General features: G+C 34.7%; 2 protein-coding genes across 2 annotated transcripts; one reads left to right on the plus strand and one right to left on the minus strand.

Annotated features, from left to right (window-relative positions):
- The first annotated feature begins 35822 nt into the window (after positions 1–35822).
- On the plus strand, positions 35823–45877 carry LOC139892500 (tryptophan aminotransferase-related protein 2-like). The gene is made up of 5 exons (XM_071875610.1): positions 35823–36387; positions 43472–43775; positions 44734–45014; positions 45130–45431; positions 45525–45877. The coding sequence occupies exons 1-5, from the start codon at positions 36074–36076 to the stop codon at positions 45704–45706; spliced, it is 1383 nt and encodes a 460-aa protein (XP_071731711.1). The 5' UTR covers positions 35823–36073; the 3' UTR covers positions 45707–45877.
- On the minus strand, positions 45811–46929 carry LOC139889291 (amine oxidase [copper-containing] zeta, peroxisomal-like). Its single transcript, XM_071872253.1, has 4 exons — positions 46449–46929; positions 46299–46374; positions 45969–46103; positions 45811–45858 (listed from the first exon to the last, which is right to left on the minus strand). The coding sequence occupies exons 1-4, from the start codon at positions 46730–46732 to the stop codon at positions 45811–45813; spliced, it is 543 nt and encodes a 180-aa protein (XP_071728354.1). The 5' UTR covers positions 46733–46929.
- Positions 46930–72089: the final 25160 nt, after the last annotated feature.

Here is a 72089-nt window from a genome sequence, read left to right on the forward strand (position 1 = left end):
CCTTCTGTAGTAACCAGCTAGTCCTAAAAACTGGCGTATGTGTTTCGGAGTTTTCGGGGTCTCCCACTTTTCAACAGTTTCTATCTTTGCCGGATCCACCTTAATACCTTCTTTGTTCACTATGTGACCGAGGAATTGAACTTCTTCCAACCAAAATGCACACTTTGAAAACTTAGCGTACAATTCTTCCTTCCTCAATACTTCTAACACCTTTCTCAAATGTTCACCGTGTTCTTGGTCATTCTTTGAGTAAATAAGTATGTCATCAATGAAAACAATGACAAACTTGTCAAGGTATGGTCCACACACTCGGTTCATAAGGTCCATGAACACAGCTGGTGCATTAGTTAAACGAAACGGCATGACCATAAACTCGTAATGACCGTAACGTGTTCTGAAAGCAGTCTTTGGAATATCATCTTCTTTCACCCGCATTTGATGATACCCGGAACGTAAGTCAATCTTTGAATAAACAGACGAGCCTTGTAGTTGATCAAATAAGTCGTCAATTCTCGGTAGTGGGTAGCGGTTCTTGATGGTAAGTTTGTTCAACTCTCGGTAGTCGATACACAACCTGAATGTACCATCTTTCTTCTTGACAAACAAAACAGGAGCTCCCCACGGTGATGTGCTTGGTCGAATGAAACCACGCTCTAAAAGTTCTTGTAATTGGCTTTGCAGTTCTTTCATCTCACTGGGTGCGAGTCTGTAAGGAGCACGAGCTATTGGTGCAGCTCCTAGTACAAGATCTATTTGAAATTCAACGGATCGATGTGGGGGTAATCCCGGTAATTCTTTCGGAAATACATCGGGAAATTCTTTTGCAATGGGAACATCATTGATGCTCTTTTCTTCAGTTTGTACTTTCTCGACGTGTGCTAGAACAGCATAGCAACCTTTTCTTATTAGTTTTTGTGCCTTCAAATTACTAATAAGATGTAGCTTCGTGTTGCCCTTTTCTCCGTACACCATTAAGGGTTTTCCTTTTTCTCGTATAATGCGAATTGTATTTTTGTAACAAACGATCTCTGCTTTCACTTCTTTCAACCAGTCCATATCGATTATCACATCAAAACTCACTAACTCTACTGGTATCAAATCAATCTTAAATGTTTCGCTAACCAGTTTAATTTCTCGATTCCGACATATATTATCTGCTGAAATTAATTTACCATTTGCTAATTCGAGTAAAAATTTACTATCCAAAGGCGTCAATGGACAACTTAATTTAGCACAAAAATCTCTACTCATATAGCTTCTATCCGCACCCGAATCAAATAAAACGTAAGCAGATTTATTGTCAATAAGAAACGTACCCGTAACAAGCTCCGGGTCTTCCTGTGCCTCTGCCGCATTAATATTGAAAACTCTTCCGCGGCCTTGTCCATTCGTGTTCTCCTGGTTCGGGCAATTTCTAATAATGTGGCCCGATTTTCCACATTTATAACAAACTACATTGGCATAACTTGCTCCGACACTACTTGCTCCGCCATTACTCGTTCCGACACCATTTGTTCCTTTCGTTCTATTAACCCCTGGTCCGTAGACCTCGCACTTCGCCGCGCTATGACCATTTCTTTTACACTTGTTGCAAAATTTGGTGCAGAACCCCGAGTGATACTTTTCACACCTTTGGCATAGCTGCTTCTGATTGTTGTTGTTGTTGCGGTTATTATTGTTGTTGGGATGATTGTTGTAGTTGTTGTTGTTGTTGTTGTTGTTGTTGTTGGGTCGTTTGTTGCAGTTGCGATTGATGTTGCGATTGTTGGGATAATTGTTGCGATTATTGTTGTAATTGCTGTTGTTGTTGTATTGGTGATTCTTATCACCGTTTTTCTCCCACTTTCTTTTAACTTGCTTCACATTGGCCTCTTCAGCAGTCTGTTCTTTAATTCTTTCTTCAATCTGGTTCACTAGTTTGTGAGCCATTCTACATGCCTGTTGTATGGAGGCGGGCTCGTGTGAACTTAGATCTTCTTGGATTCTTTCCGATAATCCTTTCACAAATGCATCGATCTTCTCTTCCTCATCTTCGAATGCTCCCGGACACAATAGGCACAATTCTGTGAATCGTCTTTCGTACGTGGTAATATCAAATCCTTGGGTTCGTAACCCTCTAAGTTCTGTCTTGAGCTTATTGACCTCGGTTCTGGGACGGTACTTCTCGTTCATCAAGTGCTTGAATGCTGACCACGGTAGTGCGTACGCATCGTCTTGTCCCACTTGCTCTAGATAGGTATTCCACCATGTTAACGCAGAACCTGTGAAGGTATGCGTAGCGTACTTCACTTTGTCCTCTTCAGTACACTTACTTATGGCAAACACCGATTCGACCTTCTCGGTCCACCGTTTCAATCCGATCGGTCCTTCGGTTCCATCAAATTCAAAAGGTTTGCAGGCAGTGAATTCTTTGTAGGTGCATCCTACACGATTTCCTGTACTACTAGATCCAAGGTTATTGTTGGTATGTAGCGCAGCCTGTACTGCGGCTATGTTTGAAGCTAGAAAAGTACGGAATTCCTCTTCATTCATATTCACAGTGTGTCAAGTAGTCGGTGCCATTTCCTTCAAAATAGTCAAATGGAACAAGTTAATCATACAGAATATTAAGAGTAGTTAATAGTATTTCGTAGCATAATATGAACTCATTTATAAAAGCTTTTTCTTCATATTAGCGTTTTATAAGTTTAAATTCGGGTAGTACCTACCCGTTAAGTTCATACTTAGTAGCTAATATACAATTCAACTACTACAATTCTATATGAAAAACTGATTATAATAGTATTTCGCGTTCAAACTTTTACACAATATTTTACAAACTTACAATACCGCTTATTTTACATATAGCATGAAATATAGCACACAATAACTTTGATACAAGATAGTTGTGAAGATAATTCTAGCTAGTACACAAGTCGTTCAGCAAAGGCAATAAAGACACGTAATTCATACGTCCAGAAACAAGTCATGCATTCTGGTTTTACTAGGATTACTTCCCATCCTTGGTCTTGTGGAACATAACCGTTATGGGCGCTGATAAGACAGCGTGTTGTAACGTCGTCAAATGGACGAGGGTTACGTAATGTCCAACAGTCCCGTAACAATCTAAAAACCTCATTTCTTACCCCAATTACCGACTCCGTCACTTGTGGAAACGTTTTGTTTAATAGTTGTAGCCCGATGTTCTTGTTCTCACTTTGGTGAGAAGCGAACATTACTAATTCGTAAGCATAACATGCTTCTTTATGTTGCATGTTAGCCGCTTTTTCTAAATCACGAAGTCAAATATTCGGATATATTGAGTCAAAATAATTCCTTAACCCGTTGCGTAAAATAGCATTTGGGTTCCCCGCAATATATGCGTCAAAGTAAACACATCATAACTTATGGGTTTCCCAATGTGATATCCCCCATCTTTCAAACGAAAGTCTCTTATAAACCAAGACATTCTTGGAACGTTCTTCGAATGTCTTACAAACTGATCTCGCCTTAAATAGTTGTGCCGAGGAATTCTGACCGACTCTAGACAAGATTTCATCAATCATGTCTCCGGGTAGGTCTCTTAAAATATTGGGTTGTCTATCCATTTTGTGTTTTTAAACTGTAAAATAGACAAGAGTTAGATTCATAAAAAAAATACTTATTAATACAAGCAATTTTTACATATATCATAAAGCATAAGCACACTATATTACATATATTACACCACACGAATACAACTATCTTATTCCGACTCGCACGTTTCTTCTTCTTCGGTTTTGGTTCGTTTTGCCAAGTTTCTAGGGATATATGATGTTCCCCTAATACTAACTGTCGTTGTCCACATTGGTTTAGAAAAACCTGGTGGTTTAGAGGTTCCCGGGTCATTGTTACAACTTAAGGACTTCGGGGGTTGACGATACATATAAAGTTCATCGGGGTTGGAATTAGATTTCTCTATTTTTATGCCCTTTCCCTTATTATTTTCTTTTGCCTTTTTAAATTCAGTTGGGGTAATTTCTATAACATCATCGGAATTCTCGTCGGAATCCGATTCATCGGAGAATTGGTAATCCTCCCAATATTTTGCTTCCTTGGCGGAAACACCATTGACCATAATTAACCTTGGTCGGTTGGTTGAGGATTTTCTTTTACTTAACCGTTTTATTATTTCCCCCACCGGTTCTATTTCTTCATCCGGTTCCGATTCTTCTTCCGGTTCCGATTCTTCTTCTGGTTCCGATTCTTCTTCCGGTTCCTCTTCGGGAACTTGTGAATCAGTCCACGAATCATTCCAATTTACATTTGACTCTTCATTATTATTAGGTGAGTCAATGGGACTTGCTCTTGAGGTAGACATCTATCACATAATATCAAACGCATTAAGAGATTAATATATCACATAATATTCACATGTTAAAAATATATTGTTTCCAACAAAATTTGTTAAGCAATCATTTTTCAAGTAAACACGGTCGAAGTCCAGACTCACTAATGCATCCTAACAAACTCGATAAGACACAATAATGCAAAATTCTGGTTCTCTAAGACCAACGCTCGGATACTAACTGAAATGTCCCGTTCTTATTGATTAAAAACGTTCCATATTAATTGATTTCGTTGCGAGGTTTTGACCTCTATATGAGACGTTTTTCAAAGACTGCATTCATTTTTAAAACAAACCATAACCTTTATTTCATAGATAAAGGTTTTAAAAAGCTTTACGTCGATTATCAAATAATGATAATCTAAAATATCCTGTTTACACACGACCATTACATAATGGTTTACAATACAAATATGTTACAACAAAATAAGTTTCTTGAATGCAGTTTTTACACAATATCATACAAGCATGGACTCCAAATCTCGTCCTTATTTAAGTATGCGACAGCGGAAGCTCTTAATAATCACCTGAGAATAAACATGCTTAAAACGTCAACAAAAATGTTGGTGAGTTATAGGTTTAACCTATATATATCAAATCGTAACAATAGACCACAAGATTTCATATTTCAATACACATCCCATACATAGAGATAAAAATCATTCATATGGTGAACACCTGGTAATCGACATTAACAAGATGCATATATAAGAATATCCCCATCATTCCAGGACACCCTTCGGATATGATATAAATTTCGAAGTACTAAAGCATCCGATACTTTGGATGGGGCTTGTTGGGCCCGATAGATCTATCTTTAGGATTCGCGTCAATTAGGGTGTCTGTTCCCTAATTCTTAGATTACCAGACTTAATAAAAAGGGGCATATTCGATTTCGATAATTCAACCATAGAATGTAGTTTCACGTACTTGTGTCTATTTTGTAAATCATTTATAAAACCTGCATGTATTCTCATCCCAAAAATATTAGATTTTAAAAGTGGGACTATAACTCACTTTCACAGAGTTTTACTTCGTCGGGAAGTAAGACTTGGCCACTGGTTGATTCACGAACCTATAACAATATATACATATATATCAAAGTATGTTCAAAATATATTTACAACACTTTTAATATATTTTGATGTTTTAAGTTTATTAAGTCAGCTGTCCTCGTTAGTAACCTACAACTAGTTGTCCACAGTTAGATGTACAGAAATAAATCGATAAATATTATCTTGAATCAATCCACGACCCAGTGTATACATATCTCAGTATTGATTACAACTCAAACTATATATATTTTGGAATCAACCTCAACCCTGTATAGCTAACTCCAACATTCACATATAGAGTGTCTATGGTTGTTCCGAAATATATATAGATGTGTCGACATGATAGGTCGAAACATTGTATACGTGTCTATGGTATCTCAAGATTACATAATATACAATACAAGTTGATTAAGTTATGGTTGGAATAGATTTGTTACCAATTTTCACGTAGGTAAAATGAGAAAAATTATCCAATCTTGTTTTACCCATAAATTCTTCATTTTAAATCCGTTTTGAGTGAATCAAATTGCAAGTCGTTTTTGTAAAGGTAGTCATTTCAGTCGAAAGAACGACGTCTAGATGGCCATTTTAGAAAACATACTTCCACTTTGAGTTTAACCATAAGTTTTGGATATAGTTTCATGTTCATAATAAAAATCATTTTCTCAGAATAACAACTTTTAAATCAAAGTTTATCATAGTTTTTAATTAACTAACCCAAAACAGCCCGCGGTGTTACTACGACGGCGTAAATCCGGTTTTACGGTGTTTTTTGTGTTTCCAGGTTTTAAATCATTAAGTTAGCATATCATATAGATATATAACATGTGTTTAGTTAATTTTAAAAGTCAAGTTAGAAGGATTAACTTTTGTTTGCGAACAAGTTTAGAATTAACTAAACTATGTTCTAGTGATTACAAGTTTAAACCTTCGAATAAGATAGCTTTATATGTATGAATCGAATGATGTTATGAACATCATTACTACCTTAAGTTCCTTGGATAAACTTACTGGAAAAGAGAAAAATGGATCTAGCTTCAACGGATCCTTGGATGGCTAGAAGTTCTTGAAGCAGAATCATGACACGAAAACAAGTTCAAGTAAGATCATCACTTGAAATAAGATTGTTATAGTTATAAAAATTGAACCAAAGTTTGAATATGATTATTACCTTGTATTAGAATGATAACCTACTGTAAGAAACAAAGATTTCTTGAGGTTGGATGATCACCTTACAAGATTGGAAGTGAGCTAGTAAACTTGAAAGTATTCTTGATTTTATGTAACTAGAACTTGTAGAATTTATGAAGAACACTTAGAACTTGAAGATAGAACTTGAGAGAGATCAATTAGATGAAGAAAATTGAAGAATGAAAGTGTTTGTAGGTGTTTTTGGTCGTTGGTGTATGGATTAGATATAAAGGATATGTAATTTTGTTTTCATGTAAATAAGTCATGAATGATTACTCATATTTTTGTAATTTTATGAGATATTTCATGCTAGTTGCCAAATGATGGTTCCCACATGTGTTAGGTGACTCACATGGGCTGCTAAGAGCTGATCATTGGAGTGTATATACCAATAGTACATACATCTAAAAGCTGTGTATTGTACGAGTACGAATACGGGTGCATACGAGTAGAATTGTTAATGAAACTGAACGAGGATGTAATTGTAAGCATTTTTGTTAAGTAGAAGTATTTTGATAAGTGTATTGAAGTGTTTCAAAAGTGTATAAATACATATTAAAACACTACATGTATATACATTTTAACTGAGTCGTTAAGTCATCGTTAGTCGTTACATGTAAGTGTTGTTTTGAAACCTTTAGGTTAACGATCTTGTTAAATGTTGTTAACCCAATGTTTATAATATCAAATGAGATTTTAAATTATTATATTACCATTATATTATCATGTATGAATATCTCTTAATATGATATATATACATTAAATATCTTTACAACGATAATCGTTACATATATGTCTCGTTTAAAAATCATTAAGTTAGTAGTCTTGTTTTTACATATGTAGTTCATTGTTAATATACTTAATGATATGTTTACTTATCATAGTATCATGTTAACTATATATATATCCATATATATGTCATCATATAGTTTTTACAAGTTTTAACGTTCGTGAATCACCGGTCAACTTGGGTGGTCAATTGTCTATATGAAACATATTTCAATTAATCAAGTCTTAACAAGTTTGATTGCTTAACATGTTGGAAACATTTAATCATGTAAATATCAATCTCAATTAATATATATAAACATGGAAAAGTTCGGGTCACTATATTCGTTGGCGTTGCACATACGTTTTATGACCTTCTTCCATAAGGATTTTATGTGTGCAATACGAAGGACTTATTCCTTTAATATCATGAATCTTCCATGCAATGGCTGGTTTATGAGCTTTCAACACAGAAATGAGTTGTGATTTCTCATTTTCAGTAAGAGAAGACGATATTATTACAGGTAATTCAGATTCACCATGTAAATAAGCGTATTCCAAATGGTTTGGAAGTGGCTTTAACTCTAATTTCGGAGGTTCTTCTATCGATGATTTATATCGATATCTATCTTCTTCTTTTAGCATTTGAATTTCTTCTGTTGTTGGTTCATATCCATTAGCTATAAGTGTAGCTAACATTTCAGCTTCATCAATTGGTTCATTACCTTCTCCTAAAGAACATTCTCCTGTTCCTTGTAATTCTGGAAATTCTTCTAATAATTCTGCATGTGCATCTATAGTTTGAATATAATAGCATGTATCATCTGCAGATTGCGGTTGTTGCATTGCTCTATCAACTGAAAAGGTAACACTCTCATCCTCTATACTTAGGGTCAATTTCTTACCGAACATGTCTATCATTGCTTTAGCCGTATTTAAGAATGGTCTTCCTAATATGAGAGGAACTTGAGAATCTTCTTCCATGTCCAAAACAACAAAATCTACTGGAAATACTAAAGTACCAACTTTAACTTGCATGTTCTCCATTATCCCTCTAGGATATTTTATTGATCTATCAGCTAGTTGTATGCTTATTCTGGTTGGTTTCAATTCTCCAAGGTCTAGTTTAGCGTATAGTGAATACGGAATTAGATTTATACTAGCACCTAAGTCTGCCAATGCTTCTATTGAACTAAGACTTCCCAAAAAACATGAAATTGTGAAACTTCCTGGATCAGATAGTTTTTCTGGTATCTTATTCAACAGCACTGCTGAACAATTAGCATTCATAGTAACAGCCGAGAGTTCTTCCATTTTCTTTCTATTTGAGATTAGATCTTTCAAGAATTTAGCATATCTAGGCATTCCTGAAATCACATCAATGAAAGGAAGATTTACATTTATCAGTTTAAACATATCCAAGAATTTGGATTGCTCGGCTTCAAGTTTCTCTTTCTTCATTTTACTCGGGTAAGGAAGTGGTGGTTGGTATGGTTTAACATAAGGTTTATCCTTAGCTGTGTTATCTTCATTAACCTTTTCAACTACCGGTTCTTTTTCCTTATCTTGATCAGGTTGTGGTTCTTGTGGAGTAGGAATAGCTTCATCAGAAGTTGCAGGTATTTCAGGTGGTTTAAGTGTTGTACCACTTCTTGTGGTAATAGCTTTAGCTGTTTCATTCCGGGGGTTAGCATTTGTATCACTAGGTAGACTTCCCGGTTTTCTTTCACCTATTAACCTTGCTAGGTTACTTACTTCTTGTTCCAGATTTTGAATAGAAGCTTGTTGATTTCTAAATGCTTGAGCATTTTATTCATTGGTTTGTTTTTGAGATGTGAAAAACTGCGTTTGAGTTTCAACTAGCTTCGTCATCATATCTTCTAAATTCGGCTTTTTATCATCGGTTTGTTGTGGTGGTTTGTTTTGAAAATTAGGTCTTTGCTGATTGTAAGTATTATTGGATACTTGTTGATTGCTAGGACCTTGTTGGTTGTTGTATGGAATATTTCTGTTATAATTCTGGTTTTGATTGTAAATAGGTCTTGGCGGTTGATAATTATTCTGATAATTATTTCCAGGCCTTTGGTTTATGTATGAAATATTCTCTCTTTGTTCCATTGTTAATTCAATACTGAGACAATCTTTTGTCAAATGTGGTCCTCCACACTGCTCACAACTAATTCGTATTGAGTGAATATCTTTAGTCATCTTTTCCATTCGTCTCTCGACAGCATCTATCTTTGCGGAAATGAAATCTAAGTCATAGCTAGAATCGGCTCTAGCTGCTTTAGATGATCTAACGATATCTTTTTCTTGGTGCCACTCATGTGAGTGGGAAGCAGTGTTATCAATAATTTTGTAAGCATCAGTTTCGGTTTTCTTCATAATAGAACCACCAGCTGCTATATCTATGTCTTTCCTTGTAGTGATGTCGCATCATTGGTAGAATATTTGTACTATTTGACAGGTTTCTAAACCATGTTGCGGACATCCTCTTAACAACTTTCCAAATCTAGTCCATGCCTCATATAGAGTTTCATTTGGTTTCTGTGTAAACGTAACAATTTCTGCTTGAAGTCTTACGGCTTTAGATGCCGGAAAAAATTGTTTAAGAAATTTGTCAACTAAAACGTCCCATGTATCAATCGCCCCTTTAGGTAACGATTCCAACCAATCTTTGGCTTCTCCCTTTAAAGTCCAGGGAAATAACATGAGATATATCTGTTCATCCTCCACTTCTCGGATTTTAAATAGTGTGCAGATCCTATTAAAGGTACGTAGATGTTCATTTGGATCTTCCTTCAGCGCACCACTAAATTGGCATTGATTAGTCACCATGTGTAGAATTTGTCCTTTGATTTCATAATCTGGCGCATTAATGTCTGGATGAGTAATTGCGTGACCTTGGCCAGTGCGTTTAGCTCTCATTCGGTCTTCCATACTTAAAGGTTCCAGATTCTCCATAATTGAATTTGTTGAATCGGAATCACTAGAGGATTCTGATTTAATGGTTCGTTCCTCAACAATCTCTGTTTGAATGATTGGTGGTTCCGGAGGAAAGTTTAGTGGTTCAGGATCTACGAATCGTTCCTGAATATTCTCCGGATTCTCAATTGTGAGGTCGGGTTCAAAAAATGGATTATCGGAAATTTGAACTGAAGTACTGGGTCGACTGGATGACGATTCTAAAGAGAAATCAACGACAGTAATATTTGCTAAATGTCTTGATCTAGTTACAGGTGGTGAACGTACAAAAGGTGGTGAACGTCTTGCTCGGTGCATTCACTGAATATCCTATTAGTTTTTAAAAGGAAAGAAAAATTATAATAAGTTATCCAATCAATAGACTTTTCTGATTTTGCTCACGTTTCGAATAGCCAAAAGATGCAGCAGAGGGGCAGGATTCGTTTGGTCTCAATATAATTGAGGACTGTTTGGCTCCAATAACCCGGTCCACGTACAAATCCAACTATTACTACGAACCAGAAAATTTTGATGTCTATCAATTTAACCTCTTAAAATAAATTTTCGTAATTTTAAGAAATTTAGATAAGAAGTAGAATAAAAATCTATGTCCTAAAACTAGAATAGCGAGAAATAAGAAAGAAAAAGAGTTCGTCGAAAAAGGTCGAAAAAGAAAAATGGTTGAAAAATAAAAGGTGACGGAAAAATAAAAGAAACTTATAAAACTTAAAAATACTTTGACTAACCTAACCTTATTACTACTACTAATTTAAAATTATAATCGCAAATTGAGATTACTAATTGGAATGATAATTGATACATAGGTAAAAGTCGTCTAAAAATATTAAAGCTTACAGGAAAAACTAAATCCCAAATGGAAATAACTTAAAAAGAAACTAAAACTTAAAAAGGCGTCGCAAAATTCTAAAGCACTTTAGTCTAAAGAAAAAGCACTTAAGGAATTCTACGGCAAAGCCAAAAAATCTAGAAGTAAAAATAACTATGGCAAAAACTATATATTAAAACTAAATATGAGCGAAAAATACAAATATTACGCTAAAACGATTAAAAAGGGACAAAATATAAAAATATATAAAAAGTTGTAAAAAGTACAATTTTTTTTATAAAATTATTATTTTTATATTATTTATTTAAAAGTATTAATTTAAATATATAAATAAAACTAATTAAAACTTAATATAACTAAATAATTAAAATTAAATATTAAATTAATTAAAACCTAAATCTTAATTAATTAATAATAATAATTACTCCGTATTAAATGCAGTTAGGGTTCTGTCAGGCGCGTGTCAAGTCCCCTCCGCGAGTCGCGGTAATCGATGAAGCAAACCCCGCGAGTCGCGGGGTTCCAAAATTCAACTGACAGGTTTAAAATTCGACGAGTTTTTTTTTTTATGTTTTTATATTTTATGTTTATATTATCTGATTAAAATATTTATATAAAATATAACTTATCTTTAATAACTAAGATAAAAATAAAATACTTTATAACAAAAAAAAATAGATTTATGTATATTTATATATTTTTTTTTTGGTTTTTTATATTTATAAAATATATTTATAAAATAAATTAAATAAAACTTAAATTTTTACAAACTAAAGAAACTTTATAAAACTTAAATATTTATTAAACTCCTAAAAGTATTTATATTTTTGTTTTTCTTTTTATATTTTTGAATATTTAAAACGTATTTTTATAAAAACGAAATTTAATAAAAGTAAACTAAAAATCTTTTTTTTTTATTAGCGTTGCGCTTCCGGCGTTTAAGAAGTTCCCCGGCAGCGGCGCCAAAAATAATTGATGGTTGAGCAGAGTGGTATAAAATACTATTAAATTTTACCAGGAAACACTATTAAATACGATACAATTTTACACAAGATATTTATTTATTTATAGAATGGATATACTTAAACCTTGCTACAACACTTATAGGCAGTGTACCTAATCGTACAGTAGTGTAGTTTTTAGTAAGTCCGGTTCGTTCCACAAGGAAATCTTTAAACAAAGCTTAACGCTATATTAGTTTACTTTTATAAAAATACAAATATATATATAAGTAATATTATTATTATAAAGGGGGGTTTTTACCGTTTAATGACCGGTTTGTCGATTTTAAAACTTTAGTCGCAGTTAAAACCAAATGTAAAATATTAAAAATAAATACAAGACTTAAATTAAAGCGTAAAGTAAATAACGATAATGAAATTGCGAATAATAAAAGTGCGATAAAATAAACTTGCGATAATTTAAAAGTACGATAATTAAAAGTGCAATTAAATAAAATAACAATAAAAATGCGATAATTAGAAGTGCAATTAAATATAAAATAAAGGAAATTAAATATGAAATAAAAGAATTATGCTTATTTAAACTTCCGTAATCATGATGTTTGACGTGTTGATTTTAGTTTTATGCCCATGGGTTAATTGTCCTTTGTCCTGGATTATTTAATATGTCCATACGGATTTGTCCATAATAGTCCATCAGTCATAAATATAAAGAGCGAAAGCCTTCGTCAAATTATTCTTATTCCCGAAGTCAAATATTCCAACTAATTGGGGATTCGAATTGTAACAAGGTTTTAATACTTTGTTTAATGAATACACCAGGTTATCGACTGCGTGTAAACCAAGGTTTTACTTCTTTGTTAACAATTACACCAATTACCCTTGAACGTAATCCACCCCTGTTTTAATGAGTCCATTGACTATTAATCCATCCCCGTGTCCGGTTAAATGAACGATTATTCGTACTTATAAATATCCCGCCCATCGTGTCCGATCAAGCGTATGTGGTTATATATAAATACCTCAAATTATAAGTTTGTATATTAAATTAACAAGGTATTGTTTAGTTAATATAAAACCCATTAATAGCCCATAGTCTAATTTCCACAAGTGTCGTTCTTTTATCCAAACCCCAATTATGGTACAAAGCCCAATTACCCAATTTTAGTAATTAGCCCAACATCATGATTACTTCGGATTAAATAAGCATAATAATAACTTAGCTACGAGACATTAAATTAAAAAGGTTGAACATAACTTACAATGATTAAAAATAGCGTAGCGTTACACGGACAGAATTTCGACTTACACCCTTACAATATTCGCTAACATACCCTTATTATTAGGATTTAAAATTAAAATTAAAATATAAATTATATATATATATTACGTGTATATTGAGAGAAGAAGGAAAAAAAAGATGATTAAAAATGCTCAGAATTCGGTTGGCTTTATAGGGAGTTTTAAAACTTGGGGCTCCGCGACTCGCGGCATTTTTGGCCTTCAAACTCCGCGAGTCGCGGAGATTGAAAATACAGCTCACATTCTTTGGAGTCTTTCTTGCCGACGATTTATTTATAAATATAATATATATATAATTAATATAATTAATTATATATTATATTATATTTATATACATAGTTAACTTGTACTTTTTAGTCCATTGCGTCGAGCGTTGAGAGTTGACTCATGTCCCGGTTCCGGATTTTCGAACGTCCTTGCGTACAATTTAATATCTTGTACTTTGCATTTTGAATCTTGTACTCTTGTAATTTCGAGACGTTTCTTATCAATAATTGGAACCTCTTTGATTGTCTTTTGTACTTTTGAGCTTTTTGGTCGTTTGCGTCTTCAATTCGTCGAATCTGTCTTTTGTCTTCACCTTTTATTATTTAAACGAATATCACTTGTAAATAGAACAATTGCAACTAAAAGCTTGTCTTTCTTGAGGAATAATGCTATGAAATATATGTTCGTTTTTAGCATTATCACTCGTCAACTGAACATTTCATCAAACACCTAAAATGCATATCAAACAATCTACATCCAATCATAAGAGATAATATTGTTTGTCATTTTATTTTAAAAGTGTAAATTAAAATATAAATTTAGAATTGGTTTCCTTCTACCTACCTTTTATACCTTCTCGTACTCAATTCAAAATAATTAATTAAAATAATTCAAAATTATTTAATTTTAATAATTAAAATAATTATTAATAAGATTTAATAATAATAATTAATTAATAAGATTTAATTTTAATTCAAAATTATTTAGCTTAATGACATCACCCACCATGCTTAGATTTTTTTCTTTTGTTTTTATTTTTTTAACAAAAGAATTAGCTTAATAATTACATCATCATTGTAGGATTTTAATAGAAACTGTAGATGTGTGTATATGACAATAAAATAGAGCTTTGAAGTATGAGATATATGTGAGCAGTATATTAGACCATATTTAGCGCGGCATTTTCAGGCGGTGATGCTGATTTAGCACCGGTGACGCCGGCTAACGCCGCTAACACATTGTTACCGGTGAACCTAAGGCGACGTTAGTCGCATGGTCAACAGGTGGCGTTTGAGTATGATTCAAACAATCACAATTTAACACGTATATATTTATATTATTCATTTATCTTTTTTTCAACCAACTTTCAATCATATCTTAACACCACACAACACTTTTTTCCTCGGTCAAATTTAACAATCACCACTATTTATATTCACTTCATGACATTATCACACCACATTTAGAAAATCATATTTTCTTAAAAAAGTGTATCATCTGAATTCATGTCACACTGACTTGAGGTCACGGTTAAAAATGGTCATAGTGAACGATCCGTTTATTTTAGATGGGAGTTGAGTTTTGATCTCGACCTTGAAATTTCTTGACCTTTTTTTTCTTTCTTTTTTTCCATATATAAGGTGGTATCTATTTCCATGTAATTACCTCTTTCCTATATGCAACATCTCCCTTGTTCTCATTTCATTATACTTTAATTTTATTTGATATCTTTTGACGTTCTCTTTCATGCATAAAAACTTTGTCGTTCTAAAAAAGTGCATTCTACTCTAAAATCTATAACTCGTTCATTTAAAAACATCATACGAACAAAGTTTTTATTGTTCTAAGCTATTTAAAACGTGCAAATATTTCTGCTAAAATGTATGCATCTAATCAGGTTATCTTGTGATCATTCAAAATATTAATACTCTATACTCTATATATGGCCACCACAACATATGGTACTAGTAATGTTTGAAGCTAATGAAAGGACCCGTTCATATACATTATAAACGATTCACAATAGTTGATTTCATTGCGAGGTACTTGACCTCTATATGATACATTTTACAAACATTGCATTCGTTTAAAAAGACAAACTTTCATTTCATCGAAAGTTGACGGCATGTATACCATTTCATAATATCCATCTATAAATAATATAACCTGTCATTTACTTAATCTTAATCTTTACTAAGCTCAACGACTCGAATGCAACGTCTTTCGAAATATACCATGAATGACTCCAAGTAAGATCTCTAAAATGAGCAAATGCACAGCGGAAGATTTCTTTCATACCTGAGAATAAACATGCTTTAAAGTGTCAACCAAAAGGTTGGTGAGTTCATTAATTTATCATAATCAATCATTTCCATAATTTAATAGACCACAAGATTTTCATTTTCAGTTCTCATAAATATACGTCCCATGCATAGAGACAAAAATCATTCATATGGATTGAACATCTGGTAACCGACATTAACAAGATGCATATAAGAATATCCCCATCATTCCGGGACATCCATCGGACATGATATAAAAATATCGAAGTACTAAAGCATCCGCTACAACGGATGGGGTTCGTTAGGCCTAATAGATCTATCTTTAAAATTCGCGTCAATTAGTAGACTGGTTTACTAATTCTTAGGTTACCAAGTAAAAGGGGCATATTCGGCTTCGATCATTCAACCATATAATGTAGTTTCGATTACTTGTGTCTATTTCATAAAACATTTATAAAAGCAGCGCATGTATTCTCAGTCCCAAAAATATATATTGCAAAAGCATTTAAAAAGGGAGTAATGAAACTCACCGTACTGTATTTTGTAGTAAAAATACATACGACGATATTGAACAATGCAGGGTTTGGCCTCGGATTCACGAACCTAGATCAGTCATATATATATTAAAACATATACTTGTAATCGAACAAATATATATCTTATTATTAGTGATATAGTTTTTATATTAATACTTATATATTCCATTATTTAATTAGGTTTACTCATTTTATATATTTTAATAAATAAGATATTAATATAGTTTAAGTATGTGTATTAAGTATATTTCTATTTGTTTGTTAAATTATTCATTATGATAACATCAATATTAGTAATAATGTTATTTTATAATAATAATAATGATAAAAGTGATAATAATAATGTTAATAAAAATAATGATATTAATAATGATAATAATACTAAATTGTATCATAATTATAATAAATATGAAAAGAATAGTTATAATGATTTTACTAATTCCATTAAATCATATTTTGATTAAAATTTCTAGTCATCTTCATAATAATAATATTTATATCAAAATTTCTATATTTAATTTTTAATAATATTATGAAAACCTTTATTTTCATGGTCATAATAATCATAATCTCCGTAGTTAATAACTATGGCTTCTCATAACCTTAATTTGTATCAAAATTATACTTTTACATGTATTCATATAATTATAACAAATTTCTATAATCTTTAATATAACAACTTTTATTATATACTTGTGTTATTAACCTGTTTAAAAACCTTGAAATCATAATAATAATACTAACAATAATAATATAATTATAATAATGCTAATAATAACAATAATATTTGTAGTAATTATATTACTAGTAACTTTTTAAATTATACTAGTATTGATAATGATAATATCTTAAATCATCTTGTTAATAGTAATGACTAACATAATAACAGTAATAATAATTAATGATAATAATAATAATAATAATAATAATAATAATAATAATAATAATAATAATAATAATAATAATAATAATAATAATAATAATAATAATAATAATAATAAATTAGAGTTACTACCTCACTAAACAGGCTTTAAAAAAAAATAAGTGCCACCGCCCAGGCTCGAACCCCCGACCTCTTGTTCACATCAAACAACCCTGACCACTGATCTGTTTCGTTTTTCTCAATTATAATTGATTCTAATTATAGAAAACTCGAAATAAATTATTTCCTCTTTTCTTCTTCAACCCACTTCAAATGATCAGAGATCGAAACCATCTAATAATTAATTTACTAGGATTTAAAATGTACTCAGAAAATGATTAATGATTTACCAGTCTAGTTTAAAACAGCAAAATAAATAAATAAAAAATAATTTTGAACCGTCTGTGAAGAACACGAGCACTAAAATCACTTTCAGAATTATAGGAGGTTTTAGGCTAGGATTACAACATGAATTATATTCCAAACCTTTATTAGAAACTTTCTGATCCCTTAATTGATTCTAAAACATCAACTGGAATTCGAATTTCATCAAGAACGAAATTCTTGACTTTTTGACCTTAAACTTTGACTTCAAAATTCCAACGCGTTTGAAAGAATTGAAACACAAAATTTTGCAGAAAGACTCATTACATGATTCCTAACAAAACCTCATTATTACATTTTGGAATTTGTTTCAAATTCGTTCAAGTTGAAAAAGAAAAGTAAAACAGAGCTGGCGTGCAGTTTTCTCAAAAATAAATTTTGATTTTTGTTGTTTTCATTCAAATTACACTAGAGGAGTATTATTTAGATATTTATTGATATGTTTACAGTTAATGTACCCAATCATCGGTTGTTTGCTAGCTTAATTGGTACGATCATATTAATTAAATAAAAAGGATATTAGAAAAACTCCAATCGCCTCTAGCAGATTTTGTTAGCTTGTGATTAAATTGGGAATCAAATTGTACTGGATTTAGACAGGAAAACAACTTACCTACAGTTTGAGAATGATGGACAACTGATTACGATTCCTTCTTTTATTTATATGTATAAAGTGTATTTATATATTTATATTTATTTATATATAGTGTATATCTGTATTTTCATGTTATACGAAGTATATCTGTGTTTAAATTATATATTATATTAACTTCCATATAATAAATTACTGATTATAGATTTATTAAATAACACTCATTAATATTATTAATTATAATAAGAATACTAATAATAATAGAATTAATAATAATTATAACTGTATTAATTATAATGTTGTCAAAATTTATACTAATAATAATAAGAATAATAGTAATGATAATAATATTATTAATGATACTATTAATAACACTACTTGATATTGTTAATGATAATTATAGTACATATAATAATTATAATGACTTTATTGATTATAACATCATAATTTCACTACTAATTATATTAATAATATTATTAATAATGATAATAATAATATTAATAATAATAATATTATATCAATTTAAATGTATCAAATTTCATATCTTTATATTATGTATAGTAATAGTATTAATATTGATATTAATATTTATATTGATTTTTAATAAAAGTAGTTATAATATTAATATAGCAATTATAATTTATCTTCTAAGTAAGTTTAATTTATTAACCATGTAATATTTATTTACTATCTAATATATAATAACACATATTGATTATTTAATTTTTATATATTTTATATATATCACAATATACATATAATATTAATCATGTATAGAAATCATATATATTTATATATGAATTTACTTAATAACAACATTATTATCTTGCATACTATTTTACATACCGATTCTAATGTTTCAGTTATATCTTATTATTTCCAGTTATTATATATATATTTTTTTGTTATGTTATATTATATGTACACATTTATTTACATTCAATTGTTCGTGAATCGTCGGGCACAGTCTGAAGGTTAATTGCATAAATGAAACACTTCAAAATATTTGAGATCCAACATTACAGACTTTACTTATCATGTCGAAATCACTTAAAGATGAAGTTTAAATTTGGTCAAAATTTTTCGGGTCGTCACAGCTAAGACATCTTCTAAGGTATAGAATCTCAACCACCAAACTATTTTGAAATGGGAATCACTCATCATTTTATTTAGGGTGTGTTTAGCAAATCGTAATAATTAAGTGTTTAATGATTCAAAATTTAATGATTCAAATTTTCTATTTGAATCTGGCTCTGAGCAACAAAACTAAGTGATAATTATTCTAAATTAACTCTATAAATCATGTAAAATCAATGTATTAACATTTTAAATGAATAAATGAAAAAATTTACTATTGTTTGAGTATGATTTGACTATGATGTATATGATTTAAGGAGGATAGTAAAGGAAATAAATACAACAACATTAGCAGCAACAACAACAACAAAAACAACACGTAATTATTACTCAGTAATAATTATTAATAATTACTCTATGCATCTCGTAATAACTGTAATATGTTAACTTTTGAATAACTTTTTCAACTTTAATTCTAAATATTTTTATTCAAGTTATCTAACGATTAATACGTGATGAAAATTATAATTATACCAATAAAAACACGTTTAGAATTTTGTCATTAATAACTAAAACAAAAATAGGTAAAATCAAATTTGATAAACTTCAAGTCATAAGCTTTGTTTGGTTGACATAAAAAGTGGAGCTTATAAAAATCATAAGCTCTTAAAAACAAGCTACACTTCTTGGGTGTGTTTAGCACACAAGCTTCTTGGGGCTTATGGGAGCTTATTGGAGCTTGAGCTTATGATTTTAATAAGTTATAAGGGTGTGTTTGGTGGAGTAGCTTATGGAAGCTTATGAGAGTTTATAGAAGCTTGAGCTTATGATTTTAATAAGTTCCAAGTAATAAGCTTTGTTTAATAAACATAAAAAGTAGAGCTTATAAAAATCATAAGCTCTAGAAAAATACTTCCAGTAGCTTATGAAAAAAGTAGAGCTTATGAATTGGAAAATAAGCTCCATCTAGTTTACCAAACACTTATAGAAAATAATAAACTCCAGCTATCAGCTTCAAAATTTAGTTCCAGCTCCAACTCTAGTCCATAAGCTCCAGCTCAAGCTCAAGCTACAAGCTCCAGCTCCAGCTAGTTTCATCCAAACACACCCTAAGTCATAAGCTTTGTTTGGTTGACATAAAAAGTAGAGCTTATGAAAATAATAAGCTCTTAAAAAATAAGCTACTTCTAGTAGCTTATGAAAAAAAGTAGAGCTTATGAATTGAAAAATAAGCTCCAGCTAGTTTACCAAACACTTATGAAACATAATCTTCAGCTTCTAGCTTAAAAAGTAAGCTCCATGTCACAATCCAACAATTTTATAGCCCAACCCACTAAGTTTGTGGCCTAATATATCAAAATCAAAGAAGGCCCAAGAACCTCATGGAAGTTCACTAGAACTTTCCCATGAGTTCTTTCATGGAATGGTATAGAATGTTCATGGAAATATCTAGACACATCAAGCTTTTAGTTCTTAGATCTTAGCCATTCATTGTATTTAATCCTAGCCATCCATTTTGTGATATGAGTAGTATAAATAGGGGTGGCCTCACTTGGCACACCACACCTCAAATCTCAAACAATCTCTCTTGTAAAGCATTCTCAAGCAATATAAGTATTTTATTCAATTCCACTTGTTCTATAATATTTTCTCTTTTGGTTACTTCAATCATTATAAGGTCTGAGTAAGGCTGACTTAGTAGAGACTAAGTGCCGCACGTGAGCTTATCAAGATAAGTCCGTGACATTTGGTATCAAGAGCCAGGTCGATTCAAGGAGATGTCAACCGAGACCGAAAAGAATGTGAGCGCAACAAGTGGTGTGATGGGTGATGAGACTCGTGGCCGGCTAGCCAAGGATCCAAGAAGAACTGAGGTACGTCCAAAGACACTGTCGCAAACTTGGACAAAAGGATCATGGATGTAGAGACATCCATGGACGACGTGAAAGCAAAGGTCGAAGACGTCCACCAATGTTTGGATGGTTTGGACGGGGACTTTGACGAATTGAAAGATGATTGCAAGAGTGCAATCAACGTGCTAGACGTTGACATGAGACGTGAGATTCATGGCTTAAGGTGTATGCTCATGGGTGAGATTACGAAGTTGCGAGGCGAAATGGAGGGGGAGGTCTCCACTATTCACCAACGCCTCGTGGATTTGCAAACCAACATGAACTCTTGTTTGAGATTCATGGCTAGTGGGGGTGGAAACACTGGATACAATGCTCCGAAGGTGGACGTTCCCAATCTGTCACCGTTCGTGGGGAAGAAAGAAGCCCCAGTGGTTGATGATTTTATATGGGAGATGGAACAATACTTGGAGGGAGTCAACATAGTGGATGATGCAATGAAGATCAAGACGGCTACCCGTTACCTGAAGGATACCGCAGCATTATGGTGGCGTCGTCGATACGGAGATATTGAGAAAGGTACGGTTACTATTGATACTTGGGATGATTTCCTTACTGAACTTAAGAATCAATTCTACCCCAAGAATGCTCAAAAGGATGCGATGAGTCGTCTACGTAAATTACATCATTCCGGGACAATTCGGGAGTATATTAAAGAATTCACGAACCTTAGCTTGGAGGTCCCAGATATCCCCGATGATATTCTTCTATTCTATTTTCTCGATGGTTTGCAACCTTGGGCTAAAACAGAGTTGGAGAGACGGGGAGTCCAAGACCTTGACAGCGCAATTGCTCAAGCGGAGGCACTAATCGATCATGCTAATAGGAAAGATTCGTTCAAGTCAAAAGATAAGAAGGTGAGCCATGAGAAAGGTGGGGGAGATAAGCCCGCCCAATTAAGGAATGATAATACACGTAAGCCACCAACTGGGAATAACAAGAGCATAAAAACTTCTTACAAGAATGATGGATGTTTCATATGTGATGGACCGCATAGAGCCCGAGATTGTCTGAAGAAAGCTAGCCTTCATGCTATGGAAGCTCAAAAGGCGGGTTTTCAGGATGAGGATGTGTGCATGGGATCGATGCAAATACTCAATGCTATCAAGGCCAAGGTGGAGGTACCTAAAGTAATGGCTAAAGGACTCCAATTCGTGGAAGTTTATGTTCAAGGAAACCGGGTACGAGCTTTGGTAGATACGGGAGCTACTCATAACTTTGTCTCCACCGAGGAAGCTAAGAGATTGGGGATTAAAGAGATAAAGGAGGGCAGAATGATGAAGGCGGTGAACACGAACGCTAAACCGATTAGTGGGGTGGCTAAAGATGTGCAAGTGAAGATTGGAGAATGGGAAGGAACGATTGATCTATCAGTCGTGCCTATAGACGACTTCAAGTTAGTACTTGGGATGGAGTTCCTAGATAAGGTACGCGGTTTTCCTATACCATTCGCTAACTCACTGTGTATCTTGGATGGTGGGAAAACTTGTATGGTGTCAACCGAATGTGGAAGCAAGAGTGCATCCAAGTCACTTTCGTCCATGCAATTCAAGAAGGGATACAACAAGAATGAGACTTGCTATTTAGCGGTAGCAAGGCAAGAGACGGCCGAAGAAAAGGAAAAACTGGAGGTACCCAAGGAGATTGAGAAAGTCCTTGATGAGTTCAAGGATGTCATGCCTAAGGAGTTACCAAGGAAGCTACCACCTAGGAGGGATATAGACCATGCGATCGAGTTGGAGCTGGGATCAAAACCACCTTCCAAAGCCCCTTACCGAATGCCTCCACCCAAGTTGGAGGAGTTGCAGAGATAACTTAAGGAGTTATTGGATGCGGGATATATCCGTCCCTCAAAAGCCCCTTATGGTGCGCCGGTGCTATTTCAAAGAAAGAAGGACGGGTCCTTGCGAATATGTATAGACTATCGAGCACTGAACAAGGTAACTATCAAGAACAAATACCCAATTCCGCTTATTGCTGATTTGTTCGATCAACTTGGGAAAGCGAGATACTTCAGCAAGTTGGACTTGAGGTCGGGATACTATCAAGTTCGAATTGCCGAAGGATATGAGGCTAAGACCACTTGTGTGACGAGGTATGGCGCATATGAATTCCTAGTCATGCCCTTTGGCTTAACCAATGCCCCTGCCACATTTTGTACTTTGATGAACAAATTATTTCACCACTTCCTCGACAAGTTCGTCGTGGTGTACTTTGATGACATAGTAGTGTATAGCAACACCATGGAAGATCATGTGAGGCACTTGAAGTAAGTATTCCAAGTACTAAGGGACAACGAGTTGTATGTGAAGCTATAGAAATGTTCATTCGGATTAGATGGGGTGGATTTTCTTGGACATCGAATTAAAAATGGGAAGTTACTCATGGACGGGGCTAAGGTCAAGGCAATTCAAGAGTGGGAGGCACCAATGAAGGTGATTGATTTACGATCTTTCCTTGGTTTAGTAAACTACTATCGTCGTTTTATCAAGGGATACTCGGCAAAAGCGGCTCCATTGACAGAATTGTTAAAGAAGAACAAAGCTTGGTTGTGGGATGAGAAATGTCAAGCAGCATTCGAAGAGTTGAAAGGAGCGGTCATGGAAGAACCGGTGTTGAGACTTCCGAATGTGACCATTCCGTTCGAGTTACACACAGACGCATCGGACTTTGCTATTGGAGGATTTCTAATGCAAGAGGGTCACCCGATCGCGTTCGAAAGCCGGAAACTTAACGAGGCGAAAAGAAAGTACACTATGCAGGAGAAGGAGATGACGGCAGTGGTTCATTGTTTGAGGACATGGAGGCATTATTTTTTGGGATCAAGGTTCGTGATCAAGACGGATAATGCGGCAACGAGTTATTTTCAAACCCAAAAGAAGTTGAGTCCCAAACAAGCTCGTTGGCATGACTTCTTAGCCGAATTTGATTATGTGTTGGAGTATAAGCCTGGGAAAGCCAATGTGGTAGCTGATGCCCTAAGTCGTAAGGCGGAGTTTGCAGCGATCACAAAACCACAATTCTTCCTTCAAGATCGTATAAAGGAGGGATTAGAGCATGATCCTATAGCCAAAAACCTTGTTGGATTGGCTCGAGATGGGAAAACGTGAAGGTTTTGGCTCAAGGGTGATCTATTATTCACCAAAAGAGACCGGTTATATGTGCCTAAGTGGGGTGATCTTAGACGGACAATCTTGAAGGAGTGTCATGATTCAAAGTGGGCTGGTCATCCAGGTATCAAGAGGACGCTGGCATTAGTAGAAGGTACTTATTATTGGCCAAGGATGGAAGATGACGTAGAGACGTACGTGCGGACATGCCTAATATGCCAACAAGACAAGATAGAGCAACGCCAACCAGGAGGACTATTACAGCCGCTACCTACACCGAAAGGACCATGGGAGAGTGTTTCCATGGACTTTATTACTTGCTTACCCAAGTCAGAAGGGTGTGGGAGCATTATAGTCGTGGTAGGCCGGTTTTCTAAGTATGGTACCTTCATAGCCGCATCATCCAAAGTTATCGCGGATGAAACTGCAAAACTATTTTTCAAGATTTTGGTGAAGTATTGGGGGATACCACATGTGATAGTAAGTGATCGAGATCCAAGGTTCACAGGGCGTTTTTGGACGGAGTTGTTCAAGATCATGGGGACAGACTTGAATTTCTTCACGAGTTTTCATCCCCAAACGGACGGACAAACGGAAAGGGTGAATGCACTATTGGAGCTCTATCTTCAACACTATGTAAGTGCAAATCAACATGATTGGGCTAAGCTTCTTGATATTGCTCAGTTCTCTTATAACATGCAGAGGAGTGAGTCCACGGGAAAAAGTCCTTTTGAGTTGGTAACAGGGCGTCAACCATTGACCCCGAATGCCTTGGCCGCTTCATACGATGGAAGCAGCCCAGCCGCTTATAGGACGATGAAGGAGTGGCACGAACAGGCCGACTTGGCACGAGCATCACTAGATAAGGCGGCTAAGAAAATGAAGAAATGGGCGGATGAGAAAAGACGACATGTTGAGTTCAAAGTTGGGGACCAAGTAATGGTGAAACTTCTACCCCAACAATTCAAAACATTTAGGAAAGTGCATAAGGGATTGATTCGGAGATATGAAGGCCCATTCCCGGTGATTGGACGTGTTGGGAATGTATCTTATCGAGTTCAACTACCGCCAAAATTAGAGATTCATCCAGTCTTCCACGTAAGTTTTCTAAAACCTTATCATGGAGACGAGGAAAGCCCAGAACGAGGAGTTTCCAAACGTGCACCAATGGCAGTTGCGACTTCGTTTGATCGTGAGGTGGAAGATATCTTGTTGCATCGAACGGTACGAAGACGAGGTGTGCCGAGCTATAGAGAATACCTAGTTAAGTGGCGTAACTTGCCCGATAGTGAAGCAAGCTGAGAGGCCGAAGACTTATTGTGGCAGTTCACAGACAAAATCAAGAAGTATCACGAGGATCACACGACAAGGACGTCGTGAGCTTAGGTGGGGGAGAATGTCACAATCCAACAATTTTATGGCCCAACCCACTAAGTTTGTGGCCCAATATCTCAAAATCAAAGAAGGCCCAATGTGACGATCGCTCCAAATCCATATGGACGAGCACGTCATTCATTGATTTCATTGCGAGGTATTTGACCTCTATATGATACGTTTTGTAAACATTGCATTCTTTTGAAAAGGCACACCATAAATGAATATTTAAATCAAAGGTTTTCGACATCTGATGATTTCTACATATAGACAATCACCGTATATAATAGTTTACAATAGTACTTCCGTTGACAATGCAGTCAAAATAAGGTACATGATGATGAATTGGTGAATGCAACGTTTTCTTGAAAAATATGCCATATAAGACTCCATGCACATAGCTTGTCTATCATATAAGCAAACAGCGGAAGACTTCTAGGGAACCTGAGAATAAACATGCTAACAAGTGTCAACACAAAGGTTGGTGAGTTCATAGTTTGTATGTTTCGCATAATCTGTATATAAAGATGGATCACAAAATTTCAGTTTTTTCATCCAGAAACGTTTATCAAAATATTCTACAAGATTGAGCACCCTGGTAACTAAGCTTTAACGTTTATCTAATAAGTACCCCTGTGTTTAACACGCAACTAACATGTACGATACACTCAAATAGCATACGTCTGTTTTATAGTTCAGGCTAGGGTTTCTATACCTGGAACAGACGGGGATGTCAAGCCCTATGGATCCATATATAACTACTCGCGTCCACCAGTTCTTATAACCGGCAGTTACTAGTTACCAAAGCTAAGGGATTTTCGGTTCAAACTCGGTGTAGAATTTAGTGTGTACTTGTATCCATTGCGTTTAAAATAAAGTGCATGTATTCTCAGCCCAAAAATATATATTGCAAAAGCAATTAAAAAGGGAGCAAATGAAACTCACCTTAGCAGCACATACAGTTGTTCATCGTAATGTGACCGAAACTCGGTATATCAAAGAATCGTAGATCTCAACTTAGAGAACATATGTTGGTCAATAATTGTCTATCAAGCTAGGTCAGGTCATAGTGTATCACAATCCTAATGCTCGAGATCGACATACAAAAGTTATCCAAAGTCGTTTCAAAAAGTCAATTTTGACAATAGTTTAATAAAATGAGACTTGCCTTATATAAAGATTCATTTACTCGGTTGGTAATATTTAAAAATTTACTTTATCAATCTCGTAAACAAGTTGTTTAAATCTTAATTGTAGATTCAAAAGCAATTTCAATAAACGTCAATCATAATTCAGTTGATCATATCTTTTAATCCGTTCATCAAAACTATTCGGTGTCTAAATGAAAAGTTATCGATTTTTCGCCAGCTTTCCAAAAACATGTATATCATATACCTTTTACCAGTAATATATGGATTTAATTCGTGATTCATTATAAACTGTTTAACGACGAAATTTAGCATACAAGCATGTATAAATATATATACTCGAGTACTAGACATGGATACACTATTAATATATAATAGATAAAATATAAGTACTTACGTATTAATATTGAGATTCAATATTGTAGGAAAGTACGTAGACGTAACGGAGATGATAAACACTAGGTTTGATTCATAAATATATCCCCGAACATTACCCATAACCTCCTTGGCAATAACCCATAATTTCCTTAGCTCTATCCCGCTCGTAAAACTCATTTTTAAAAGTGACATGCTCATAACCTCGTCGTAATATTTTATGTATAATATTACTAAAAATATTAAGATTAATAATAATTTAATAATATAATAATAATAATAATAATAATCATAATAATCATAATAATAATAATAATTTAAATAAACTAAATACGAAGTAATAAGTGTGTGTAAACTGAGCAAAAACGAATTCAATTTATAGAACTTTCCTGAAATCTGACCCCATGCGATCGCATGGGTTTTATGCCTATTTTCCATGCGATCGCATGTCCCCAAAATCCAGCTCACATTTTTTTGTATTTTTGTTTGTCGACATAATAATTAATAATATATTTAATATATTTAATTTATATAATTAATTATATATTATATTAAATTCACATGCATAGTTAACTTGTAATTTTTGTTCCGATAAGTCGTACGTTGTTATGCGACTTACGTCCCGGTTCCGGTTTTTCGAGTGTCCCTTCGTACGCTGAGAAAACTTGTAATTTTCATTCTGGGACACGTACCTTTGTCAAAATATAGCCTTAAATTATCCCTAAATTATACCACCCAAAGTATATCTTAAACTTTCGAGTATTTTGGTCATTTACTTCTATAAATCATTGTCTCGTTATTTATTAATATAATAGTATTTATCAAACGTTTCATAACCAAGTTAATATCTATTCTCAATATTTATAAACACGTTTTAAAATATGTATCGCAAGTTATTCATATAATTAATTCTTAACAGTTAATATTCCTTATTATTGTATGTGTCCAAATTACGTTATTTAAACAAATAATTCACCATTTATTCCGAATACCGTTAAAAATGAATAATTTCTCAAATCAACGTGGACCTCTCAACAGAGACAAGTAATAATATCATAATTCTTAAGAGACTCGGTAAATATCTTTTACTTGAATCGTTTGGCATAATCTTTTAACTCTGTAGTTAAATATATCAATCAGATAATCAAACCAATAAGTTTAATGCACAGTATCATATCCTCAACACTTTGTTATGTTTTCAAGTTATATTATGTTTTCAAGTTATAGTATATGTATCTATATATAATTGTTCGCGTTTTGTTGAGAACAATCGAAGGTTAATTGAACAGTTTAAAATTTTGAGATTTAACTTCATAGACTTTGTTTATCGTGTCAGAAACGTTAATCATACAAGATTAAGTTTAAATTTGGTCAGAATTTTCCGGGTCATCACAGTACCTACCCGTTAAAGAAATTTCGTCCCGAAATTTGAGTGAGGTTGTCATGGCTAACAATAAAAATGTTTTTATGACGAATATGAGTCGATAAATAGAGTTTTATTACCGTTGAATAATATGGATAAAACAATCCAATTACTTGAAGCGTATGAGAGAAGCCGTCGTAATAAAGTGAAATGGAGAATAGAGATGCGTCTTATCTCTTGACGTAGTAACGATTGATTTCCGGAATTTAAGGAATAGAAAATCTTCATAATCTAAATAAGATTTGATTCTTCGGGAATTAAGGAAATTAAGATTTCCTTTGATTAATTGCGTAATCTGCCTCGATTGTTATGTCTGATATTTTGCTATAAATTGCCCACTTCCGTTTCATTATTTTCACCACTCCCACATCTTCTTCCTCATTTCATACTTCTAAAAGATTGTGAAATGCTTCATCCAGTTCTGATTCTTGATATACTCCTAACCTTCATATCTGTCATTCTTCTCTTTCATTTACCACCGGAGGATTTTATTTACTTTTACTTTTATCTTGGGGTTATAGTGTTATTAATTTTCCCGTGTCTTTACGTTGCAATACGTATTGATATACACGGTTTATAAATTTCGGGGTTGTTATCGGGTCTATATTCTCCTTTATATTTCGGAGCTTCATGTTTTCGTTTTCTCTTCCCGACTTCAAGTCAAGCGAATAATGGTCCAGAATTCGTAGGTATGGAGTTTCGAATGATCATAATATACAAAGTAGAAAGGAAAGGTAATAACAAGATTTGATTTGTCAAATTACCATAATATCTAGAAAAGACCGAATATCAAGAAAAATATTTTCTTGATATTTTTAGAGATTATATAGAATGAAAGAGTTATGTAACATGGTTCATGATGAGGGTATGATCTGTGAACCTTTATCACGTTCCATTAGAAACTCAGCATGACTTACTGTAATATAATCACGTTGATCAAGTGTCATTATATTATACTAACTCATGCTTCAATTCCCAACACTACTTCAAAAACATCCATTTTTCGAAATTTTCAGAAATTAGAAACTAAAATAGTTTCTTTTATGATGTAACACAGATAGCGTGAAGAGATAAATGATTTCAGATAAGAATAGTTATGAAAATATCTTCAGAAATATGGATGATATTTATAATGGAAGATACGATGATATCTTAGAATTTCTAATATCAGAGGATGATGCAGAAAATCTGTCTGTGAAGGTTTAGAATAAGAAGTAAGATTCTTACTAATGGTTTCAGCAGACACTGAATCATTTGGATTCTTTGAAGGTAGATTTCGTCCTTGTGATTTGTCTACAGCTTCCTTCATACTTTGCTCAACCCGTTTTCCAGTTTCAAACCTTCTCTTTTTCTGTGCTTTTCTAACACACTACTCTTTATCATCAAACTTTCGACTGTTAAAGTCGTTTATAGTTTTTGCTGCTTCATCAGCATTTTTACAAAATTCGTAGAACTAGTTTCGTAGTTTGGGGTGTTTTTCAGAAACTTCACATTCGAAGTATGTAAGTCTAGAAGATAGATGTTATATATATATAACTGTTGTCGTAGAAAATGCTGCGAGATTCAAAATACTGATTGCTAATTCCCGGTGGTTGGTATGGAAATTATTGTTACAAGATGTGGATGAGTACATGATAGGGTTTCAATGAGTATAAGAATTTTTCGAAAGGTCAAGGATTAATAAAGTTGTTTGGTAAATTTACTGCTAATGTGGCGGAACATGAAAGGTTCCCCAGTAACAAAACGTATATATCAAGGTTACAATAAGGCTTAATCTGAAAAGTTGAAGTTGACTGGTTGGAAGTGTGATAAAACTGGATACTTTGAAAAGAAATTGCAAGATTATTTTCGGTAATAACAATGCTAAAGGATCTTTCACCGTTTTGAAGTCAAAGTATAGCTTTTAAAGATGTAGAGATCTAAGAATGATGTCACTTGTTAAATCTTGACTTGGATTCTACTATGTCAATATCAGAATATGTAATTGAATTTGTATGGAAACGATTATATATCGCTGTGAGCATAGTTAATAATTTTTGAATCAAAGTTGAAGAATGTACAGTGTAACATATTAATTGTGAACTTATATATTCTCGAGTATTACCTACCCGTTAAAGATTTCATAATTAATATTTTGTATAAAAGAATTTTCATTACAGTTTTTATGAAAATATATGTATGTATATTTCTTCAGATGTAATACAGATTTAATGAGTTAATATCATATTAAGCTCATTTGATTTTTAACTTGAATTAGAAATGAATAATCTCTAAAACATTAGAGATTACATAATCTTCGCGGAGTATTTCACTAATGAAATCAATATTTCATTATTTATTCTTATTGATATTCCTTGGTGAAGGGTGTTGATATTTGTGGAATTCTTGCAAACTTCGCAAGGTGCAAATGATGTTTTCTAGAAAGTTTCGAGTGCATCGAAGATGAAAGTGTAAAATCAACCATGTTATTGAATAATACACTTGGTTTATTATGAAATGAAATTCATTGAATTGAAACAGAGATTGTAGTTATCGATGATTAAGCCGTTAACGAAGGATGTACATCATTGCATATTAGTAATATGAACTAACCGAGTAGTACCTACCAGTTAAGATTCACACGTAATAGCTTAGTACAAAAATATTTATTTTGATTTCAAAATTCATATATATTAAATATACATAAAATTTCTTCAGGGGAAATGAGTTAATACTTCATCGGTTATTGTTGCTGGTATTTCTTGGTAACTACGGTGCGTATGACGTTGATGCTCATGGAACAGATTTTGAAGTTGAGGTTTGCGATGCGGATGTTGTTGGCGGTGGTAATGGTACTGTTGGTGTTGTTGTCGGTGGTACTGTTGATGCCGGTGATGCTGCTGATGTTTGTAACCTTTGCACCATATTCTCCAAAGCCACTACCCGAGCACGAAGCTCGTTGACTTCTTCTACTACACCGGGATGATTGGCGGTTCGGACGAGCGGATGAATAAGATCTAGAATTTGAGATAGTATATTATCGTGACGAGATACTCTAGAAATGAGAGAGAAAATGGTGTCTCGAACAGGTTCGCCGGTAAGTGCTTCAGGTTCTTCGCCAAGAGGGCAATGTGGTGGGTGAAAGGGATCGCCTTCTTCTTGTCTCCAATAATTAAGTAGGCTACGAACCCATCCCCAATTCATCCAGAATAGATGATGGCTAATTGGTTGATCCATTCCGGTTACACTGTCTTCGAAATTCAGGTGAATATCCATATCGGAATAGCTGTCAGAGTTTAAACTAGATACGGGATCCATCTTGTATAATTAGGGAGTTGATTTTTGATATGAATTAGATTATAGAATTTAGTTTGGTATTCTTCAATACATAATTTACATATGTATATATAATACCAAATTCCATAAATCACGGAGAAATTTTCGGAAGATATCAGGAAAAGTTTACAGTAACAGATACGCTAAGATATGAATTTTTGTCTATACACTATTTATGCAATAAATGCAGGAAAACGTGTCTAGACTTGAGAATGATAAGCATGTAATTTTCGACAAGAAATGATAAGCAAAACTTTTAACATGCAGACACGGTCGAAGTCCAGACTTACTAATGCATCTTAACAACTATCAGTTAGACACATTCATGCAAGACCTGGTTCACTAGGACCAACGCTCTGATACCAACTGTGACGATCGCTCCAAATCCATATGGACGAGCACGTCATTCATTGATTTCATTGCGAGATATTTGACCTCTATATGATACGTTTTGTAAACATTGCATTCTTTTGAAAAGGCACACCATAAATGAATATTTAAATCAAAGGTTTTCGACATCTGATGATTTCTACATATAGACAATCACCGTATATAATAGTTTACAATAGTACTTCCGTTGACAATGCAGTCAAAATAAGGTACATGATGATGAATTGGTGAATGCAACGTTTTCTTGAAAAATATGCCATATAAGACTCCATGCACATAGCTTGTCTATCATATAAGCAAACAGCGGAAGACTTCTAGGGAACCTGAGAATAAACATGCTAACAAGTGTCAACACAAAGGTTGGTGAGTTCATAGTTTGTATGTTTCGCATAATCTGTATATAAAGATGGATCACAAAATTTCAGTTTTTTCATCCAGAAACGTTTATCAAAATATTCTACAAGATTGAGCACCCTGGTAACTAAGCTTTAACGTTTATCTAATAAGTACCCCTGTGTTTAACACGCAACCAAAATGTACGATACACTCAAATAGCATACGTCTGTTTTATAGTTCAGGCTAGGGTTTCTATACCTGGAATAGACGGGGATGTCAAGCCCTATGGATCCATATATAACTACTCGCGTCCACCAGTTCTTATAACCGGCAGTTACTAGTTACCAAAGCTAAGGGATTTTCGGTTCAAACTCGGTGTAGAATTTAGTGTGTACTTGTATCCATTGCGTTTAAAATAAAGTGCATGTATTCTCAGCCCAAAAATATATATTGCAAAAGCAATTAAAAAGGGAGCAAATGAAACTCACCTTAGCAGCACATACAGTTGTTCATCGTAATGTGACCGAAACTCGGTATATCAAAGAATCGTAGATCTCAACTTAGAGAACATATGTTGGTCAATAATTGTCAATCAAGCTAGGTCAGGTCATAGTGTATCACAATCCTAATGCTCGAGATCGACATACAAAAGTTATCCAAAGTCGTTTCAAAAAGTCAATTTTGACAATAGTTTAATAAAATGAGACTTGCCTTATATAAAGATTCATTTACTCGGTTGGTAATATTTAAAAATTTACTTTATCAATCTCGTAAACAAGTTGTTTAAATCTTAATTGTAGATTCAAAAGCAATTTCAATGAACGTCAATCATAATTCAGTTGATCATATCTTTTAATCCGTTCATCAAAACTATTCGGTGTCTAAATGAAAAGTTATCGATTTTTCGCCAGCTTTCCAAAAACATGTATATCATATACCTTTTACCAGTAATATATGGATTTAATTCGTGATTCATTATAAACTGTTTAACGACGAAATTTAGCATACAAGCATGTATAAATATATATACTCGAGTACTAGACATGGATACACTATTAATATATGATAGATAAAATATAAGTACTTACGTATTAATATTGAGATTCAATATTGTAGGAAAGTATGTAGACGTAACGGAGATGATAAACACTAGGTTTGATTCATAAATATATCCCCGAACATTACCCATAACCTCCTTGGCAATAACCCATAATTTCCTTAGCTCTATCCCGCTCGTAAAACTCATTTTTAAAAGTGACATGCTCATAACCTCGTCGTAATATTTTATGTATAATATTACTAAAAATATTAAGATTAATAATAATTTAATAATATAATAATAATAATAATAATAATAATAATAATAATAATAATAATAATAATAATAATCATAATAATAATAATAATTTAAATAAACTAAATACGAAGTAATAAGTGTGTGTAAACTGAGCAAAAACGAATTCAATTTATAGAACTTTCCTGAAATCTGACCCCATGCGATCGCATGGGTTTTATGCCTATTTTCCATGCGATCGCATGGCCCCAAAATCCAGCTCACATTTTTTTGTATTTTTGTTTGTCGACATAATAATTAATAATATATATAATATATTTAATTTATATAATTAATTATATATTATATTAAATTCACATGCATAGTTAACTTGTAATTTTTGTTCCGATAAGTCGTACGTTGTTACGCGACTTACGTCCCGGTTCCGGTTTTTCGAGTGTCCCTTCGTACGCTGAGAAAACTTGTAATTTTCATTCTGGGACACGTACCTTTGTCAAAATATAGCCTTAAATTATCCCTAAATTATACCACCCAAAGTATATCTTAAACTTTCGAGTATTTTGGTCATTTACTTCTATAAATCATTGTCTCGTTATTTATTAATATAATAGTATTTATCAAACGTTTCATAACCAAGTTAATATCTATTCTCAATATTTATAAACACTTTTTAAAATATGTATCGCAAGTTATTCATATAATTAATTCTTAACAGTTAATATTCCTTATTATTGTATGTGTCCAAATTACGTTATTTAAACAAATAATTCACCATTTATTCCGAATACCGTTAAAAATGAATAATTTCTCAAATCAACGTGGACCTCTCAACAGAGACAAGTAATAATATCATAATTCTTAAGAGACTCAGTAAATATCTTTTACTTGAATCGTTTGGCATAATCTTTTAACTCTGTAGTTAAATATATCAATCAGATAATCAAACCAATAAGTTTAATGCACAGTATCATATCCTCAACACTTTGTTATGTTTTCAAGTTATATTATGTTTTCAAGTTATAGTATATGTATCTATATATAATTGTTCGCGTTTTGTTGAGAACAATCGAAGGTTAATTGAACAGTTTAAAATTTTGAGATTTAACTTCATAGACTTTGTTTATCGTGTCGGAAACGTTAATCATACAAGATTAAGTTTAAATTTGGTCAGAATTTTCCGGGTCATCACACCCAAGAACCTCATGGAAGTTCACTAGAACTTTCCCATGAGTTCTTCCATGGAATGGTATAGAATGTCCATGGAAATATCTAGACACATGAAGCTTCTAGTTCTTAGATCTTAGCTATCCATTGTATTTAATCCTAGCCATCCATTTTGTGATATGAGTAGTATAAATAGGGGTGACCTCATTTGGCACACCACACCTCAAATCTCAAACATTCTCTCTTGTAAAGCATTCTCAGACAATATAAGTATTTTCTTTAATTCCACTTGTTCTATAATATTTTCTCTTTTGGTTACTTGAATCATTATAAGGTCCGAGTAAGGCTGACTTAGTAGAGACTAAGTGCCGCACGTGAGCTTATCGAGATAAGTCTGTGACATCCAGCTCCAGCTTCAGCTACAAGCTAGTTTCACCCAAACACACACTTCAGCTAGTTTACCAAACACTTATAAAAAATAATAAGCTCCAGCTAACAGCTTTAAAAATAAGCTCCAGCTTCAGCTCTAGCTCATAAGCTCTAGCTATAAGCTCTATCTACAGCTCCAGCTAGTTTTATCCAAACACAACCTAAAATGAAGGTATCATTTTCATTATATTATTCCGTATTATTAAATTATTTAAAAACAAAAGTGAAAAAAGGAACTTTATAAGAAAGTGGAAAAGCTCAAGTGCAAAAGGAAACAGTAAATAGTGTTTCCATCCCATGTTTCCATTCCCCTCTTCATCTTCTTCATTCTGATTCAAAATTAAATTTGATTTGATGTTTTACGTGTTTGTATCTATCTATCTATATTCATTCCTTGATCTACTACAATCTTTTCCCCTAATTTAATCATCTCGATAATCGAGATTCATACACTCTCACTCCCACTTGCTTAAGTCAATTACTCCAATTTTCTTCAACCATCACTTCTCATTAATCCTTCTTAACAACTACTATCTCTGCTGCAAATTTTTCTTCTCAGTGTTGAAAAAATGGCGGATTATGTGTTGTTGTTGAAAAATGTTTTGGTAGTATCACTCGCAGTGAATATGTGTTTGATTTGGAGATTAAGTTTCTATGGTGACGTTGAAACCCTAAAATCTAAATGGAGTAGTACATGGGAGGATGATATGAATCACAAGTTTCATTTACATAGTGAGAAAAATAATTGTGTTCATGGAGTTGAACAAAAAAGTAACAAAAGAGCAGAAGGTGCCGCGCATATTAGCACGGTCATTCCAAAAACGACGTCGTCTGATGCAGCAGCTCTAGATGGCGGGGAAGAAATTGTCATTAATCTCGACCAGTAAGTATGCTTATTTAAAAACTGTATATAAAGTGAGTGGCAAAAGTATAAAGTAAACAAAAAATTGTATATTATGATAATTACTTTTCTAAAAGTGTTTTTTGTTGAACTATTAACTTGAAACGAAGAAAGTATATAAATGTTTTATGGTTGATATCTTTATTATAGCCAAGAAAGATTTAACTTATTGTATTTACAAGTTTAGTCTTCAATAACTTTTTTTTAAAGCTAAAATTTTATTTAAAAAAAATGGCACGAAATAGAATTTTTTTTCAAAGCTAAAATTATATTAAAAAAAAAAAAGCACGAAATAGAATGTTTTTTTTTTAAAAGGCCAACATATTTTATTATTACAACAGTAGCATGGAGATGGAGCCTATACAATTAGCTCCATACTACAGAAGTGTCGAAAATAAAAACAAGAAATGACAAAAACACACTAAGAACCAAAACACGACATTATCTACATGATACTATGGATGAAAATAATTAGCCGACTCCACTTCTCCTTAAGTTTAAATCACCGTAAAAGCTTGGGTTGATAAGCTATTGGTGCCAAATCACCTCCCATTTTGAAGCTCTTTTCGAAATTCACTCGAAACTTTTGATTTGGATTTCATTGAAGATATCCGCACCCGATTTGTATTTTTTATGAAATACTTTAAGATTTCGATTTTTCCAAATTAAGTAACCACAAATGCATTTTACCGCTTGCCAAGCCTTGTGACCATCCAACGATCTATGATTCCCTTGACCTAGATTAAAAATTGAATTGAGGTTACTATCGGATATGTTAGGAGAATTGCCCTACCAGCTATGAACACGATGCCAGATGTCTCGCGAAGAGTTGCATTCCAATAAGATATGATCGACAGATTCCAATGCGTTGTGACATATCAGGCATCGGACTGAGTCAAGGTCAATACCCCTTTTGTCAAGTTCAAGCCGAACACGTATCCTATTACGAGTAGCTCTCCAAATAAAAATGCCCAGAGTTTGAGGAATAAAATTGTTTACCATTGTAGCACCATATGAAGAATTGTCACCAAGAAAGGATTTGTCAATTAAGGATGCCATGACCTTCATTTTGAATACACCTTCCTGATCAAATCTCCAAACCCATTTGTCTTGGTCACTGTTTGAAAAACCTTGTGCAAGTTGCTCGCTGATTAGCTTTTCCAGCTCTCCAATTCCCCTACCGGTCGAATTTCGAGACCATGCCCAATTAAACAACCAACCTGACCCGTTCCTATTAATACGATCTATTATGTTGCAATTTTGATTGGATTCTAACCTGAAGATCCTTTGAAACTTGTCTTTGAAGCACTGATCACCAGCCCACTTTTCCGTCCAAAACTTCGTGTCAGATCCTGACCCAATAACTTTCTCGAAAGAAGCTCGCAGGTCAATATTATATTTTATCAGCTCGATACCTGCTTTAACAACTGAACTCCAAAGTGTATTGTGAACATTACAAGGGTTTTGTGATAAAATCCCCAAACCAACAATACAAGGGTATTGTGAACATTAAAAGTAATGTTCAACTATTAATAAAGGATAATGATATATCTATCATCGAAATTACTTTATCCACCAAATATATGCATTATTTAGTTGTATTGTACAATCTGTTATTGCACAGTTTGTGATGGATGAAGTAATTTAGATGGTGGAAAAATCAACTCCCAAAGAGAGTACATGAAATTGTATGAAAACATCTTTAAATTATATTACATTTAAAACTAAATATAAATTTCTATTTACTTGTGCATATTTTTAAGTGAACATGTACATATTTCATTTGGGTTTATAAGCTTCTCTCATTATAATGTTTTTAAGTTTCATTGTTTTGATGAATGTTTAATTAATTAGTTTATCCTTTTTTTCCGAAAAAAAAAGTACATATTTCATACTAAATTTAACATGTTATTCATTTATGTTTTTGATTTTTTTTTCAATGTATAAATATTAAATAGGAGTACTACTCCGTACTTTGTTATATTTATATTTAAATGATAAATAATAAAATTTACATAAATATGAAGTTCGTGCATTTATATATATCCTTTTATGGTTTTTATCTAAGACCACTCCCTACAGCTAGTTATCCGTTAGTTACCCGCTCATTACCCGTACCTAACCATAGGCACGAACTAGTTACCCGCTTTCACCATAGATTTAATGGAAGTATGAGTTTTAGTTATAGATTTGTGGGTCCCAATGGTTTTTTATTGTTTGCACTTAATGCTTTATTGCTTGTACGTTGTATATTAAGAGGGTTATTGTTTTAGGCATGATAGGGAGTGTTTAGTTATGTGTTAATTATAGAATATTGGTGTTGATGTGGCGATGATATGGAAGGTTAAGAGGATGAATAGTTTAGTTACGATAGGGAGTGGCATAAACGTTGTCATATCTATCTATCTATCTATCTATTCTATATACATTATATAAAACGCGTATCAATAATCCTACGTGTCACTACCAGATTTAATTATGCTACATGTAATTACCTCCTTTAATTATGCCACGTGTAACCACCATTTTTTTTCTACAATAAACTTACCAAATTATTTTCTACATCATATTTTCTCTAGAATAAACTTACCATATTTTTCTCTAAAATAAAGTTACCACATTTTTTTCTTCTAGAATAAACTTATCATATTTTTTTAAATAATTTTTTTTTTTAATATACATATAAAAACTTACCGATAGGTTATCATATTTTACTTTAATTTGGTTTTTTATTACAATCGTAATGAACAACCAATCTATGTTTATAGATCAAAAGTAGTGATGACAAATGAGATGCTTGAATCGGGTCGAGTTGAACCTTACAATCTTTAAATGTTGGTCGTAACAGTCATGTTCACCGTAAACACTTCTTGTTTAACGAGCGGGTTCATAAAATTCAGTGTCTTTATCTGCAAGGAACTATACCCTAATATGTACTAACAGTTGCGAAAATGTTTATTTACAACTTCCGTTCAACGAACGGGTTCATAAAACTAGTATATTACATAGAACAGCAATAAAACCTGATCTTATACACATGGGGTATGAGATGATAAAATACGAACAATCATTTTTTTCTGAAGTAGAAGTTATTTTTCCTCATGTATTGAAAAAACGTTTAGAAAAAGGATTAATCTCTACTACTTTATTTCTTTTCTTTTTTAACCCTATTCGTGAAGTCAAATTGATATATTTTTTATCAGACGTGCCAAATCACTATTTGATCTTCATTAACTCAAATTTTCCTATGCTTTAGCACACTTTTTTTGGTTGCTTTAATTTTTTATAAATTTCGATCTTTTTTGCGGTTTCCATATTTTGTTTTATTTTTTATTTGTCAAATTATTTAATACAATAAATATCTTTTTTAAAATTGCAAACATATATTTATCAAAATATAACTTTTTTTTTTCTTTGTTTGTACTACATGAATAATAATTTATTATTTAAAAAATTTATGACTCGATATATATACGGAGTACATGTTATTTTGTGTACATATAAAATGCTTGTTTGGCCCCATGACCTTAAAATCAGTCTTATATGACTATATGACAATAAGCATTATTATTTATTAGTATGTTGGAAATTATACCAATTGGTATATCCTTTTCAAATCAACTGTGCATCACGAATATACAAAGTATTACTGTATGTTAAAACACACATACGCCAAATGATTTACGTAGTTTTGTCAGAATCGGAAGATATTAGACAAAGACTATACGTGGTTTCGAATTCCGAGTGTTGATGTTACGGTTCAGGGGAGCCAACCCGTTTTACTTCCCTATTCTCGGGTCTACCCTTTTTTTGCTAACGTGCACCCTTGGTTTATGTGCCCATTTTCACCCTACTTGATTTGTGTACTGTTTTCGTGCACCACTTTTCTAAATCTATTGTCCATTATTTTATTTTGGGATGTCACAAATTAATTGTCCAGATTCTTTTTCAACCAATTAAAAGAGGTTATTCTGGAGAGAGAAAATATATTATTGGGGGAGAATGAAGTTAATGGAATTTCCTAAAACTGCGTGTTTTTTGTCTGGGGACAATAGATTTGAGACGGAGGGAGTACTAAATATGAAATAAAGGATCGTAATGTACAACTCTCTAAAGCATATTTGATGGTGTATGAATAATTTCCAGTAGCGACTCCACCACGTGGGGTCCCATGATCCCATTAAATTAAAAAAAATTTAGACGATCTATCATTAAAATTGTACCGGACACCGATAAATTTAACTACAGGATCTCATATATTTTTAAAATTTATGGTTATTTAAAGCTAAACAACTACTAAAATACCCTTAAAATATAATTAGTTTTGAAAAAAAAATTAGGATCCATTGAGTTTTCATTCTAGATTCGCCATTGATAATTTCTAGTGCGAATTTAGTATTGGGTTTATAGCGCCACCTCGACCATGGAATAGTTTAGAAATTGCATGACCAATTTATTTGGTGGTGATGGATTGATCGGTTCTTAGTGTCGTTTGTTTGTGATATTTAGTTTTGCCTTTCATATCTTTTTTTTTTTTCTTTTTTTTTTTGTTGAGTTTGTATTATACTACCTCCGTCCTACCACAAGTGTCCACATTTCCATTTTGGGATGTCCCATTTCAAGTGTCCACTTTGTATTTCAACCAATGAGAAGAGGTTATTCTGGAAAGAGAAAATTTTTGATTGGTGGAGAATGAAGTTAGTGGGATTTCCTAAAACTGTGTGCAAAAAGTAAGTGGACACTTGTAATGGGACGGAGGGAGTACTGTTTAGACACTTTTATTTTTAATGAAAAAAGTCGTCTTTCTATATATATCTCCTTTCTTTGCAACGAAAAGAATAAAAATAAAATAGCGCCACCTCCACCATCACCGGCCATAATAATTTCTATTGCTTTGCTGTCTTTTTTAATTTTTTTACTTCGTCTCGATTTGACAAATAAAATACAGTAATCACAGTGCCACCAGTACCCTTTTTCACCTTTAGTTTTAGTTTGATCACTTGAATCACTTCTAATCGTATCGTCCCTTTTTATTTTTTTTTTTTTTTTATTTTAATTTATCTAAAAATAGCCCTAATGAATATCTTTAAGGAAAAAAAAATGTAAGCATGGAGGTTAGGAAGGTGGTTTTTAACAAATAGTGGAGGTGCTTATTAACAATCTCTTAATATCTAAAACATAGCACTTTTATGTGAACATAGATTTAGAGATATATTTGAAAAAATCATTTTTTACAAAGATAATATTATATACTCTCTCCGTTTCATAATAATTGTTCCCGACAAAATTATTTAGATTTATGATAGATTGTTGAATTGTAAGTTCTACTTTTGTATTTTAAGCAAGTCTGGCTGAAAATTATTAGATTTGAAAAAATACCTAGGCTCTAAGGTGTTCAAAATATCCAAGTCCGAAATCCGAATCCGAATCCGAATTATCCGAATCCGAAAATATCCAAAAAATCGAATATTCGAAAATTCGGATATCCGAAAAAATCGGATATATGATTTTTCGGATTCGAATATCGGATAGAGTTTACAAAATTTTTGGATATTCGAATATCCGAAAATTTTGAAAAAATTCGAAAAGTATGCGAAAAAAATCCGAAATATCCGAATATTCGAAATATTCGAAAAATATCCGAAAATATTCGAAATTCTTCAAAAATATCGGATATTCTGATAATCCGATATCCGAATCCGAAATTTCGGATTCGAATTTCGGATGGGGTTTTGCACTATCAGAATGTTTGGATATCCGTAAATGAACACCCCTAACTCTAAGTACTAGTCGTTTAGAGAGGTAGAGTGGAATGATTATTAAACACTTATAAAATAAGCTCTAACTTCTAACTTGATAAGTTTCGGCTATCGGCTAGAGAGTAACCTTCCACTATTTTTGTTAGAGTGCGAAAATTGATGCAACTGAAGGCCGGAAGAAAGATTCCCGCATAGGGAGGTGGCTACCATATAGGGAGAATTAGGGAGAGTTTGTCAGAACTACTTCTCGTATCAGGAGAAAATCTCTCGTATCGGGAGATTGACTTGACGGGCTGAAATTGAATTTTGACTAGGACACCTCGTCGTATCGCGATTCTAACTTGTTTTACGCTATAAATACCCCATCTGTAAGATGTAAATTGTACCTACGAATTTTATCAATAAGAATACTCCTTGGTTGGCTGAGGATAATCACTTTGATTACATATAACATCGTTATATTCTCGTGTTTTTTTTACATTTTTGCTAGTTTATTCGTGTTCTTCACTTTGAATCCGTTTGTTGTCAGCGGGTTTGGGTTTGATAACTTGAAGTTATTAAGTCTTGTTATGGCTCTCACACTTATTCCTAACATTAAGTTTATTCGAATATGAGCTCAAATAATTTTATGGGAGTCAAGAATTTGTCAAGTTTGCTTATATACATGAGCTCAAACATTTTGTAGCCTTAATAAGGAACTTGGATTATAAAATCAAATTTGGATCTTCCTAAACCAGTTCAAATAGATTTTTTAACCTATATCACGAGTTTAAGCTCCTAAACTACAATCTTACGGTTGAGCTCGATTGCAGCTTTAAGTACATCCGATGCATCCTCATGGTGCGTGACATTTCCAAAGGTTGAGATAATTGTACCGCTGATCTTCATGCTAGAACGACTCACATGGTGACCCTGATAACTGAGTCGGGTTGTTTTTCTATCTTTCAAATAGTAGACTTTTCAATATTTTTGGCCGATACATAATCTAGAGCGGGATATTGAAAATTAACCCGGTATATTTTACGAATGACCGGATGTTTCGATCAAACTAGGGCTGCTAGACTATGTGACACACTTCCTAATTGGTGATAGATGTGGTAGACAAGATCTGCCTAACATACCTAACTCCATACATTATTGAATACCTCTTGCTTGCATATGTTTTCCATCTTAGTTTACTATTATTAGATGTACTTTGGGATCTTTACACATGTTACCATGTCAAACATTATAAGGATTCTTCATACATTTAACAAATATTGTTTAATTATTATATTTTAATACCTCTTGCGATATTTGTATTACAGTGGCGACCCGACAGTGTATGAGAACTTTTGGAAACAAAAGGGCGAAGAAACAACGGTTGTGACTTCTAGTTGGAAGTACATAAGTTACTTTTCGGATGTAAAAAATGTTTGCTGGTTTTTGGAACCCGAGCTTGTGAGTGCAGTCACGAGAATACATAAAGTGGTCGGTAATGCAATCACAGAGGGTCGCCACATTGTGGTGGGAACAGGTTCGTCACAACTTTATCAGGCTGCACTTTTTGCGCTTTCACCCCCCGATGCTTCAGGGCCAATGAATGTTGTGTCCGCTGCTCCATTCTACTCGGTAAACCCTTAACCTTAAGTTAAAACATATTGAAGTCTCTCTAATTACTATATGCATGCTTACTATTTAAGACCACTTGTCATGCAAGCAAAGTTTCACGAAATTTTAAATATTCAGTTTGTAATTACAGTGTTGATGAGGTTGTTCGACTAGTGTTGTGTTTGCATGTGCTGCTGTCCAGTAAGACATGTGGTTAGGTCACTCGCGTGTGAGTCACACGAAGCATTTAGTGATTCTTTGAACCTAAACTTAGCTTGGAAAATACTCACATTGGAAACACAATATGACTTGAAAAATCAAGAGATTAATATGCCAACTTAAATGAGTACTTAGAATACAAGCTATCTATAATGAGTAAAAATCACATTGGGAAGACAATATGACTTAAGAAATCAAGAGTCATATGCTAACTTAAATGGGTACTTAGAATACAAGCTATCTACAATGAGTAAAAATCACATTGGGTAGTGTATATGCTAACTTAAATGAGTACTTAATGTGCATGTTAGTTGACCAAAAAGTTTGGTCAAGGTTGTACAATGCACTAGCCAGAGGACTAGCCAGTCGACCTTGTAGGGACTAATCGGCCAAGTGGGAGACTGGTCGGGGACGAGTCGGATGTCGACCAACTATGACTTTGACCGTATTTGACCAAATAAATCCAACTTGGAGATTATAAATCGACTTTGACCCGTTGACCAACTATGACTTTGACTGTATTTTACCAAATAACTCTAACTTGGAACTTATAAATCTGACTTTGACCCGTTGACCAACTATGACTTTGACTGTATTTGACCAAATAACTCTAACTTGGAACTTATAAATCTGACTTTGACCGACTAAATTGAACTTTTGACAACTTTGACCGAATATATTGACCATGTCGGAGACTAGTCGCGGGACTTTTACAATCATGGGTGTGGTTGATCTTGACTTTTTTCTATATTGCTTGCAGTCATACCCATTGATGACAGACTACTTGAAATCAGGGCTACACAAATGGGCAGGTGATGCAAGTGAGTTCAATCAAGAACAGCCCTACATTGAGTTAGTTACATCTCCTAACAACCCTGATGGATTTACAAGGGAACATATAGTTAAAGGAGATAAAGGGATTTTGATTCATGATCTTGCTTATTACTGGCCACAATATACACCGATACTAAAACCCGCAGATAATGACATAATGCTCTTCACCGTCTCCAAAAGCACTGGTCATGCTGGTACCCGAATCGGGTAATATATCATTCGTCGTTACCATTTTATGTAATTAACCCTTAACAAAAAATATTATCGACCTTGAAAATCAAATTTTACTTATATTTTGGAGATTACTATTGATACGTTGCAGTTGGGCTTTGGTGAAAGATAGAGAAATTGCTAAGAAAATGACAACGTTCATAGAGATTAACACCATTGGCGTGTCAAAAGATTCACAGATTCGAGCAGCAAAGATTTTGCAAGCTGTGTCTGATAGCTGTGAGCATGGGACCCACCAAGAAGCTGAAAATTTCTTCGACTACAGCTACAAATTAATGGAAGAAAGATGGAAGAAAATTAGAGAAGCTGTGAATAAGACTCACCTTTTCAGTTTGCCCAGTTTTCAACAGGAGACATGCTCTTTCAGTGGCCGGACTTTCGGACAACTTCCTGGTAATTTCAAAACGAAAATTATTCTTGTTTTACGAGTAAGAACTAAACAAACTGAGTACAAATAAATCATCTTGAACTTTATTTTTTGTGTAGCGTTTGCTTGGCTAAAATGTGAGGGAGAAGTTGATTGCGAAAGCTTCCTTAGGAAGCATAACATATGGACCAGAGGCGGGAAGCACTTTGGAGCTAGCACGAAATACGTAAGGATCAGTATGCTGAGTCGAGATAGTGAATTCGAGCTCTTAACTCGGAGGTTGCCTGCAATTATCTCTTAATAAATCTTAGTTGTCTTTTTATTTTGTTTGTGTTAGCCATAGGTTGGTGTAAAAAAGATGTTAACATCTAAACGATCTAAATAACTGAAACTTAACGTATGATGTTAGTATATTTGTTGTTCATGTGCCGTAAATCCAATTTGCTTTACGTCCTGCAAAAATGACAGTTATAAACGAAATAAAGAAGAGAGGAACCATCCATCCATTTATTTATTAACAGATAAAAAGTGGGAAAATTTCCACTATATATACAGAACTGAACCCTGCGTTTGGGCATCAACCCATTTGAAATTGACTTGGGAGCAATTATATCTTTAGCATTGCTGTCTTTCACGTCCGCTTCACAAGCTCCAGGTGGAACATCCACAGCCGGTGAACAGTTATAAAACCAGTGAGGCTGCACATCATACCATTTCAAATTTCAGTTGCATCGTATATTTATATCTGAACTCATTAGATACCTAAAACAATTACTGTTCTTAAGAGGAATAGACCCTATATTGAGATATAATATTTTAAACTTCCTTCAAATCTTTTGTATTATATAATATTTATATATAGTATATATATAAATATATAATAGAAAACATACTTGAAGCATAAACCCAATGTGCTCCACTGGCATCACAAGGCCAGTCCTCCAATTTAGGAACATGAGTGATCCCAAACTAAGAAACAGTAAGTAATAAATAACTTCCCTAATTGTTTAATAGGGGGTAGATTACAACAATAATTTACTCACCATAGGACAATATCAGTTTCTTCAAGAGATCGATTTTGCTGGACCCACAATGCAAGATCTTCACCAACACGTGGATTTTGGTTAGGAAACTCTCCACCTGGAAAATCTTCACCCCGTGCGTAAGGTTTAACCCATAGATTATGCTTTACAAAGGCAGCTCTTCTTAAAAACTTGGCTTCTGAACCTGCTAAAGGCAAGCAGTTCGAACCCGGTACCAATTTGTAGCCTGTCAACTGCCCCGTCCTATTTGCAGTTCTCACTGTAATGTATCGCTCGTAGAACATACCACTTTGAAGTTCACCAATCTTACTTAAAAACAACTAAGCTTGCCATTCTTCCCTAACTTCACTCAATCTTGTATGATCACCCCACATTGCGTCTTCAATAATCTCTTCTTGTTGTGCAACTGCTTTTCCTTTCTTTGACCTAGGTCCACGACCTCGACCTCGACCTCTACTAGATCCTTCTGCAGCTGCTCGTTTAGGTCTTTTTAACTGTCAAAAATATGGTCAAGAAAAGCTTAGCAGCCAAACAAAACCTTAAATACACAAGTTACATATGTTCGCATAATGATATAATCAATACTAATTTATTCAAACACCAGCGAGAAGATATACGAAAAAGGTCTCAGTTTAGTCAAAACCTTTGAAGAACCTTTTGAAACATTTACAGGGCTACTAGCTTTACTACCGGAAGAAATGAAAAAGTTACTATGTAATCAAATCAGTCATGCACCAAGACACAGTTGCGAACACTGTTAAGACAACAGTACAACCATGGGTTAGAAAGGTCCTCAACGTCCTAAAGGTTTCCAAAGCTCGCCTTTTTTGGCGTGGGGAGGACTGTACATAAAGAAGAATAAATAAGTGGATCCCATTGTAATAATGTAATGTTAGGTATCGTATCATTGTAATTATTATAGTCATGTAACGATAGTCTAAAGGTGTGGGCCATGTAGGCCATAGATCCCATAATGTAAGATACGTGTTCGGTGTGTATTTAAATAAGTCTCAGTGCGCAATAATGTATAAGTAGTGTGCGGGCCTCAGGGCATCTATGTATAGTGTCCAATAGTGTCGAGGTTCCTCTATATAAAGAGACCTCAGTTGTAATATATTTCTCAGGTTATATTTGGATAATAAACCTCATTGGTTTTCTTCTGTAGAGTCTTTTTAAGATTCTGGATAGCAGAGTTCCGTCGTTGAGTCCTAACGGATTCTGAATAGCGACATCTATCCCAGCATTATAAATAGCACGCACCATTCAATACACCAATTCATATATTCCGTCACTACACGTTTATAAATCATAGAATAATATGCACCATGAAACATGTCTTCCATTATCACAAAGTTATTCTCCATAAACGTATCATATCATTCATGAATCATAAATTCATATATGCATTATATATTGATTGGTTTATATCGATTCAATACCCGGTATGTCGGTAGTTTTTCATGCAATTGCCCTTTTGTGAGCCCTCAAGAGAGTGATTAACCTACCTCTATGATTACCGGAAAGAGTAGAAGAAATAATTACCGGTAATTGAGATGTACCTTGAAGATAAGCATACTCCAAGTGTTCAGGGAGTTCTTTAAGTTCAAGCACGAGTGGTTCTTCCAAAGAAGTTCTAATGCGAAACTTATCCTCCTTCTTAATCTCTTCGATCAGTTCTTCTTCGGGATCTTCTTCCTTATCGCAATCATCATCCGTACTCACCTTCATCAATTCCTCAAGCTCAGCCTCCACATCAAAATCAGCACTTCTGTCTAAAGGGACGAAACCCGCTGTATCAACTTTCAATAATTCCTGACTCACAAGTCTATAATATCAATTTTAAAACAAGTATCATCGGTCGACTTGGGTTGTTTCATGGCCTTGTCTACATGGCACATCACTCTTTCGTCACCTACACCTATGCTAAGTTGATTTTTCTGGACATGGATGATAGCATCCGCGGTGTTAAGGAAGGGACGACCTTGAATGATTGATACCTTAGTATATTCCTTCATTTCAAGGATCACAAAATCGGCTGAAAAACAAGTGGTTCGCTATTTGGACAAGGGTTATTGATTCTCACTATAAGATCCTCGGCAATTCCTATGAGAGTGTCAAAGAAATGGTTAGCCAAACGGATTCCCATTCTGGTCGGTTTTAATTCTTCCAGGCCAAGTTTAAAGTATTAAGAATAGGGCATTAAGTAAACACTTGCACCTAGGTCGGCCAGTGCATCGTACACTACCGAATCTCCCATTAAACAAGGGATGATAAAGCTTCCCGGGTCTCCCAATTTCGGAGGTATCTTTTGCTTTTGCAAAATGGACGAACATTCCTCATGGAGAAACGTGGCCGATACCTCGTGATACTTACCTTTCGAGGAGATGAGATCCTTTAAAAAATTTCCCGTAGTTGGGCATCCCTCTAATCACTTCCGAAAGCGGCATATTGACACTGATTTGGTTGATCATATCCAAAAACTTTTGATATTGACTTGCATTAGGATATGAAATCGGCGCTAACTTATCTTTCGATAAGGATATGAAATCGGCGCTTTATACACTTTCAACGGTGGTTTGACTGTGATCTCCGGTGAATCATCTTTCTTTTTCTCATCATCCTTAGGCTCCTTAGTAGTTGGTACATCTCAATTACCGGTAATTATTTCTTCTACTCTTTCCGGTAATCAGAGGGGTAGGTTAATCACTCTCTTGAGGGCTCACCAAAGGGCAATTGCATGGAAAACTACCGACATACCGGGTATCAATCCCTCCTTTTGCACTCACAAAATTCTCTTAGAGGATGAGTATAAACTCGTTGTTCAAAGGCAAAGGAGGTTAAACCCTAATATGAAAGATGTCAAAAAGGAGGTAGTCAAGTTACTTGACGCCGGGTTGATTTACCCCATCTCCGATAGCCCGTGGGTGAGTCCTGTCCAAGTTGTGCCTAAAAAGGGGGGTACAACAGTCGTGCTAAATGAAAAGAACGAATTAGTTCCAACACGCACGGTTACGGGATGAAGAGTATGCATTGACTATCGTCGTTTGAACGACGCCACTAAGAAGGATCACTTCCCGCTTCCTTTTATCGATCAAATGCTTGAAAGGTTGGTGGGTAAGGAATTCTATTGCTTTCTATATGGATTCTCCGGATACTTTCAATTCCCATCGATCGTCTTGACCAAGACAAGACCACTTTTACTTGTCCATTTGGTACCTTCACTTTTCGGGTTTTGCAATGCACCCGGAACCTTCCAAAGGTGCATGATGGCGATTTTCCATGACATGATCGAGGAGTGCATGGAAGTCTTTATGGACGATTTCTCCGTCTTTGGAGACTTCTTCGACTCATGTCTCTCTAATCTCGAGCGTATGTTAATCCGATGTGAAAAAGCTAATCTAGTCTTGAATTGGAAAAATGCCACTTCATGGTGAAGAAGGGCATTGTTCTTGGCCACAAGATATCTCGTGCGGGCATAGAGGTAGATCAAGCCAAAATTGAGGTTATTTTTAAGCTACCCGAACCGCTGAATGTCAAGGCCATTCGAAGTTTCCTAGGTCATGAGAGGTTCTATAGGCGTAACATCAAAGATTTTTCTAAAATCGCCCGCCCAATGACTAAACTTCTAGAGAAGGACGTTTCATTTGACTTTAATGCCGATTGCTAGAACGTCTTCTCCATTCTTAAGTCCAAACTAACACAAGCTCCAATTATCGTGTCTCCCGATTGGAGCCTTCCTTTTGAGCTAATATGTGATGCTAGCGACTATGCGTTAGGAGCCGTCTTAGGACAACGCCGCGATAATCACTTTTGTCCGATTTACTACGCGAGCAAAACCCTAACGGGAGCCCATATCAATTATACCACAACCGAGAAAGACCTCCTTGCGGTGGTTTTCGCGTTTGATAAATTTTGACCCTACTTGGTGCTTCTAAGACGATTGTCTACACCGATCATTCGGCTCTCAAGTACCTTTTCTCCAAGCAAGATGCAAAGCATCGTCTCATTCTTTGGGTTCTTCTTCTTCATCAAGAATTCAACATTGAGATACGTGATAAAAAGGGGGCCGGGAATCTCGCCGCCAACCATCCTTCTAGACTTGAGAACCCGGAATTAGAAATACTAGATGAGTCGGATATAAAAGACACATTTCCTAACGATTTCTTAATGAGGATTGAAAATGATCCCGAAGTTCCATGGTTTGCGGATTTCACGAACTACCTAGCCTCAGGTGTCCTTCAAAAAGGATTTTCTTATCAACAAAAGAAGAAATTCATTAAGCGGAACAAGTGATTCGCCGGTGTGTGTACGGTAGAGAAGCTCAACTAATTTTTGAGCATTGCCATCAAGCAGGGGCGTAAGATAGGCAACCTTGGGAGGGGTGGTTGCCCCTCTGACTTTTAAGGTATAACTAGCAGTTTGACATTAAGTTGCCTTAATTTTCTTTTCTGTATATTAATATACCCCCTGGAATTTTCATGGCCACATGAAAAGCATATGGTGGCCCAATTAGAAAGATACTCGGTGAATAACAAAACCTCACTAATCACTAATCACTAATCACTAATCACTAATAATGTATAAATCTCCAACAACCCATTAAAATACATAACCTAAATATAAAATTCAATAAATAGTGAGTTGTGTAATGAAGTATTAAATAATGTGTGAAGTCTTCAGTGAAGTTTCTAAATTGTAATGTTTGTGTAGTGTTTTTTAATAGGTTGTCTTATGGTTCTTTTGAGTTATTAATTGAATTGTGATGATAATACGTTTCGGATATACAGTACACATTTATAGATTATATTGTTTTTCCTATCGATTATCGACTATTTTAAGTTTCTTTTATACTCCGTAATAGTTTTTCTTCTTTTACATTTATAGTCTCGCCCCCTCGGAATAAAAAATCAAGTTCCGCCACTGCCATCAAGGGCAAACCGGTGGTCATTTTTGACCTAGTCACACCGCAAAGAAGGTTTTCTATTCGGGCTTTTATTGGCCCTCGATCGTCAAAGACGCTCATGCTTTTGTTCGCACTTGCGATGCATGCCAACAAATGGCCACCATCACCAAGGAGGATGAGATGCCCCAAACCGACATCCAAGTTTGCGAAGTCTTCGACATTTGGGGAATTGATTTCATGGGTCCCTTCCCGAGTTCCCACAAATGCAAGTACATCCTAGTAGCCGTCGACTATGTGTCCAAATGGGCGTAGGCCAAAGCTTTGTCCACGAACGATGCAAGAGTGGTGGTGAATTTCTTTAAAAACCTCTTCTCTTGCTTTGGAATTCCAAAGGCGCTAATCTCCGATCGTGGCACTCACTTTGCTAACAACCTCCTCGAAAAGGTGTTAAAAAGTATGGTGTCACTCATCGATTCTCCACCGCTTATCACTCATAAACGAGTAGGGGAGTTGAGAATACGAATCGTGCGTTAAAGCGTAATTCTTGAGAAAACGGTTCATGATAATCCAAAAGTTTGGCAACGCAAATTAGATGAAGCGTTGTGGGCTTTCCGAACCGCGTTCAAAACGCCTATCGGGACCACACCGGTTCGCCTCGTTTATGGTAAAGCGTGTCATTTTCCGGTAGAGGTTGAACATAAAGCGTATTGGGCATTGAAAAATTGTAACATGGATTTGGAAAAAGCGGGTGAAAATAGATTTTTGCAGTTAAATGAATTAGATGAATTGAGGTTAGAAGCGTATGAGAGTTCGGTTTTGTATAAGGAGAAAACGAAACGTTGGCATGATGCCCGTTTGAAATAAAAGAAAGAGCTTGCCTCGGAAGATAAGGTTCTTGTGTTTAATTCGCGTTTAAAATTTTCTCCCGGGAAGTTGAAGTCCCGTTGGACGGGACCGTATGAGGTGAAGCAAGCATTCCCGACAGGATATGTAGAGTTAATCGGGAATGGGAATACTTTTAAAGTGAATGGTCATCGTTTAAAACTCTATTATGATGGAGTTGAGGCTAACGAGTATGATGACATCACCTTGTACCTGAAAAGCTAAGTAACGCGGGTACGAGTCGTGTGATAGACTCGTTAATAAATTTTCACATTTGTATATTTTGTGTTCATATAGGATTGCATGCTTAGTTGTATTTTTATTTTATTTAGTTTTTATTTGTACTTGTTGCATGCATGTTTAAAACCAAAAAATGCTAAAAATTATAAAATCTGAAAAAAATAATATGTCAGATACCCATCCTGGCCGGGAGGTCGCGAGGGCGATGGAGTGGCAGAACATAGATAAAAAAAAATGTTGAGCACGTCGCGACCGCGAAGCACCTATTGCGACCGCGACTCGGGTCTGACGAATTTTAATTTCTTCTTTTTATTTGACATTTTGTTTCACAAAACACACACACAACACATAGTGGCCGAAAATTTGCTCTCACCCACCAACCCTAATTCGATTTTTCTTCAACTATTCTTCAAATCTTTCAAGTAACATGGCACCCAAAACTAAGGTGATGATTTAAACATTCTTTTTACTTTTAATTTCTTTCAATTTTGAATGCAAATTGGGTGTTCATGTGGGGTTTGTTGAATTTAAGTGCGGAGGTGCTTAATTGTATGATTAGAGCCGAGTTCTTTGCTTATTGTGTATCCTTAACATGTTTAGTCTTCGATTAACATGCTTATTGAGCTTAAATTGCAAGTTTGATTTTAGGGTTCATAAGTATGTGGAATTTAGGGGTTTCGAATTTTGATGTGCAATTGACATGTTTTAGGTATTGTTAATCATTATTAATGAGTTTGTGATGTACGAATTGTCATGAATCTCTGAACTGCTTGATTTTTAATTTTAGGGTTCATGTTAATTTGGGGATTTTGAGTTAGTTGACTGAGTTTGACTCAGTTTGACTCTTTGATTATGATTGCTTGAGTGAGATTGCAATATGCTTAGCTTCATGCTTTATTGTTATGTTTTGTTATTATCATTTACATAGTTGCGTGTAAGCTTTCATATGCATTGTGTCATGTTTGAACGTGTTGATAAGTCAGTGAGGTTCATGAGACAATTTGAATGATATGAGTTGTTGAATATTCTTGGATGCATGAAAACAATGTGGATGAGATTTATGAATTTTTGACTAACGCTAACATCTCTCTTTCATATTTGGTTTTTGTGTATGATGTTTATTTTGTAGGGAACCAAGAGGCCAAGTTCTTCTCAATCGCACCAATTCATCCATTTGCCCACAAGCTACCAAAAGATATACATCCTTATTTGGTTTGGGAACGATCAAACAATAATTATATTTAGTGGATGAATGTCTTAACTGATATAGTGGACCGAAAGTTTATAGCACCACGCTATCCGGATTGAGAGTCACTCGAACGGTTGATTTGGCCGATGAAGTCAGGGATTTAGTGGTTCAAAAATACATGGGTCATTTTGATGACAAACATGGTTACAATGATTGGTACAAATTTTTTCACCTTGACCATCCGATTTATAAAGTATGGTGTTTGGAGTTCTTCTCGACAACAAAGTTCTTTCCAGGCGTAAGAGCTTGTGATACGGATACTTTGATGACTTTTCAACTTGGGGGTCAGTTGCGTTCCATGACAATCATGGATATGGCGCTTGCTCTTCAAATCTACTCTGACGAAGAGACAACTTCATCATACTTTAAGCATTATCTGCACACGAGACGATTCTATACGGGTGACTTTGATCATGTGAAGTATTGGCATACATTGACCCACCGGGGTAATTATAAGGCTAGCTCTAGTTCCTACACTGCGATTAAGGACAACTGCTGAGGATTATTCAACGTTTTCTTCGAACTCAATTAATCAATGGTGGCAAAATTCTGTAAAAGTGAGTTTGGCGGATTTGTTCTATCTCATGTGCATACGTGATGATGACACTTATGTCAACATTCCGTATGGAGTTGCGAAGTTTCTATGGGGACAGGGTCATGGTCTCAAGCCAAATAGCCCGTTGAGTGGTGGTGTTTATGTTACTTTGATTGCAGAGTATTTGGGAATTTCACTTCAACCCCCTCATGTTTGAAGGATCCAACCTGCAAAGAGTGAGATTGCTAAGACGAGAGAGATTGGGGCACAGGTCCATAAGGGATGTAAAGTTTTGGTTCGTTTGAGAAAGAAGATTTGTAAGTACACGGGCACACACCCGCAGTCTGAGGCAGATGTTACTCACCCGGAAGAAGAAGAAGAGAAGGATGGTGCGATGGAAGACGCTGCAGGGGTACAAGAGGTTAGCAATTATGCTTTGATGGAGCAGATGAGAAATATGCAACTTCATGCCAATGAGCAGATAGTTTGATGGAGTGCGTAGGTATATTGATCAAGGGAATCAGGCTACTCGGGCCTATATTGATGACCAACAGAGGGAGATGTACAGGCACATCGATGCGGGTAACGACCGAACTTGGTACAATCAAGCAGGATATCAAGCTAATTTGGATTTGTCGAACCATTCTTTTGACCTCTATCGACAGGATCAGCAAAACTTCATCTGTCCGGTCGGTCCTTCTTGGAGTGAGTAGCAACAACCAGGGATGACCTACCCCTCCTATGACGCGGCCTCAGCTTTGGCTCAAACTCAAGCAGCCCAACAGAGAGCCTATGATCAGCAGCAGAATCAAGCGGAGCAGCAGAATCCAGGGCAGTGTGATAGTGCAGGTTCCTTCTGGAGATTCCTTTGAGATGGTGATTTTATGATGGATGTGTGTATGTGTTGTTGTTTTAAGACTTTGTGAATTTCCTTTGTTTTGTTTATGTACTTCAGATGACTGTACTAGGTATTCTTAAAACTTTATTATATTGTATTTGTGATGGGGCGTTTCGGTACCACGGTGGTCTTACCCCATCTTTTGCGCGTGTGCTTTGTATGATATTGCAGGTTTTAGTGACACGCATGCTTGTGGTTTCAAAGACTGACATTAATTTCAGCATTTTATTTGCATGTGATGATTATTATGAGTTGATGATCGAGTGGATGTCGATGTTCTTATACTGGCAGTAAGTTCAGTGCCATCGTGCACCGTCTCTCTATGATATCCGGATCTAAAAATCCGGGTTCCTTTTCTTTTTCCTTTTCACTATTGTCCTCTCGAATTTATCTTTTGTTATCTGATTTCATGTAAATGAGGGCATTACATGATTTTAAGTGTGGGGGGAGACATAAATTCTCGTGAACTATCATCACCAATTTAAAAAATTTTGTGGACTTTTTAAATAGTTTTTGATTCGGAAGTGAAGTCTTTCGAATGATAAAGAGGTTCCATTTTAAAACTTGAAAGTAAAGTCTTTCAAGTTTCATTTTACTTGGTGTAGGAGACTTCCTAATCTACACCATTTCATACTTGCATCATTTTAAGATGTAAAGTACTGTGGAAAGAGGAGCCTTGAGCTTCACAATGTGCTGTCTTCTTTAGGAAGAGCAATGGCTTCGTGCTAGTGTTGCTTAGACAACACACGTCATGGCCAAAAGCCATGACTAGAGATGGTAATGGATCGGATATGGATCGGGTGATGCCGTATCTATATCCATATCCATATCCATTTAATTTTCTAATCCATATCCATATCCATATCCAATTATAAAAATTTCATCCATCCATCTCCATATCCATATCCGCTGGGTGAAGCGGGTTAATGGATAATCATCCATATCCATTTAAATTAATTTTATTTTTAGCAATTATAAGCGATGATTCACTATATACGATCAAAAGTAATATTTCTTAATAGTTTATGCGACCGAAAGTTACATTTTTACTAATCTATATAATAAATAGTCAACAAATAGCCTATTGAACGTGTAAAGATATTGATTACATGTAAGTTGCTTACTTTTTAGTTATAGGAAATCACATTTAAACCACCAAAGTACGATAAATTTATTTAATGATTTAAATAAAACAAAATATAAGAAAGAAATTTATATTTTCGGAGAAAATATAACGAAAAATGAGTATAATTAATGAAATATCACTACATAAATGAAATTAATTAGAGTGATAAATTTATATATTTAGTTATTTCGGGTGATAACGGGTTCATCCATGGATGAAACTTTTCATTCATATCCATATCCATATTCATTCCGGTTTCATCCATATCCGTATCCATATCCATTTAGATCATCCATATCCACGAATAATCGGGTGGATATCCACTGGATCGGGTATCCATTGCCATCCGACACTTCTTCAAATATAGAAATGTAGTAACTACTTCCTACATTTTTTTAAAAATATCATAAAAGCTAGATGCGTGGGAAGTGGGGTCCAAGGACCTAAAATCAACCCAAGTGCTTAAAGTTTCAAACTCTAACACTTTTGGGTGATCTACTTGGAATGTGATCTTCCTAATCCATGTAATTTCATACTAAGCATCCTTTCGTGATGTGAGGGTACCGAGGGAAGAGAAAGTCTTGAACTTTAAACCCGAAAATAGGATTGGTAGGGCAAATCCAATCCCTCGTGGCCTTTCCATCTTGCTCTTTCAACACCGGAGTGATTTTGTTAGGATTGGTCACTTCACCCATGCCGTTGATTACTACCAAATCGACTGTGGATGACACTTAAACACTCACCTAAGGTAATTGTCTTCTCATCGCCTTCGAACCAGGAGGCAGTTCATCCTAGATAATATACTGGGTTAACAATTACCCGTGCGGTTATCCCAAAACCGGGATGGCTTTGAAAGCACCTAGTTTTAAAAACCTAAAATTCGAAAAACTTGTTTTGTGTAAAAACTTGACTTATTTTTCCGTTCTTAATAATAAAAATGGTTTTCAAAGGTCTTATTTACCCTAAGGCCAAAATTTTTGGATAATCCCGCCATATTGTGGTTATTGATCCCAAGTGTGAAGCGTATGAGTAATTTGATGTTGAGAAGATTGAGTTTCTTGAAGATTATTACCTTGCTATTTTATATTGAGGAATAGTCTTGCTTGAGGACAAGCAAGGTTAAGTGTGGGAGAATTTGATATCGCTCCAATTATATATATTTTATATCACGATATCGGGTTCTTATTGTTATTATTTCAAGAATTGAAGACTTTTGCGGTGATTTTAGAGAAAATGATGATTTGAATTCAAGAAGTCTTTAGTTGAGAATTTTTGATGATTTCAGCAACGTATTAGCATCAAGTGAGCGAGATTAAGTGAAAAGACGAAAAATTAAGCTAGTTATCGCGGTCGCGATGGGAGGTGTCCCGGGCGCGATGGAACGATAGAACGAGCCTTATTTGAAGATGCTTGGATCGCGGTCGCAATATTGGAATCCCGGTCGCGATGTTTCTGCTGGATCGCGGTCGCGATGGGGCTATTGCAGTCGCGATGCTATGTCGGTTTGGGCTGTTTTGCTGATCACTATATATACACGAGTTTTACCCCAAAATTAGGATATGCAACTTTCTCTGCATTTTGCCTCTTATCTTCTTGTCCGGGATTGACAGGCTTAGTTAGCTTCGGGTTTCGTATGCCTTTAATTAGCTGAGTCAGTTTTCCCGACCTGAATACTTCTTCGATGGCAGTCCCTCGGGTTGTAGGTTGTAGTTTGTAGCAGTCGTCTGTTTCGTGCCCATAGAAAAAATGGAAATCACATAATTTACTCATATCTTTCTGTTTTCCCTTAGGGATATTTTACCAAGGGCTTTGAAGTTGTGAGCCACTTTTTTGTTGCTAGGATTTCGGGGACTTTGTTAATGTTCCAAGGATTCCGGTGCTAGGTACCCTTCGATAAGGGGCGAACTTGTTTCTGTCGTCCCTTCTCCCGTGTTTCTCTTCGCGCCGATCTGATTTTTCTCTTCGTGTACCGGTTGGAGAATCTTCGTGAGCGAAGGTACCGGCCGTCTCTTTGGCATCTAGCCAAACGTAAGCCTTGTCAAGGAGAGCTTCGTATATGTTTGGGAGATCACGACTGGATGCTCAATGAGGGGACGAACTCTAGATCCTTACAAGAGTCCAGATATTCATTGTGAATCCGGGAGATATGATATTTGTTTAGTGCGGAGGTGAGATATAAATATTTGGAATTTGGTACCCTAGCTTTGGTGCGGAGGTGAGATACAAATATTTGGAATTTGGGGCAGTGATGGAATGGACGTAGTTACTGCCTTATGTGTATAGAGAAGTGCAGTGGTACCTTCGAAAGTGACTCGCGACTGATACATGTGCGTTGCCTCGATTTGCTGCGTTGTAGTTTGAGCCAGTGGATTGGCAGGTTGAGTTTTTGAGGAAGGCTTCGATTAGGCGGAGCCTCCATTTCGCTTTCCTCATCGTACTCCTCATTTTCATAAGTTAGAGTTCGTCGATTTTAGATATGACCGGTTGCTCGTAGATCTCTCATAAGTGACCTTATGTGGTCTTAGTTATTTAGTATCAAGGTCTTGTTTATGAGTGGTAGTGGTGGTGGTTCTGCCGAATTAGAACCATGACAATTTGTGGAGATGAGTGCAGCAAGGGGGAGGAGTGTTTGAGTTACAGACCCAACCGTTGCAACTCCGGTTGAGTATGGTTTGAGATGGGGATCTCCATGGGTAAGGTGACCCCAGGTGATACATGATTGGAACCAACCATGGTGTCGGTTTTGTACTTTTTTAAACAAAGTATGTATTTGTGTTAGTCCATCGGATGGCGCCAATTGTTTGTACATTTTCCGGCGAGCCTTATAGAAGCGATAAGATTTGGTAGTTCTAATCATGAAGGTACGTAATAAGGGTGAACATAAAGGGTTTATGCTCTTGTTGGCGGTTCCCCGAAGGTAGCAAGATGTGTCTTGCTTTACGCCACCAATAGATAATGTGGAGTATGTGTGTGTAACATACGAGTGAAGTGATTGTGTAATGAGAACATGTCCTCTCCAAGGTTTATGCCTCCTTGTTTGTAGAAGAGCCATACCAGCTTTTGAGGTTATGTTAGTTCCCCATGCATTTTATCAAGTTTAGTTGACTTTCCCAAAATGAGTTCTTACAAAGGGAAAGTAGAGTTGTCGCGTTCCTTAGTTGTATATGCATGCGGCCGAGCTAGGAATAGTTTTCTTACTTTGACTTTTGCTTAACGGGGTTTATGAGACACTCAATTCGATGTCATTGGACTTTAGCGAGTGTCTTCGTGACCCCTATTGCTCGGTATTTGCTTTGTGAGTGATTGTCAACGAAGTGGTCATTAAAATGTCAAAGGTGGGGTACACTATCGTGTATGGTTGTGAGCTGATGAGACGAGCAATTATGGTTAACTGAGCAGAGTGAGCATGTGGTGGATGAAATAGGTTGAATAGCCGATGAACGCGGATTATATCCATATGGAGGTTCGTGTAGGACGATGATGAAATATCTCACACAATGATGTTAGTGAGGAGGTGTCAGACTTAACATGAGATTGGGTCGCGTGATACAGTGAGAAATGACATTGCGAGAGGCGTGCCAATTGTTGAACAAAAAGCACTCGATCCAGGGGTGGGTAATGGTCTGTTAGAAATAAGCGGTTGGGTTAACTCGAGGTTGACTAAACCTTACCGATAAGCGAGACTGTTAGTGTGAAATGCACTTCGAATATCAAGTTGAATTGTCGTGAAATTTTGCAAGAATGAATTGCGTAGCAAAGGTGGTGTCTTATCTTAAAATTTTGAGGAATTGTGTGTCGATTAATGTTGAGTAAGACAATGATCATGTTACCAATGCTACCCTTGATCATTTTGAGGGTGTGAAGGATCATGTGTTCTTCAATGCAACAACTGAACCGTGCTCCGTGCTCCAGTTTAATTTACTGGACAGAAAGGACGATATGTCGGGATATTGCAGAAATCCTTTAAGGATATGGTGGCATTGTGGTGCAATAAAGATTGTATTTTCCTGTGCCTCATGGCAAGTGACAGAACTTGAGAAGGCGTAACCCACCCTTGATTTTGAGTAGGTTCTAGTGATCGTACATTGAAAGGTATGGCATCATCACCCGTGTATGGTGTTGAGTGTACTATCTAAAATAACTATAACATCATGATGAATTTCCTTGATTATAGATAAGCAAATAACTACATGCAGACGTGGTTCGATTTTTTTGGAATATTATGCTGGTGAGATACTTACCATCTAGGTAGGGCGAATCTAATGTTGGATGTGTTGGTTAGAAAGCCGCATGCAAGGTATTGAAGAATATGGCTTTTGACTTCTAATGAAGCTGAATGCGTTTTGCTTGGTGATGAGCACAACACTGAGCATTCAAGTTGACATAGTGCAAGTGGAACGTACCAAGTTTTAGAAGATAAATATTGACGACTGGGAATGAGGAGAGATATCGTGAAGGTTACAGGCGTCACCTACTGTTAGGCGAAAGGCCCTTCGGGGTAAAGATTGTGAATGTGAAGATTCTAGACTTGGCTAGCGACAAGCGTTGGAACTTTTGGATAATTTTAGGATTCCCGATTTATCATGCAATGATACCATGCCATTGTAAGTCAAGTCTTGTTTTCTTGTTTGAGACTTATGTGGAATTGTTGGTTTTGTTGGGATGACTTGTTTTGGGTAAAATTTCAAAGATTGGTTTTTTTTTTTGGTTGTTTATGATATAGTATTGTGGAATTAAGAAATTGAAAAAAGTAGCTTTTTTGGTCAATTCGATTTTCAGTAAAAATCCACCCGAATATGGAATTGTATTATTGTAAAGGTTAGAAATATGTTAATAACTGAATCTGCAAGTTTTCAGTTCATTCAAACATGTTTCGATGCTCCTAAATTTTGGACAGAAGGCCCTCGCAAGGGCGAAGGCTCCGCTCCCTCGCAGTTGCGAGCGGGGTCTGAAAAAAAAAAACGTTTCTTGATTGTCGCTTTGAGGTCTTTCAAACATTGATTCGAATTAAAGTGTTAGACAGAATAAATTAAACATAGAATTAAATAAGCTAATCACCTCGACAACTTTGGCATCCGTTAACATGTAGACTTGAGCAGCTTGTTTTTCTTGTTCTTGTTGTGATTATATGCCGATCGCAGTAGTTACTGAACAGGATCTCTTATTTCATTTGGATCCAACTTTATTGCCAAACAAATATCAGCAGGGGCTTCTCAGCACTGCACTTCTGAAGAAGAAAAATAAGCAGAAAATTATATAATTTAATCACGAGATATAAGTTACAGTTCAGAAAAAATGAAACAACATGTACCAAACAAAGTGTTTTAAATGCATTAAAACTCATAAATGTTAAATTCATTATCTCGTTCCAAGTCTTAAGTCAATAAAATTGAAAATAATATTAGTAATAGGATGTGCAATTTTATCCCAAGTCTTAAGTCATTATCCCCTTCCTTTTGACTTTATACTCATGGTCCTTCACTTTCAATGCATTAAAACACAGAAGTACAAATAATAATGTATTTTAAATCTGATATCAAAGAAGTAATAAGAGAGAAAAGAATGCTATACACACGATCCAAACAGGTTAAGGGCCAGTCACTCAATAAACATACAGCATACAGCAAAAAATAAAAAAAATAAAAAAAGAAAGAAAGAAAGAAAACTGTAACAGACTAGAAGACAGCTATAAATCATACCTTGTTACTAAAAATTCAAGAGCATTATTTACTTATAAAAACAAGAAAATAAATATGGAGATGGAGAGTTTAGATTATTGTTGATATTATTTAATTACAAGAACAGCAACTGTAAGGGCGTTCTTGTAATTAAAGAAATCAAGATCATACATATTAGAACATATACATATACATAAATACATAATTACATAATAAACATAAAATACTAAATACATATAATAAGTATATAAGTATATAAGTATATATAGTTAATAACGTAAAAGATTACCGGAAATAGAAGAGCCACCGGAGTGACTGAAATTAATGTTTTGCGACGGTGATGTAGAATTGGAACGTAGTAGCGTCGACGGAGACCGGCGCCGGTAAAAAGGCGGGAGATAAAAGTGGAGCGGGTTTTGGGTATTGATGAATGACGATGACCAGAGGCGAGTGATGGTTTAGGGAGCTATCGTCTAGGGTTCGTAGGTTCTTATAGTTTATTTTCAGCTTCACAACCACGCAACTACGTATTGTTACCGTTGGCTAAATCTTTTTGTTTTTTATTTAATTTAATATTTATCTGTGTATACAAATACAAATACAAATACGCGTTCTTTTATATATGTTACGAAGCAGTAATCTAATTTTAATTGGTTAAATTAATAAAATTATTGATTTTGTAACGATATGAATGACATTTGACCGGATTTAGGCCGGGTCTAAGTAATTCCGACTCGAACCCGATTAAGAAAATTCAGCTCAAACCTGAATTTTCCGCTGGGTCACCGTTTACTTATTAACTATCGGCTAAACGAGTTCCTTACGAGTATTCAATTCACTATCTACTTAATAACTATCGGGTAAACAGGTTTCTCATGGATATTTGTAGCCCTATTTATAATAAATATACAAATATTATAAAACAATATATGTATATCTATTACTTATAGGTAAACGGCTCGGGCATGCGGATTCGGATATTATTATTATTATTATTATTATTATTATTATTATTATTATTATTATTATTATTATTATTATTTTAAAGCATACTCAATTTTATTTTATTATGAAAACAAAATATAATAATCATTTACATTATTCCTCCGATCTTCAACTCCGTATTTGGTTCTTACATTTGTTTGTGGTCCGAGATCGTTTTTATGATCCAGTTTGTAGTGACCCGAACTTTTCCATGTTTATATATATATATATATATATATATATATATATATATATATATATATATATATATATATATATATATATATATATATATATATATATATATATATATATATATATTAAATGAAATTGTTATTTACATGATTAAGTGTTTCCAACATGTTAAGCAATCAAACTTGTTAAGACTTGATTAATTGAAATAGGTTTCATATAGACAATTGACCAGCCAAGTTGACCGGTGATTCACGAACGTTAAAACTTGTAAAAACTATACGATGACATATATATGGTTATATATATAGTTAACATGATTTTATTATAAGTATGTATCTCATTAGGTATTTTAACAATGAGTTATATACATAAAAATGAGACTATTAATTTAAGAAACTCGAAAACGATATATATAACGATTATCGTTATAACAACGTCTTACTAGGTACATATGAATCATATTAAGATATTGATACACTTGGTTAATTATGTTAAATGATAAGTAAATATATTATTAAGTGTATTAACAATGAAATACATATGTAAAAATAAGACTACTAACTTAATGATTTCGAAACGAGACATATATGTAACGATTATCGTTGTAACGACATTTAACTGTATATATATCATACTAAGATATATTATATATCATAATATCATGATAATATAACAATTTAACATCTCATTTGTTATAATAAACAATGGGTTAACAACATTCAACAAGATCGTTAACCTAAAGGTTTCAAAACAACATTTACATGTAACGACTAACGATGACTTAACGACTCAGTTAAAATGTATATACATGTAGTGTTTTAATATGTATTCATACACTTTTGAAAGACTTCAAGACACTTATCAAAATACTTCTACTTAACAAAAATGCTTACAATTACATCCTCGTTCAGTTTCATCAACAATTCTACTCGTATGCACCCGTATTCGTACTCGTACAATACACAGCTTTTAGATGTATGTACTATTGGTATATACACTTCAATGATCAGCTCTTAGCAGCCCATGTGAGTCACCTAACACATGTGGGAACCATCATTTGGCAACTAGCATGAAATATCTCATAAAATTACAAAAATATGAGTAATCATTCATGACTTATTTACATGAAAACAAAATTACATATCCTTTATATCTAATCCATACACCAACGACCAAAAACACCTACAAACACTTTCATTCTTCAATTTTCTTCATCTAATTGATCTCTCTCAAGTTCTATCTTCAAGTTCTAAGTGTTCTTCATAAATTCTAAAAGTTCTAGTTTCATAAAATCAAGAATAATTCCAAGATTGCAAGTTTACTTCCAAGTTTTCTAAATCCATTCCAAGTAATCATCCAAGATCAAGAAACCTTTGTTACTTACAGTAGGTTATCTTTCTAATACAAGGTAATAATCATATTCAAACTTTAATTCAATTTTTATAACTATAACAATCTTATTTCGAGTGGAAATCTTACTTGAAATTGTTTTCGTGTCATGATTCTGCTTCAAGAACTTTCAAGCCATCCAAGGATCCTTTGAAGCTAGATCTATTTTTCTCATTTTCAGTAGGTTTATCCAAGGAAATTGAGGTAGTAATGATGTTCATAACATCATTCGATTCATACATATAAAGCTATCTTATTCGAAGGTTTAAACTTGTAATCACTAGAACATAGTTTAGTTAATTCTAAACTTGTTCGCAAATAAAAGTTAATCCTTCTAACTTGACTTTTAAAATCAACTAAACACATGTTCTATATCTATATGATATGCTAACTTAATGATTTAAAACCTGGAAACACGAAAAACACCGTAAAACCGGATTTACGCCGTCGTAGTAACACCGCGGGCTGTTTTGGGTTAGTTAATTAAAAACTATGATAAACTTTAATTTAAAAGTTGTTATTCTGGGAAAATGATTTTGATTATGAACATGAAACTATATCCAAAAATTATGGTTAAACTCAAAGTGGAAGTATGTTTTCTAAAATGGTCATCTAGACGTCGTTCTTTCGACTGAAATGACTACCTTTACAAAAACGACTTGTAACTTATTTTTCCGACTATAAACCTATACTTTTTCTGTTTATATTCATAAAATAGAGTTCAATATAAAATCATAGCAATTTGATTCACTCAAAACGGATTTAAAATGAAGAAGTTATGAGTAAAACAAGATTGGATAATTTTTCTCATTTTAGCTACGTGAAAATTGGTAACAAATCTATTCCAACCATAACTTAATCAACTTGTATTGTATATTATGTAATCTTGAGATACCATAGACACGTATACAATGTTTCGACCTATCATGTCGACACATCTATATATATTTCGGAACAACCATAGACACTCTATATGTGAATGTTGGAGTTAGCTATACAGGGTTGAGGTTGATTCCAAAATATATATAGTTTGAGTTGTGATCAATACTGAGATACGTATACACTGGGTCGTGGATTGATTCAAGATAATATTTATCGATTTATTTCTGTACATCTAACTGTGGACAACTAGTTGTAGGTTACTAACGAGGACAGCTGACTTAATAAACTTAAAATATCAAAATATATTAAAAGTGTTGTAAATATATTTTGAACATACTTTGATATATATGTATATATTGTTATAGGTTTGTGAATCAACCAGTGGCCAAGTCTTACTTCCCGACGAAGTAAAAATCTGTGAAAGTGAGTTATAGTCCCACTTTTAAAATCTAATATTTTTGGGATGAGAATACATGCAGGTTTTATAAATGATTTACAAAATAGACACAAGTACGTGAAACTACATTCTATGGTTGAATTATCGAAATCGAATATGCCCCTTTTTATTAAGTCTGGTAATCTAAGAATTAGGGAACAGACACCCTAATTGACGCGAATCCTAAAGATAGATCTATTGGGCCTAACAAACCCCATCCAAAGTACCGGATGCTTTAGTACTTCGAAATTTATATCATATCCGAAGGGTGTCCCGGAATGATGGGGATATTCTTATATATGCATCTTGTTAATGTCGGTTACTAGGTGTTCACCATATGAATGATTTTTATCTCTATGTATGGGATGTGTATTGAAATATGAAATCTTGTGGTCTATTGTTACGATTTGATATATATAGGTTAAACCTATAACTCACCAACATTTTTGTTGACGTTTAAAGCATGTTTATTCTCAGGTGAATACTAAGAGCTTCCGCTGTTGCATACTAAAATAAGGACAAGATTTGGAGTCCATGTTTGTATGATATTGTGTAAAAACTGCATTCAAGAAACTGATTTCGATGTAACGTATTTGTATTGTAAACCATTATGTAATGGTCGTGTGTAAACAGGATATTTTAGATTATCATTATTTGATAATCTACGTAAATCTTTTTAAACCTTTATTTATAAAATAAAGGTTATGGTTTGTTTTAAAAATGAATGCAGTCTTTGAAAAACGTCTCATATAGAGGTCAAAACCTTGCAACGAAATCAATTAATATGGAATGTTTTTAATCAATAAGAACGGGACATTTCAGTTGGTATCCAAGCGTTGGTCTTAGAGAACCAGAAAATTTGCATTAGTGTGTCTTATCGAGTTTGTTAGGATGCATTAGTGAGTCTGGACTTCGACCGTGTTTTCTTTAAAAATGATTGCTTAACATTTTTGTTGGAAACTATATATTATTAACATGTATATATTATGTGATATATTAATCTCTTAACTTGTTTGATATTGTGTGATAGATGTCTACCTCTAGCACAAATCCCATTGACTCACCTAATAATAACGAAGAGTCGAATATATATTGGACTGATTCACAAGTTCCCGAAGAAGAACTAGAAGAAGAATCAGAACCGGAAGAAGAATCAGAACCGGAAGAGGAGGAACCGGAGGAGGAAATAGAACCGGTGGGGGAAATAATAAAACGGTTAAGTAAAAGAAAATCCTCAGCCAACCGACCAAGGTTAATTATGGTCAATGGTGTTTCCGCCAAGGAAGCAAAATATTGGGAGGATTACCAATTCTCCGATGAATCGGATTCCGACGAGAATTCCGATGATGTTATAGAAATTACCCCAACTGAATTTAAAAAGGCAAAAGAAAATAATAAGGGAAAGGGCATAAAAATAGAGAAATCTAATTCATACCCCGATGAACTTTATATGTATCGTCAACCCCCGAAGCCCTTAAGTTGTAACAATGACCCGGGAACCTCTAAACCACCAGGTTTTTCTAAACCGTTGTGGAAAACGACAGCTCGTATTAGGGGAACATCATATATCCCTAGGAACTTGGCAAAACGAACCAAAACCGAAGAAGAAGAAACGAGCGAGTCGGAATAAGATAGTTGTATTCGTGTGGTGTAATATATGTAATATAGTGTGCTTATGCTTTATGATATATGTAAAAATTGCTTGTATTAATAAGTATTTTTTCTTTATGAATCTAACTCTTGTCTATTTTACAGTATATAAACACAAAATGGATAGACAACCCAATATTTTAAGAGACCTACCCGGAGACATGATTGATGAAATCTTGTCTAGAGTCGGTCAGAATTCTTCGGCACAACTATTTACGGCGAAATCAGTTTGTAAGACATTCGAAGAACGTTCCAAGAATGTCTTGGTTTATAAGAGACTTTCGTTTGAAAGATGGGGGATATCACATTGGGAAACCCATAAGTTACGATGTGTTTACTTTGACACATATATTGCGGGGAACTCAAATGCTATTTTACGTAACGGGTTAAGAAATTATTTTGACTCAATGTATCCGAATATAGGACTTCATGATTTAGAAAAAGCGGCTAACATGCAACATAAAGAAGCATGCTATGCTTACGGGTTAGTAATGTTCGCTTCTCACCAAAGTGAGAAAAAGAACATCGGGCTACAACTATTAAACAAAACGTTCCCACAAGTGACGGAGTCGGTAATTGGGGTAAGAAATGAGGTTTTTAGGTTATTACGAGACTGTTGGTCATTACGTAACCCTCGTCCCTTTGACGACGTTACAACACGCTGTCTTATCAACGGCCATAACGGTTATGTTCCACAAGACCAAGGATGGGAAGTAGTCCTAGTAAAACCAGAATGCATGACTTGTTTCTGGACGTATGAATTACGTGTCTTTATTGCCTTTGCTGAACGACTTGTGTACTAGCTAGAATTATCTTCACAACTATCTTGTATCAAAGTTATTGTGTGCTATATTTCATGCTTTATGTAAAATAAGCGGTATTGTAAGTTTGTAAAATATTGTATAAAAGTTTGAACGCGAAATATTATTATAATCAGTTTTTCATATAGAATTGTAGTAGTTGAATTGTATATTAGCTACTAAGTATGAACTTAACGGGTAGGTACTACCCGAATTTAAACTTATAAAACGCTAATATGAAGAAAAAGCTTTTATAAATGAGTTCATATTATGCTACGAAATACTATTAACTACTCTTAATATTCTGTATGATTAACTTGTTCCATTTGACTATTTTGAAGGAAATGGCACCGACTACTCGACACACCGTGAATAAGAATGAAGAAGAATTCCGTACTTTTCTAGCTTCAAACATAGCCGCAGTACAGGTTGCGCTACATACCAATAATAACCTTGGATCTAGCAGTACAGGAAATCGTGTAGGATGCACCTACAAAGAATTCACTGCCTGAAAACCTTTGGAATTTGATGGAACCGAAGGACCGATCGAATTGAAACGGTGGACCGAGAAGGTCGAATCGGTGTTTGCCATAAGTAAGTGTACTGAAGAGGACAAAGTGAAGTACGCTATGCATACCTTCACAGGTTCTGCGTTAACATGGTGGAATACCTATCTAGAGCAAGTGGGACAAGATGATGCGTACGCACTACCGTGGTCAGCATTCAAGCACTTGATGAACGAGAAGTACCGTCCCAGAACCGAGGTCAATAAGCTCAAGACAGAACTTAGAGGGTTACGAACCCAAGGATTTGATATTACCACGTACGAAAGACGATTCACAGAATTGTGCCTATTGTGTCCGGGAGCGTTCGAAGATGAGGAAGAGAAGATCGACGCGTTTGTGAAAGGATTACCGAAAAGAATCCAAGAAGATATAAGTTCACATGAGCCCTCCTCCATACAACAGGCATGTAGAATGGCTCACAAACTAGTGAACCAGATTGAGGAAAGAATTAAAGAACAGACGGCTGAAGAGGCCAATGTGAAGCAAGTCAAAAGAAAGTGGGAGGAAAACGGTGATAAGAATCACCAATACAACAACAACAGCAATTACAATAATAATCGCAACAATTATCCCAACAATCGCAACATCAATTGCAACTACAATAAATGGCCCAACAATAACAACAACAACAATAACAACAACAACAACAACAACAACAACAACAACAACAGCAACTACAACAATCATCCCAACAACAATAACAACTGCAACAACAACAACAACAATCAGAAGTAGCTATGCCAAAGGTGTGAAAAGTATCACTCGAGGTTCTGCACCAAATTTTGCAACAAGTGTAAAAGAAATGGTCATAGCGCGGCGAAGTGTGAGGTCTACGGACCAGGGGTTAACAGAACGAAAGGAACAAATGGTGTCGGAACGAGTAATGGCAGAGCAAGTAGTGTCGGAGCAAGTTATGCCAATGTAGTTTGTTATAAATGTGGAAAACCGAGCCACATTATTAGAAATTGCCCGAACCAGGAGAACACGAATGGACAAGGCCGCGGAAGAGTTTTCAATATTAATGCGGCAGAGGCACAGGAAGACCCGGAGCTTGTTACGGGTACGTTTCTTATTGACAATAAATCTGCTTACGTTTTATTTGATTCGGGTGCGGATAGAAGCTATATGAGTAGAGATTTTTGTGCTAAATTAAGTTGTCCGTTGACGCCGTTGAATAGTAAATTTTTACTCGAATTAGCAAACGGTAAATTAATTTCAGCAGATAATATATGCCGGAATCGAGAAATTAAACTGGGTAGCGAAATATTTAAGATTGATTTGATACCAGTAGAGTTAGGGAGTTTTGATGTAATAGTTGGCATGGACTGGCTGAAGAAGGTGAAAGCAGAGATCGTATGTTATAAAAATGCAATTCGCATTGTACGAGAAGAAGGAGAACCCTTAATGGTGTACGGAGAAAAGGGCAACATGAAGCTACATCTTATTAGTAATTTGAAGGCACAAAAACTAATAAGAAAAGGTTGCTATGCTGTTCTAGCACACGTCGAGAAAGTACAAACTGAAGAAAAGAGCATCAATGATGTTCCCGTCGCAAAAGAATTTCCCGATGTATTTCCGAAAGAATTACCGGGACTACCTCCACATCGATCTGTTGAATTTCAAATAGATCTTGTACCAGGAGCTGCACCAATAGCTCCTGCTCCTTATAGACTCGCACCCAGCGAGATGAAAGAACTACAAAGCCAACTGCAAGAACTATTAGAACGTGGTTTCATTCGACCAAACACTTCACCATGGGGAGCTCCTGTTTTGTTTGTCAAGAAGAAGGATGGTACATTTAGGTTGTGTATTGACTACAGAGAGTTGAACAAACTAACCATCAAAAACCGTTATCCACTGCCGAGAATTGACGACTTATTTGATCAACTACAAGGCTCGTCGGTTTATTCGAAGATCGATTTACGTTCTGGATATCATCAAATGCGAGTAAAGGAGGATGATATTCCAAAAACTGCTTTTAGGACGCGTTATGGTCATTACGAGTTTATGGTTATGCCGTTTGGATTGACTAACGCACCAGCTGTGTTCATGGACCTTATGAACCGAGTGTGTGGGCCATATCTTGACAAGTTTGTCATTATTTTCATTGATGACATACTTATTTACTCAAAGAATGATCAAGAGCACGAAGAACATTTGAGAAAAGTGCTAGAAGTATTGAGGAAAGAAAAACTGTACGCTAAGTTTTCAAAGTGTGCATTTTGGTTGGAAGAAGTTCAATTCCTCGGTCACATAGTGAACAAAGAAGGTATCCAGGTGGACCCGGCAAAGATCGAAACCGTTGAAAAGTGGGAAACCCCAAAAACTCCGAAGCATATACGTCAATTTTTAGGATTGGCTGGTTACTACAGAAGATTCATCCAAGATTTCTCCAAAATAGCAAAACCCTTGACTGCATTAACGCATAAAGGGAAGAAATTTGAATGGAAGGATGAACAAGAGAAGGCGTTTCAATTATTGAAGAAAAAGCTAACTACGGCACCTATATTGTCATTGCCTGAAGGGAATGATGATTTTGTGATTTATTGTGACGCATCAAAGCAAGGTCTCGGTTGTGTATTAATGCAACGGACGAAGGTGATTGCTTATGCGTCTAGACAATTGAAGATTCACGAGCAAAATTATACGACGCATGATTTGGAATTAGGCGCGGTTGTTTTTGCATTAAAGACTTGGAGGCACTACTTATATGGGGTCAAAAGTATTATATATACCGACCACAAAAGTCTTCAACACATATTTAATCAGAAACAACTGAATATGAGGCAGCGTAGGTGGATTGAATTGTTGAATGATTACGACTTTGAGATTCGTTACCACCCGGGGAAGGCAAATGTGGTAGCCGACGCCTTGAGCAGAAAGGATAGAAAACCCATTCGAGTAAAATCTATGAATATAATGATTCACACTAACCTTACTACTCAAATAAAGGAGGCGCAACAAGGAGTTTTAAAAGAGAGAAATTTAAAGGATGAAATACCCAAAGGATCGGAGAAGCATCTTAATATTCGGGAAGACGGAACCCGGTATTGTAGTGACCCGAACTTTTCCATGTTTATATATATTAATTGAGATTGATATTTACATGATTAAATGTTTCCAACATGTTAAGCAATCAAACTTGTTAAGACTTGATTAATTGAAATATGTTTCATATAGACAATTGACCACCCAAGTTGACCGGCGATTCACGAACGTTAAAACTTG

This window comes from Rutidosis leptorrhynchoides, chromosome 2 (assembly GCF_046630445.1).
Source record: "Rutidosis leptorrhynchoides isolate AG116_Rl617_1_P2 chromosome 2, CSIRO_AGI_Rlap_v1, whole genome shotgun sequence".
NCBI lineage: Eukaryota > Viridiplantae > Streptophyta > Magnoliopsida > Asterales > Asteraceae > Rutidosis > Rutidosis leptorrhynchoides.

Coding starts and splice junctions, on each gene's coding strand:
- LOC139892500 (XM_071875610.1), top strand. CDS start 36,074: ATGGCGGATTATGTGTTGTTGTTGAAAAATGTTTTGGTAGTATCACTC. Junction 45,015..45,129: donor CATGCTGGTACCCGAATCGG/GTAATATATCAT, acceptor GATACGTTGCAG/TTGGGCTTTGGTGAAAGATA. Junction 45,432..45,524: donor GACTTTCGGACAACTTCCTG/GTAATTTCAAAA, acceptor TTTTTTGTGTAG/CGTTTGCTTGGCTAAAATGT.
- LOC139889291 (XM_071872253.1), bottom strand. CDS start 46,732: ATGTTCTACGAGCGATACATTACAGTGAGAACTGCAAATAGGACGGGG. Junction 46,104..46,298: donor ACATTGGGTTTATGCTTCAA/GTATGTTTTCTA, acceptor TATGATGTGCAG/CCTCACTGGTTTTATAACTG. Junction 45,859..45,968: donor GGTTGATGCCCAAACGCAGG/GTTCAGTTCTGT, acceptor TCATTTTTGCAG/GACGTAAAGCAAATTGGATT.